Below are 72,089 nucleotides of genomic sequence, written 5' to 3' on the forward strand. Positions count from 1 at the left end.
TTGGTAATTCAAGGCATCCTTGTTTGACCGCCGATTGGTTTTGTGTTCGTAATGAAATGATAGATGAGGAAGTTCACATCAGTAGTTAACATGATAGAGCTTGTATATGGGTCAGTTGTTCAGCTTCAGTAAGAAAAACAGATTGTTAATGCCTTGCAATTGCTTCCGGCTTTTCACCCCGTAAGGGTCTTATTATGTAAGTTAATAGTATGTCATCCAAATTCATCATAGCTTGATGCACCCATACAATAAATATGAGAAGGGATCGTTCAAAAAAATAAATATGAGAAGGGGTTAATACCATATCTCTAGTATTGATGCCTACATACAACAAATATGATAAGGGGGTAAACCCATATTATTTAGTCTTGATGCTTGCATAGAACAAATATTAGAAGGGAGTAAATCATGGTCATCCCAAAAACCATATCATCAAATTAACAGCAGATGCAGCAAAGGACACGGGACCATGAAGAATATATCCCACACCGGAACCGCCATGGGTTTAACGGTTGCAAATTCCTGTACCAAGGACAGATAGTAAATGTTTGCAGCAATGATGGAAGGGATACTATACCTTAAGAGCACAAAAATGAACCTGAAGCTAAATAACATGAATCAGTTAGTGGCCATCTCTGAACCTTTAGTCTACAAGAAAAGGCTTCAAAATAATCGACAGAAGCAATCCCTATATGGATTATCAAGAAGAAAGAGGATCCGGAGAAACCTTGTCTTATTACATAGCAATGTTCGCACCAGAATTTTGACCACTTGCAAATCTCCCTCGCTGTTGAGCTGCACAAAAAATATGAGAGAGAGAGAGAGAGATGATCACACGAACCTGGACATACGTGAAACCTCGTCGGACCATGCAAGGGGATACAATGCGGATGGCATGCATCGCGGTTTGAGTGCACTTCATGTTCAACAGCATCACATAGCAGTGCAGTGCGCAATGCCAGGCCGTGCCTTGCTGATGGACGTTTCACATTGAGATCCACGTACTCATCCACATGCCCGCAGCATCATCAGCAACAGCCGATCCTGGCTAACAACGGACCACTCCGGCTCCAGTCGCTCCTGTGCAGTGTGGCCGCCTTCGAGACCATCCTACTGTCTGCTGCACCGCCTCCCCTCAGCCCCGACGCTGCAACCTAACCCCTTGTCGGCGCCACAGAGCAACCTGCTGTCTGCTACACCAGGAGCATCCGCCCTCACACTGTCACACCGCTCGCACTGGCAAGTGATCGTTATCCGGCGGTGGTGATGCGTTCGTCGTTGTCGTAGAGGTTGTTGCCGCATGATCTATGCTCCCCGAACAGGGCGTCCTACTACGTCCGAGCGAAGACCATGGCCCCGCCAAGGGGATACGAAAGTGCCGGCCGGCGGGACACCGGATTTCCACGCAGCCCGTAACCAATCGACAATATCTTCGATGTAGTCACCGTCGGCCGCGGACGGCCGGTTGGACGGACTCAGGGCGATGCCGGAGCCGAAGTTGTGGCTGATCCTCACTAGGCCCGCCAGCACCGCACAGAAGGTCAAGGGAGATTAGGAGGCCCGGGGCAGCAACAGCGAGTTGCCGACAGCCAGGGCACAGCGGCGGCAACGGCCGATCATCAGAGGATGAAGCATGCTCCATACATACGGGCCGAGCCGAGACAACGGCCGGCGGAGCAAGACAACCCGAACCACCACACCGGCCTACTAGAGCTCCCCGCGACGGAGGAGGCCGAGCTGGACGCCGCGGTCCATTACGACAGGAAGAACGATATACCATAGAAACAGTATATGCTAACCCAAAGAAAACCTAGCACAATGATATGAGAAGAAGGACGATCTATTTATAACCCCCAGGACGTAAGCGATGGTGGTATGTGGCGAGGTTTCGAGATCAAACGACTACAGCGGCGCAAACCAGAAACAAAAAGCAGACTCTAGATCGAAACATGAAAGCGGAACCAATCAAAAAACGCAAGAACCCTCCAGATCAGGTGATGGAAGCGGCACCGTTTTTCACAATAGAGCGGCAAAATCGCTAACCGCACCCAACCGCACCCAAGAATTCAGCACACAAGTTCAAAAAATTTGAAACTAAACACCGAATCCACAAAGCGTTTGTACACAGCCATTTACCAAAATAATACCACGTGCCAAGCCCAAAATTCACCATGGGTCACTTTCATCCAAGTGGATGAATGTTGGGGCAAAAACCTTGCCTGGAATAGAGGCTTGGGTATAAATGTTAGATTAATGTCAATTGTAAGATGGATGATTATATATATAGAAATGTTAGATATTAATATCAAATGTTAGATGCATTAGATAGAAATGTTAGATATTAATGTCAAATGTTAGATGAATTAGATGAATTAGCGCTAGATATTAATGTTAGATGAGTTAGTTTTTTATACTTTTAGTTATAGATGAATTAGATATATTATTGTTAGATGAATTATATATATTAAATTTAGGTATATGAGATTTGATCATCTAATTAAAATTTTACTATATAGAACTAGCTACTTTATTTTTAGTAAGAAAATTAATAGAACTAGTTTATTTTTAGTAAGTGCTTTGTTGAATTAGTTGAATTAATAGAACTAGTTGAATTAATAAAACTAGTTGAATTAGTTGAATTAATAGAACTAGTAACTGTTTATCAATTAATGTTTCAACTATGAACATAGGAAATGTCATCTGACGACGAAAACGACTTCGGTATGTGCGAATACTGCAAAGACGAGCGAGACCTGTGCGACAGAAATTTCCTAGTTGATGATAGGCGCTTCAGCATCAAGCTGGATGAGACCTTCGAAGTGGATACAGTAAGTCACAATGACAAGTCTTTTTTCGTAATTAAGCATGGCTTATGCTTCATTTGCTTCAACTTATAATTTTAAATTTTTACTATTCTACTAGTGTATCCCCTGCCATGCAAGAATTTTTGTCTTGGATAAGATAAGTTTCAGTCCTAAGAAAACTATGGAGGTAAAGAGAGTTTACTTGTAGACTGAGCATGGTTACACTTTCGACGTCAAATTATACAATGCAGACACCTACACCTATTTTGAATGCAAAACTTGGCAAGTACTATGCAAGGCTTATGCATTTGAGCCTGATATGGTTATCACCTTTGATATTCGTTCGGAAGATGATATTGAAGGTAATAGAGACATTTGGATTGATGTGCAGATGCCTCCAGTTCTACCATTATTTGAGATTCTCAGCCATATTTATGTCTTCGATATTGTTTATTCAAAAATAGTTGACAAGGAATTTCTATTGACAGCTTATTTCCATTCAAGCAAACATGTCCGGCGCTTGGTGTCCACTCTCCCGGGGCCGAACTAAACTGCGAGGAGATAAGTCATTATGTTTGATGGCTTGAGGATCTTGATGCTATCAAGAGAAATTATTTTCCTGAATTTGAAAATCTTAGTACTCAAAATGTGCGACCAATTGTGTTCGTATTGAACTACAGTCACATCTATTTAGGAAAAATGGTAAGATTTTTACTATTTGTCCTCAGTGCATGTTTTGCATACATTATTTTTCCAAGCTAAACTTCATTGCTAAGTATGTTACTATACGATGTTCTTCAACAGGGACTCCCGATGATAGTTGTGCCTCAGTTGATCGGTACTAAAGGTCGCATGTCAATGGCCACGACATCCTACATTGCACATGAGTGCATTCCGGATTTCTAAAACCGAGGAATGCTTAATAGTGAAAGACTGGAGCAAAATTGTGAACGATCACAGAGAAGTATTAGGGTGCAGCTATCAGAAGCGCAGCCCATGATTAGGAGACAGGTTCATGTGCATGCTCCAATATGATGAATCAGGAGAGCTACACATGCTCTATGCTATTTTACCTGAGAGAGCAGGAGGAGTGATTAGCTAGTTCCTGCTCTTAGTACTTGTCCTCTCATATCTGTGTTCTTCGTTCTGAACTTGATCTATCTCAAAGTGATTTGCTTTTGTGGTCTTATGAACGCTTATAATCTCATAACCATGTTGGACTCGATGATATTTTTGCTTCTGGTACAAGTGAATGTTTCTTCTTTAAGCTAGTGTTGGTGGTGTACCGGTAATGACTATTATGATTAAATAGTGGTAATGACTATGATGATGATTACCTAGAGTGTTGTTGGTGAGATGATATGATGCAAGAGTTTTTATATTAATATGATGATGATGATGAGTTATATATATCATTTATGAAAGAACCGCGGATATTAGTTTCAACTGGATGGATCCTAGCTAGCTAAGTGATCAAGTAATATTGATTATATATCAATAATCCATATTACTTGATCGCTTAGGATCCATCCACTTAAAACTAATCTGCGGTTCTTTCACCTAGTGATTTAATAACTCATTATAATGTAAAAACAATCTCTAAATTAAATGGAAAACACAAAATTAAAGGAAAAATTAATACCAACCGGTACTAAAGGTCTCCCCGCCCCCGACGCTGGCTCGTGCCACGTGGTGGCCCTTTAGTGGCGGTTCGTGCTGAACCGATACTAAAGGGGGGGGGGACTTTAGTCCCCACCCTTTAGTGTTGGTTACAGAACCGGCACTAAAGGGCTTTACGAACCGTGCTATAGCCCGGTTCTGCACTAGTGGGTTCCTTCCTTTTCTCATGCATGTCGCCATCGTGCCGCTGTAGTTGGAAGAACCCCTGATGCAAAAGCAAAGTTCACTCAGCACGCACATACGAGTACGGGCTGCCGCTGCTCGCATTGTCGGTGCGGTGGTACTGCCCGATGCACACAAGGTGCTTGTTGAAGTGTCAAAGAGAGAAAGAGGGGACCAAGAAGAAAGTTCATGCTGACATGTGAGCCCCCATGGGTTATAATGGTCAACTTAGCAGTCCATCGTACTGGAGTTGACTTTCCCGTCACGTCTCCCCTAACAAGCAGGCCCCTCCTGCCGTAAATGCGTTTAAACCGTCTAAACCGGCCACTATCCGTGGTCGTTTTAGAAAAAAAATTAGGTTCAGCTGGTAGTTTTTGCTGACAATTTTAAAGTAGTAGTTCCGTAGGATCGAGACCTTAAATGTGGTTTTTTGTTGTTAAATACTCCAACACGTAGGCATCAGTTTCACCTGTTTCACCTCTTTCATAGATTCAATTTATCTTGAGAAAAGATGGAATTTTTACCATGCATCGGATACAATGTACATGTATCCGCTGTCCACTCGTGCTTTGAGATTTCTGCCATATTTTCTGATATTTTTTGTACAACTTACCATACTTGACTTGTTTCAGAGTATTATATGATGTTTAAAGGTATACATTTTTTTAGTTATTTGTACTAGTGTGTGCATACAGTAAAACAACGATCAATATTGCATCACAGAGACAACGTCCACATCTAAAGCCATCGAATAGTTATTTAGATGTCCACATGAGTTCCCCTCAAAAAAAAAAGATGTCCACATGAGTTTTTTAGTTATTTTAGGAAGAATTATAGCTAAAACCAAATAAATAAAACAGCAGACATATGCTTTATCAAAAATAATTTGCTACCCATGGTGGTAGCTACCCATGCATGCAACGGCCGACACATGGCCCTGACACACATGTACTTACCTGGTGGCTATTGACACAACGTACAATGTACAGATGAACGGGTACAGCCTAGCGACCAGAGTAACAAATTGAGGCCACAAGCCCAGGTAGACGCAAGGCCCAAACCATCTCCCATCCAGGATGCTCAAACCCATCATCTTAGCAGGCCAGGCCCATTAATCAACCAAGCACCCAACATCTGATAGGCTGATGCTATAAATAAGCATGCGACCCCAAGACGTGAGTCATACCTAGCACACCATTCCTCAAAAAAGAAAAAGAAAAAACCTAGCACAGCAAGAACACAATGGCTAAAAATCCCCTCCCCCCCCCCTCGCGTCGCCCCTGCTAGGGCGACTCGGGGGCCCCAAACCCTAGCTCCGCCGCCTCCCCTTTCTGCTCCGCTCCTCCTCGCCGCCGCCTGAGGCCGCCGCCGGGCAAGCCCGGGGCATCGCCGAGGAAGGTTGCGGCGGGGCCCTGGCGTCCCTGCCCTGCTGTGGGGGGCCGTGTTCCCTAGGGCGGCGGCCCTAGTTGGAGAGGCGTCACCGGCCCGGCGGCAGGCGGTGGCGCAGGCGTGGGCCGGCGATCCTGGCCGTGTGGATGGCAGGTGCCCCAGTGGATGGGAGTCCTGGCAGCGGCTGCTGTGGCTCGCGGTGGCGCCAGATCTGGTCGCCCCTGCCCCCCTATTTCGAGTGCTCCGCCCCGGCCAGATCTGTCCGGCCTCTTTGCGGGTCGCCGGATCCTGCGTCGTTGGGGTGGTGGTGGCGGGGATTCGAAGACCGGGAGAAATTCCAGGCCGGCCTCGTCGGTCTTGGCGGCGGCGACGCTCGTGGCGCCGTTCCCCTCCCTGGAGGCGCCGTTCAGGTCAGATCCGTCGCCCCCCATCCCCCTCTAGGCCCCCGGGTGAAAACCTCAACTCTGTTGGGCGGCGGCGGCGCCCCCGGCGTCGTGTCCTTCCTGAAGGCGCCGTTTTTGGGAGCTAGGTGGGCAGTGGGCTTCTCGGCGATGTGGTGGGTGTGCAGCGGCGGCAGTAGCTGGTCTTCTTCGTTCGGCGGCGAGTTCTTCTGTGGCTCATCGCCTATAGGGACACTACGCTACTGCTCCTCCGTCCGTTCCGTCCCGGCAGCTCTTTCTCATAAGTGTCCAGTCCGTGGGTGTTGGGAGGTGCTCTGCTCCTTGAGATCATTCGGTGGCTAGTCGGCTGAGCTAGGTTCCTTTCCAGATGCAGCCTGCCGGTGTCTTTCCTCCCAGGTTCTAGGGTGAACTGCTACACTGTCAACGGGTCGGCGCCTTCGAGCCAGGCGAGGAGACAGGGGTCTTCTTTGACAAGTGGAGCTGGGAGGACATGGCAATCCGGGGCTGCTGGCGATTTGGCGACGGCGTGCCCTTCCTCGCCGTCCGAACTGCTGCTCCTATGCTGACTTTCTCCTTCTCCCTGGTGATTTGTATGCGAATGAGGACCTACACATTCCCGAGCTGCGCTCTCCTTTCTATCTTTTAGCTGGGGTGTGTGAGGCTTGTGTGCTGCTGTCCAGCGCCTCTGTATCTTGTCGTTTTTTCGCTTTCTTGTGTTGGTTTCGAGTCTGTAATCCTGGCCGGTTGATGGCTTTGTTAATTCAAAGCTGGGCTCTTCTGGAGCCTTCGTTCTAAAAAAAAGAACACAATGGCTACAAACAGCCAGCTGAAGTAGGAGCCAAAGCTTCAGCTAGCTCCACCACCGCCTTGACAGGCCCGGCATCATTCGCCACACCGAGCTCGCCGGAGCAGTGGAGCCAAGCCCCACCCACGCTGTTGTGCGCGTGCAATCTGCCGGCTACTGTCTTCACTGCAAACAGGCCGAACAACCGTGCTCGTCGCTTCCTCAGATGCGGAAACCCATTGAGGCAGACGGTCAGATGCCAATACAACAGGGGGGTTCAGGTGCGCATTTATCTTGCTCGCTAAAAAGCACTCCATTTTCCCACCTATTACGCCATATAATCCCACTCCCAACACAGGGTTGCTTCCTCTGGATCTGACAGGATCTACTCGAGAAGTATGCAAGCTCAATGGCGGCTTACAAAAGAGCAAACAGGAGGCAATACAACAAAGAGAGGCTGTAGCTAGAAGCCGCGGAGCGACGACAGTGCAGAGTAGAGGAAGAGTTGGCTTTGACACGGACGCGGATTTTTAGAGCACGGGCTCCTGGACACCTCCTATCCTCATCATCTAATGTTGCTTTGAAATCTGTGCTACACAACTAACTTGCTACATGAAAACTCTCTTTTTTATTTCTTCAAAACAAAACAACAAATGAACTTGAAACTTTCCAGGACAACAAAACCTTCTTAGAACAATGTGGGATAACTTTCAGATTTTTTTGTCAAAGAAAAATATAGAAAATGAGATTTTTTTAATTAAAAAAAATCTTATTTTTAGTATTTATGATGCGCGAAAAAATCAGAAAGTTTTTTTCCCACACTCTGCTAAGAAAGTTTTGTTGTGCTGAAAAGTTTGAAGTTCATATGTTAAAACTATATGGAAGAAACAAAAAAGAGAAAAGTACTTGCATGAATCGCGATGCAGAATTGGATGGCTAGATAAGGGGTGTCCATCAGCCTAAGCTCCACAGGATATTTTCCGCCTTGACACAGATCGAGCTCATAGAGGCCAGGAACAAAATAGCGTCACTTGAAGAGTCCAGCTCCACTATGGCACACCGTCTAAATGAAGCAAAGAAAAGCATCCGGAAAACAAGGATGTTTTGTGCATTTTTTATGTTCCTAGTTGTAGCTAGGCTAGCCCTATCTCCTATCTGACTTGTAACCGCGAAGAGATCCTGATGTTTACCAACTTCTGTCGAATAAAAAGGGCAGCGAGGCACTTTCTTTTTAGTTTTTGTGTTCGCCCCTTTTTTTGTTTTAGCACTCATGAACGGCAGCAAACCACACGGTGCAGCCTAAACGTCAAAGCACAAGGATCAACACAAGCAATACACATGCATGGAATGTCCGGGCAACGATTTGGCCAAAACAAACGTACGGACGCACAAATCATATCTTTCTACTAAATCTCTCGTTTTCACACGACTAGATCATTTTTTATTTCAACTTGAAAAACATGAAACACAGCGACATTGGAAACGTAAAGGAGTGCGACTACACGGCTAATCACGAGTTTAGCTCAAGATAAAACCAACAACAAAGAACTAGCCGAGTTCAAGGTAAATCCGAGAAGAAATCTCATTCCTCATCGGATGACTGGTAGATGATTGGAATCTCTCCGGATCCCGAAGCGTTGGAGGCACACAGTGGCAGGCAGGCCACCGTTGGCTCACCGGAGACGCCATCGACCTTTCCACCACCGCCCACCATCGTCAGCACCGCCCCATCGAGCTTGGACCTGCCGGCGAGCATCTCTCTTGCCTGCTTAGCCTAGCCGGTGAGAAGCTCTCCCGCATCTTTAGCCTCGCCCGCCAGAAGCTCTCCAACAGCTTTAGCATCGCCCGCGAGCAGCTCTCCAGCGACTTTAGCCTCGCCAGCGAGTTGTTCCCTGGCCTCGGCGACCACCGCCTCCCACTCCTTCTCTTGCGCATCCCAACGCTATTGGTTGCCTCATTCGCTACCCAGCTGGCAGCTGCAGACAAATCCGCCACAGCATCATCCACTCCTCCTCCATCCAGCTTCCTCTGAAGCTCGGACCCCCCAACCGCCTCCTCCGACAAGCACACATGGCCGTCCGTGTCATCCGCCGTGAGCGCCATGACAACGTTCAAAACGCTCTTCGACATGGAGGCAAGAGGCTTGGTACGTTGTTGATGCAGTTGTGTCTGTGGAGTAGGGGAGGGGGGGGGGGGGGGGGGGGGGGGGGGCAGGCGAAATGCACCTGAGGAGGGGGAGGAGTGGGGTATTTTTCACGAACAAACCGTTGCTTTTTTAAAGCACACATCGCACCTATCTCGCAAACCAGCTGATTAGTAGGGGTAGCACGCGAGAGATGGGATAAAGAAGCTGATCGTACTAACACCCACCCCCATTGGCTGGGTTACAAAGCTGCACCCATTGGCCGATTTGTTTTTTACAATGCTGCAGCTGCTATGTAGATGCGACGCACAACACCGTCCTTTTTTCTTTTATTTGTTAAGTCACTCATGCTCTGTCCACAGTATAGATGTCACGGAACGTCAACCATGGCACAGAAGCGACCATGTAAATAATACAATACTACGCTCCCTCACTTCACTGCGTAATGGTACCGTCACGGCAGAAAGGACACGAGCCGCGCATGATTCAGATCGACCCATGTCATCGCTCCCAATTGGCCAACCATTTATTTCGGATGTTTTGCCTCTTGGTTTGAAGATGTTTTAGCTTTGTTGTAGTTGCTGGTGGGAGTTAGTTCGTAAGATACGAACCAAATTATCTCTTTAATAGAAAATCAGAGAGGAAGGATGTCTAAGTTTCATGTAAAAAAGGCTTTCTTTTGCTTAAAAAATGTAAGTTCATTGAATTTGCAATTTGGGTAAGTCGGTTTTGTGGAAGGAGGAACGGTCGGACGAAATAAAAGTTGGATCTTAGTCTACCGGGATAGAAAATTGAATAGAGGCCCTGAATAATTTTTTGGTAACTTACACATATTTGGTGCCTAAATAATATAGCAAGGACTTTTTGGGTACATTGGGGGCTATGACTCTCAAATGTAAACCATATAACCCGAGTGTGTATTTGGTTACTCCTATATTTTTAATTGAAACAAAACTATTCACATGCAGCCCTCTAAGTGCTTGTCTGATTACGCCATACACGTGATACGTCTCCAACGTATCAATAATTTATGAAGTATTCATGCTGTTATATTATCATTCTTGGATGCTCTACAATCATTCTATAGCAACTTCATATCATTTTTTGGACTAACCTATTGTCATAGTGCCTAGTGCCAGTTGCTGTTTTTTGCTTGATTTTTACATCGCAGAAAATCAATACCAAATGGAGTTCAAATGCAGCAAATTTTTTTGAAGAATTTTTATGGGACAGAACACCCAGGATGGGCTAGAGAAGTACCAGAGGGGTGCCCCGAGGGGGGCGCAACCCACCTGGGCGCGCCTAGTGGCCTAGGCGCGCCCTGGTGGATTGTGCCCATCTCGGAGGCCTCCTGCACCCCCTCTTCGCCCTATAAATCGTCAAATATTCCAAAAACCCTCGGGGAGACCCTAGATCAGAAGTTCTGCCGCCGCAGGCCTCTGTAGCCATGAAAAACGAATCTAGACCCCGTTCCAGCACTCCGCCGGAGGGGGAAATCATCACCGGTGGCCATCTTCATCTTCCCGGCGGCCACCATGATGAGGAGGGAGTAGTCCACCCTCGGGGCCGAGGGGTTTGTACCAGTAGCTATGTGTTTAATCTTTCTCTCATGTTCTTGAGATGTCATGATCTTGAAGTATCGTGGGCTTTGTTAATATAGTTGGATTATATAGTGTTTCTCCCTCTCTATCTTGTTGTGAATTGAGTTTTCCCTTTGAGATTTCATTTTTATCGGATTGAATACTTTTATGGATTTGAGAACACTTGATGTATGTCTTGCTATGAATACCAGTGGTGACAATGGGGTATCATATTGATTCATTTGATATGTGTTTTGGCACTCAACTCGCTGATTTCCGAGGTGACATTGGGGTAATCTATGTGTAGGGGTTGATGCACGTTCTCGTCTTTTATTTCTTCGGTAGAAATCTTCGGGCACTCTTTGAGGTTGTTTGTGTTGGATTGAGTATTATGAATCTCAATTTGCTTTGGTATTATTTTAGTACGGACTCTTGATAAATCAATCGGAAAGAATAGCCACGTGTTATTTTAGTACGAACTCTTGATAGATCGATCGGAAAGAATAACTTGGTGTTATTTTAGTACGAACTCTTGTATAGATCGATCAGAAAGAATAGCTACAAACAATTTCTTCTTATGTTCTCCGCTAGATAGGAACTTTGGAGTGATTCTTTATTGCACGTTGAGGGATGGTTATATGATCCAATTATATTAGCATTGTTGAGAGATTGCACTAACAAAAGTACGAACCCTAGGCCTCATTTTCAAGTATTGCAATACCGATTGTGCTCCGTTTTATCAATTGCTACATTGCTGTTTTTTATTGTTCTTATTACAAAAATCAATATCTACTATCCATATTACACTTGTATCACCATCTCTTCGCCGAACTAGTGCACATACACAAATTATCATTGTATTTGGTGTGTTTGGGACACAAGAGACTTTTTATTATTTGGTTGCAGGGTTGTTTGAGAGAGACCATCTTCATCCTACGCCTCTCACGGATTGATAAACCTTAGGTCATCCACTTGAGGGAAAATTGCTACTGTCCTACAAAACTCTGCGCTTGGAGTCCTAGCCAATAAAAAAATGGATGCGTGGCCGCACGTAATTAGTAAGTAGAACGCCCACGGTTTCAATAATACTTGTGTTTCTGATTTGTAACGTGACAGCACTTGTTCCAAAATGACTTTGTTGATTGTTAATGTGTGCGCCTTCGCAAATTGGACAGAAAAATTACCACAGCATGTTGGTGCCATGTCATGACACCATGCCAAGTTTCATGATTTTAAGGCGTGTTTTGGAATTACAGGAGTTAAAAACCAAGTTTAAAGAATAAATTTGCGTAGTAGACATCAACACGCGGTATTCCCTGCTCAATCCACACGGGTCCACAGGTAGCACCTCCGCTGGGGTGTACCTCGGCCCATCCGTTCGTGCGGGTTCGGTTAAGCCCCGCATGGGCTGTTCCCCAACCGAAACCCCTCAACCATGCGAAAACACGGGGAAACATAATCGTCACCTCACCCGTGGAAACAAACCACGCGGGACCTGCAGGTGAACTCTCGGCGACGTCGAAGCCCAATGCGAACTCGGCAGCAGTTGCTACCTGCCAGGAGGGATTTAACCGAACATGATTGGGATCTGGAGGTCTAATCCCTACATGGATTGGTTGAGGGACTGGGGATCACCCAATCCCTGGGTGGATTTGATGGCCTAGGGGGTTGGCCCCCTGACTACCGAACAAGGCCTAACAACGTGTTTGGTTGGGGGTAATTAGAACTGAGGAATGGAAATTGAAGAGGTACGAGACTTTAAATCTATTGTTTGGTTGGAGGGATTAAGAATTCATAAGGAAATAGTCACGGGACTTACTATCGTGCGCCAAACAGAGGATTGGGAATAAAATGACTCATCCCATGTCTAATCTCAATACAACTCCCTACTCTAAACTCTTATTCCCCTTCTCAAATATTGCCAAACGTGTTGTAAAGGGTTTGGAGCCGAGGATGACAAGTCATCCCCTTCACATGCATTCACGTTTTCCATTCATTTCGGGCATCTGAATTCCTCGAGAAACCCACTATCCAAGTCCAAGAGCAAGGACAATCGATCGAGACCAAAGGTATTCACATAGATCAATTACTGTGCGTCATCATTACAAATTTTGTAGTACTACCATCTAACAATCAAATGAATGAATGAATGAACCACTGAAGGGGCTATATGCTTCGGTCCGGGGTAAGGCTAGCTAGCTCTAGCTCATCATGATCTTGAACTCGTCGAAACTGAGCACGCCGTCGCCGTCAAGGTCGAACCGGCAGATCATGGCGTGGCACTCGCCGGCGCCCCGCTCGGTGCCGAGCCTGCCGAGCATCCGCCCGAGGCTGGCCGGCGTGATGCACCCCTGCCCTTCCATCTCATACATCCGGAACGCCTCCCTCAGCGCCCGGGTCCTCTGCTCGTTGTCCTCGTCCTCGGCGCCCGCCCAGGCCGCCTGCTGCGCCAGCTCGAGGAACTCGGCCTCGCACAGCAGCCCGTCGCCGTCCGCGTCCGCCGACGCCACCAGTGCCTCGGCCTCCTCCGCCGGCACGTCCTCGCCCAGCGTCGCCCGCATGCACCCCCGCAGCTCTGCCGCCGAGACCCGGCCGTCGCCGTTCTGGTCCAGCGACGCGAATAGCGCCCTCAGCTCGCCCGACTTTGTCGCAACCATTCTTGCCGGACGATCGATCGATCGGTCGTGCTAACTAACCGGTGAACTAGACGCTCTTTGTCTTTGGTCGATCCTGCCTGTGCTTCCTAGATCCTCTGCTTTGCTAGAGTTCTGCGTTGCTGCTGCATGATCTTGTGGGAGCGCGTGTGCATATATACTCGGGGCGCGACGCGCTCCATGGAAGCTTCATAGCATGCAGGGAGGGAGGAGAGATGCCGTGGTCATCGTGGACGTACGTACATGCCGTGTGGCGGATTGGGCAGGAGGTTTTTCTTTTTTCTTCTGGGTGGTCAACCACGGCGGGTCAGTAGTCTTCTCCTGGAAATGTGGATGCGAAGCTTTGATGGGGGCGTACGTGACTTTGGCGTGAAGGCCGATCGAGATGGTTCTCGTGGAGGAGAAAAGCAGGGGAAGGCACGGGAAAAATCTGCTTCGGCGACGGAAAAGTTCGAGTGCGCGTGTGTGCTTAGCCGGGAAACTGTGGGCGCCTCCGCGTGTGGGTGCGTGCGTGCGTGTGTTCCTTCCAATTCATGTCATGTCGCCATCGTGCCACTCTTTAACGGCGACCCGCGAGTTTCGTCCCGCGTTCGTCCGTGAACAGGGACCAGTCATGGACAAGAATGCGGACGGCCGCCATCCAACACTGCTCGCAAATGTTGCAAAGGTTTTTTTAACAAACCGATAAAATTCATACAAATTAGACAATAATATTTACATTTTGGACATATTTTAAGTAAAAAGATATAAAACTATGTGCACGTACGGTCACGCGGAGCTTCACGCCCATGACACGGATATACTACACTAGCCTACGGCCGGCCGTGACGGATCCCTTTGTCTTCCCCATGGCCGGCAGCCCGCTCATCGGATTGCCGAGAGTCCCAGATGCATATTCGTCCCCCGTATCTTTCATATGTTCGGCTGTGCCTCTCAACAGAGTGGCGAAGAGGGTGCTTCAGCCAGAGGCGAACTGGGGTCTCCTCCGCTTCCGTGGAGCCTAGACGGGGGCTGACGATGGTCTAAGATAAAGAATCGGATGGGTCACCGGCTGTACAAGCCGGCAACGTGCCAGCGGTGGCCTTCCTGGGACCCAAGCGGCGGCGGCGGCATCGTGTGTTCTACTTTCACTCGATGTTGGCGGCAGATGCGGACGCACGGCGGATGGCGCGGCCGCAAGCACGGGAGGCGTAGTTTGATGCGGCGCCGTCCACGGTAGTGGTGATGCCTGTGCCGCCGTGCTCCCTCCATGCCGGCCGGGAGCAATTGGCCACCCTTCTGTGAGCTGGCTCGGAGCGGCGAGTTGTTGAACCACACGCCGGCTTGGAGCGGCAACTTTCTCTGTCTGGTTTGGAGGTGGAGCAGCGAGCTGTCTCGCTTGTATCCGGCGGGCTACCCAACCGACTTTTATGCCGGAAAATTGCTCTTCCTCCTTGTCAGATGCCGTCGGCAGGGTGGAAAAATGATGAACGGAGAAGATGAAGAGCAGCGGAGTGATGCGATTCTTACCCGACGTCTGACCTTCTTTAAATACTGGACGGACGGAAGCAACTTGCCTGGCCTACACAAGCGGCAAATCTTGAGAAATTTTCGAAGCCATCCTACTTTTGAAGTATGGGTACGTCGTCATTCCTATAGCTTATAGACTTGTAGGTACCTGCCACAAAAAAATACCCCGGGGAGAGACACCCACGTTGATCCTAAGGATCGATCTTGGGTGGCCACTGCCACAATCAATCATCGAGTCAGGGGTTAGTCCTCGCCATCGTGCCGCTGTCATTGGATGGATCAGTAGTAGCGTTTCTCAACGGTTTGGTTGGGAGTGTTTGCAAAACCAAGGCTCACTCAGCAGCTACGCACAAGTTTCACCTGCTTCTAGAGTGATTGTTTTCTACCATGCATCGGATATAATGTGTATTTCTCCATCGTCTGCTGTTGCTTTGAGATTCATGCAATATTTTTCGATTTTTTTTTGCAACATTAGCCTGAGTATACATTAGCCTTGTTTCAGAGTATACATTTTTAAAAATAATTTGTACCAGCATGTGCATCAAATGAAACAACGATCAAATTTGCATCCCGGAGATTATGTCCCATGGAGGACGCCGAGGAAGCCGAAGAACAATGCCTCGGCAGCCTGCTGGTGAGCCGAGAGACTTAGACATTGACATAGTGATTAGGGGTGTGGGGCGAAGGAAGGTTAAGGCCAGGGGTCTGAAAAAATATACCTCCTCCGTTCCAAAATATTCTACAAGGTGTATTAGTTTTTTTTCAAAAGTCAAACATGTGCATGTTTGACCAAGTTTTGAGAAGAAAATTCAATATCTAAAATACCAAATTTGTATCATAAGATCCATCAAAAAGATAATTTTTTGTGTTGTATAGAAATGACCGTATAAAAGGAAATGGGCAGCAAGGGAGTTGGGTAGACTAAAGATACTGCCTTTAGCCCTTTGCGGTGTTTTTTTAAGTCGAGTCGTAAGGAAAGATCGGTAGGATTTGGTCCATTTGGTGTCCTTCCAGAAAGAGAAGTGGGAACCCTTTCTCCTTTGACCGCTTGCCCTCCTGATATTTTATTCTATAATCTTGAGCAAACATACATAAGAATAACTTGCACGAAAACGGATGCACCTTATATTCTAGAACGGAGGGAGTATGTGTTATATTATGTTGTGTTTCTCCCATGGAACTGACCGATCAACAAGAGATGACACGAGTCATCCAAGAGGTAAGAATCTCAATGTGAGTGGCAATTTCCAGCATCTAAAATAATTGGCACGGAAACTAAGTGATGCAAGAAAAAATCATGCAAAATCATTTGAAAGATGTACCGACATCATGTTGCAAATGTATATTGTTTGTAGACCATTTCTACAATGCAATTTTCAAACTCAACATGTAAGTTTTTCCGCATTACATGTTGCTTCTAGCGTGACTTCTGATTTCTTCACTACATGATTGGAACTCTAACATTGTATCTAATGTTTCCAATTTTCTTCGTGAAATGTATGTGCGCAGTTGCATTACAGGATACCAAGGAAATACAACTTCTATATGCATAGAAATTAGCGAGTAGCACCTATCAACCCAAGAAATGCAGGAAGTTTTGACATTCATAGTTTCTGGTGTTGTTAGTTCTGAAATACAAATCCTAAATGATTGGATTGTTTTTGCGAGCTGACTTGAGAGATGCTAATTCTTTTGTACTCGGTTAGTTCGGCACACGAGAATAATGATGGTTACTAAAAATAATCAAAACAAAAACCCAATGAATAAAACAACATACATGAGTTCTACCCTCATACAAACATGCATGCTGCACAAATAACACGATCTTGTATCTTTATACTAAGAATGGAGAATGCCTGCCAAAAACAAGAAAGGAAAATTTAGTCAGGAAAATATCATCATTAACGAGCAAGAGCGGAAGAAGGGATTCGTGGGCAATCTAATTGTTCACATTTGGTAGAAATAACTATGATTTATGTTACTCATAAATTTAATAATCTTATGTTCTAGAAACCTCCAAATTATTTAGATTCATACTCTTTAAAACACTCCCTACCAGTTTTATAGATACTTAAGGATACGGATACTACAGACATGTAATTGTGTAGATCACTTTAGAAAATTAGGGGCAATAATTATCTTCTGGAGTAATTTGACACTTTCGGATTTGGTTAGATTAAGAGTGAAATTCATTGTCAAAAATAATCTATTTAAACATCCCAACCTATAAAAACAAATTGTTTTTTTTTGAATATGTAATTTCGTTTTAGTAGATGGCAATATAGCGTGTAACAATAAATGCTAGGACATTATAAAAACTATTATCATAATATACACTCGCATGATTGTATTATGAATCATGCTAGTTATACATTAAAATAATATTTAAGAGTAGATGTATATGTATGTATAATGACATGGAAAAAGTACACATTTAGTGAAAAATATCAAATAGGAAAATATAAAAAAGTTTAGTACAAATATATAAGAATGGTTAATTTTAACCGAATTAACTCACACACACGCGCACACCTGCCCACTCGCCTGATCGTGGCCAGAGTTTTGACAAAGTAATAATTAATCGAGCATGACCCGCCTTTCTTTTGCAAAAGAAAACATGCTAAATCATTTAACTAAACAAGAAGCACTCCGAGGAGAACATTATCAAGATGCATGGGAGCGCAGGATGGCCCCACCCTAATTTAAGCCAACAACTAATCATATAAGGCAACAAGAAATTGTTGCACCATCTTTAAATCGGGAAAAAGCAAACTTCCTGAAAGTGGGTGTGCAGATGACGCGAGTTAGCCTCCCACACTTCCTATGAGCCCACAAACTAGTACAACTGAACTTGAACCAGTTTACTATTTTTTTTTGCATTCATCAAAGTGCCCATCATAATCGCGGTGGGTCAGTTTTGTCCTTGTGCCACTTTGCAAAAAGACCAAGTGTCATGAGAGATAAATGGTGGAGATTTTATCTGGATCAGTGAACAAGCACTCCTCAGTTCAAATTTTACATCAGCAATGCGACCATGAATCTCTTCACATTCACCATGTACGTCGCTAAATCGCATATCATTCCAGTGTTAGACTGGATTTTGGTGGTATGATGAAAACGTTTTTTTGGCCTATAAAACCTAAATCCAACCATTAAATGAGTCGATTGTGGGTTGATTTTCTTAAAACTAATCATCAAAGTTATAGACAGCTAAAACAAGTCAAATCCATATTTATATGTAAAATTTCATCATGGGAAAGTAGAATATTGAACAAAAAAAATCCATTATTTACCTTTCCAACGAGAATTGTTGGCACACATTACAAAATTTAAGAGGCATGATCATCTCAAGATAAGATTTCTCGTGCCTACTACCTCTGTCTTGGTCTATTACTCCCCATCGTATTTTGGGTCAAAGTTTGACCACATATTTGACTAGCAAAATGTTAATGCATGTCATAACAAATTATATTGTTGGATTCATATTTGAATGTAGTTTTTAATGATATTATTTTTGTTATGTATAACTTCTATTTTATTACTTAAATTTATGGTAAAAAAAAACCAAAATACGAGGAGATTAGCAATCAAAATGGAGGTAGTAATAATTAAGATTATTTCCAGAGTTGAACTACCATTCTCTTGACATGATGCTAGGATATTCCGAACATGCCAAATTACACCATCTTCTTGTCAAATAAAATAATCTTGCCAAAAAATGTATGCCATCAAATTCACATGTGAAAAGTTCCAAATGTTGTAACTTCTATGACATATATGCATGTCATATGCTATTGGTCGAATAAATGCTTAAAGTAAATATTGGAATACTTATTAGGCCCTATAAACCCGAGTGGGGAGAGAAGGTCTGTATATGCATTGGCAAGGGCCCAGCTTGGATTGGGTCAGGTCAAACACAATGAACAATGTCAAATAGTTGGAAAATTGCTACAGTTAATGAAGGATTCACGGACCATGACTCGGGCCGATGCCCTAGGTGCCTAGGCCCAGTCTTGCCATGCTTACAGTTAAACACACATAATTGAATGCAATTAGATTAAGTTCAACACATAGCTTTCCAATTGTAATAATAATAAAACAAGCAATTTTGTTTGACTAAGAATTGGGACTACAATTCTAACTTGTACATTGTTTACTAGCTACTTAACATTTTTGCTAGGGAACATAAAAAATTTCTACTTATCTATAAATACACTATGTTCCCTAATTTTGGAGCTCTTTGATTGAATTGAATTGTTCAATTTTGGATCTGATTCATGATTTTGATTGACGTTCTTTTGAATTTGGTTCATGATTTTTATTCAGTTGAGGTATTCAATTTCGGATCTTGTTCACAATGTTCACTAGGTCAACTATTTCGATTGAGGTTTCTAATTTTGAATTTGGTTCATGATTTTGACGGAGCAAATGATTTCTCAAGTCAATCGGCAATCACCAACCTACAAAGACACTTGACTCCCATGCATCCTCTCATCACATGGCAAAAAAAATCGTCAACATGTGAAACCATATCATCAATATAGTACATGTGTTCGCGAGCACAAGAAACTTTCCCAAATGCATATTGATTGATTAGTAGAGAACACATAATCACACCTCTAGGAAGGGTCCACCAAAACACCGCATTATCAGAAAAGAAACATATACCATCATCTCCCTCATGCACCAAATGATAATTTTTTTTGTTAAAATCCTAACAACACAAACGGTGCAGCAAAGCACGCAACCTCTCTAGTACTTAGTTCTATGTCGGGTTGCCCCGTTTAGTTAGAGTTCATCCTTACTCAATTGTATGCAGAAATTTCAGTAGTTGTAGTGTAGGCCTTATAAACCAGATGGAGAAAGTACTACTCCCATATATTACGGGATGGAGGGAGTAGTATGTATATCTGTTTTCTTTTTTTTGAACAAAGTACGTATATCTGTTATTCTGTTAGTGTCAAAGTTTGCAGTTACCTGTCCCATTTCCTATTGGTCACCGCTTTGGCGTTTGCTTGTAACAGTAATATACTCCCTCCATTCCTAAATATAAGTCTTTTTAGAGATTTCAATAAATGACCACATACGAAGCAAAGTGAGTGAATCTATACTCTAAAATATGTCTATATACATCCGTATGTTGTAGTCCATTTGAAATGTCTAAAAAGACTTATATTTAGGAACGGAGGGAGTACTTACTAGATACATACTGAAAGCTGATTAACCGAGAATCAGCGGCCAGCTGGGTACTCATGCGGAAAGACCAAACATGATGGAACGGCCGGAACATGACTTGGTCGTCGCCGGCGGCGAGGCAGGTTTATTATATGTGCGCCCAGCATGCCGGGAGGGTGAGAATGACACGTCAAAGCTCCGGGAGCAGACACCGAATAACATATCAGCAGCAACCGACGGAAGCCTGGCTTGCATGGAATATTCTGTCACAAAAGGCCCATCCATGCAGGAGTATATATACTCCGATGTGCTCGTTCAACTTTGCAGTTTCCCTCCTGGACGACGGCTGAAAACGAATTGACACCGTCAACAGACCAGTTCCTCGGCCTCATCAATTCTTTCAATAATTTTGCCTTGAATCCATCAACACAACCGGCTAGCTGCACACTTGTACGTACTAGTGCGCCGCCTGTGTATATATACACGCATAGGCACTTGAGGCCAGGCACCAGAACCAGAAGCTAAGCTAGCGTTGCACTAATCCCAGGCTCCCAGCACATTAACACACTGCCACAGCCACTAATCTCAGGTGATCACCGAAGCAAGCAAGCGAAGATGGTGCACGCCGCGACGGCCGAGCGCTTCAGCAGCGTATTCTCCTCCTTCGACCGCGACGCCGACGGCAGGATCTCAGCGGCGGAGCTGCAGCTGTGCATGAAGGCGGCGCTAGGCGAGGACGTGTCGGCGGAGGACGCGGAGGCGCTCGTGGCGTCGGCCGACGCGGACGGAGACCGGCGGCTGAATGAGGAGGAGTTCCTCAGGCTGGTGGCGCGGCCGGAGACAGAGGCGGAGGAGGAGCGGTGCAGGGGACTCAGGGAGGCGTTCGCGATGTACGAGGTGAGGGGAGAAGGCTGCATCACGCCGGCGAGCCTGATGCGGATGCTCGCCAGGCTGGGGTCCGAGCAGGGCATCGAGGAGTGCCGCGCCATGATCCGCAGGTTTGATCTGAATGGAGATGGAGTGGTTTGCTTCGACGAGTTCAAGGTCATGATGGATGCGTAGCAGCTCTGTGTCCATCGGCCAGTCTACTGAATACTGATCCTGATACTTGGCTACCGTTTTAACCCGTACACAGTTTACTTGGTACTTAATCTTTTTTGCCAGAGAATATTGAACAGATTCATCTAATATTTGGCACTATGTTGGCTTGCTCCGTTTGGTTGGAGTAGTAGTGGCGTGGGTCTTATAAACCGAAATGGATAAAGTACTGATAGTACAATGTAGAGTTATCTGTTAGGGCATCTACGTCCGGCCGGTGCCGTCGGGACATGTTGTGTCATCCAACACGGGTTTGTATCTGTCCGCCGAGCGGTTCAGACGTGTTTTATTCCATAAACCAGAGACAAACGGGGGGCATCGCGTGTGTTCGCACCGCTGCCAAGCCCGTGTCTGACCGCCCTGGCCCACCAAAAACACCTCCCTCGCCCGCGCGCGCTTTCCATCTGAAACGCTCAGCTGCGCTCCATAGTGTCAATGCCGCGTTCATGCCCGTTCAAAGCTGACGCGGCCTCTCACTGGTGTCGGCATTGAATCGGCGCGCCCACCGAGAGAGTGTCGTCCGTACCGCTTTCTGATGCAGGTGATTGCTCTGTGTTCAAACGACACGACGGTCGTCCGTCCATCTGCTGCCCACCTTAATGACACACGGTTTTCGTGGCAGCTACAACGGCGCCACACATCTGTCCCTCTGCCGATCACCATTGTTATATAAACTGCTGCTCTGGTCCCTCTGCCGACCACCCATCTGGAACAGCTCGCGGCCGGCAGGATGATTGCACCGAACGCGAAGCTGCTCGAGCCCTACCACTCCTCCTGCGAGATCGGGCCCGCTAGCGGTATCGCCAACGTTAGGCGGAACTGGAGGCCGCCAGCAAGGAGTTTAGCAAGGCGATGGACGAGGTGTGGGGCATGACAGATGACGGGATGGAAGACATCGCCGGCTCCAGCGAGGCCGCACCCCGCCGACATGACCACGAAGCCGGCACGTCCGCGGGCGAAACCCGCAACGACGAAGAGTAGAGCACGGGGGGTCGCCGCCACTCGTCTCCCCTCCCTTTGAAGCCAAGCTTGATAGGCTCAACATCGTCGACCGATTAGTTTGCAGCGGACAGCTTCACCTTTCAGGGCTCCGGATGCCGAGGTTACGGAGGTGGAGCTGGAGAGCGCCGAGGCGGAATTGGAGAAGGCAAAGCATCAGTTCTCGAGGCTAATGGTCGAACACGGGGAACGGTATACGGCGATAATAGATTAGGCAAATTAATAATATCTCCAGAGCCGGAGGAGCACTGCTTTTAGTTGAAGTAAATGCGAAATATAATGAAATCTATCTTGTTTATATGAAATTCATCATGTTTATCTGAAATCCGGCCGTGTTTGAACAAATTTCGTTGGGTTAGTTCGAATTGTTGTCCAAATATATGCAGGCTCCTCCGGCAGGAAAGACCAATCATGATGGAACGGCCGGAACATGACTTGGTCGTGGCCGGCGGCAAGGCAAGTTTATTATATGCGCACCCTGCATGCTAGGAGGGTGGATAATGACAGGTCAACGCTCCGGGAGTAGACAGCGAATAACATATGAGCAGCAACTGACGGTAAAATTGATAAATTTGATCTCAAAGTGAAAGTATTTCACAAACTAAACTGTTTTTGAAAATATTTCACAGCGCTAACCCTTTTATGCAGCTCCCAACAGTAAGGCGCGGCACTGTACTGTGCAACTCATTACAGTTGGGCGCTGCATAGTGTAGTGCAACTCCTTACAGTTAGGCGTTGCACAGTGTGGCACATGTGTGTTAGGCGCTGCACAATAGAGTGCAGCACCTTGCTGTTAGGCGCTGTACATTAGGCGTCAACTGGGTAAAATACTTTCAAACATAGTTTAGTTTGTGAAATAGTTTCACCCGAAGGTCAAATTTATGTCTTTTGCCGCAACCGACGGAAGTCCCTGGCTGGCCTGGCCTGGCCTGCATGGAATAATATTCTGTCAAAAAGGCCTTGCATGCTCGATGTGCTCGTTCAACTTTGAGCTTTCAAAAAAACATCTGTCACAGAAGACCATGCATGCTCGACGACGGCTGAAAACGAATTGACACCGTCAACCGACCCGTTCCTCGGCCTCGTCAATTATTTCAATAATGATGCCTTGAATCCATCAACACTACTGGCTAGCTGCACGCTTGTACGTACTACACTTGTGCCGCCTGTATATATGCACACATAGGCACTTGAGGCCAAGACCAGAACCAGAAGCAATGCTATCTAGTAATCCCAGGCTCCCAGCACATTAACCCACGGTCGCACACTGCTAGCACAGTCACGAATCTCAGGTGATCACCGAATCAAGCAAACGAAGATGGTGCACGCCGCGACGTCCGAGCGCTTCAACGGCGTGTTCGCCTCTTTCGACCGCGACGCCGACGGCAGGATCTCAGCGGCGGAGCTGCGGCTGTGCATGAAGGCAGCGCTGGGCGAGGACGTGTCGGCGGAGGACGCAAGGCGCTCGTGGCATCGGCCGACGCCGATGGAGACCGACTGCTGGACGAGCAGGAGTTCCTCCGGCTGGTGGCGCGGCCGGAGACAGAAGAGGAGGAAGAGCGGTGCCGGGGACTGAGGAAGGCGTCCGCGATGCACGAGGCAGTAGCTCGCGAGCCACGCTCGGGCGACGCACGGGAGGCCGATGCGCTTCTCTCCTCATGCGAGCAGGGAGAGGCGCGTGCTCGCCCGCGTCGCCGAAAAATCGGCAGGAGGATTTCGGCTCACCTCCCGCCGAGTCCGTCCCTATTTAGCCCCCTCCCTCACCGTCCCAACTCCCGCCATCATTCTCCCTTCCTTCGACCTTTCCGGCCGACGCGCATCGGCACCGACGAGCAGGTAAGCGGCGCATCTTCATCGGCCGGCGGTCCACGGCGTCAGCGGTCCTTCACCAGCCGGCGGTGATCTTCTACGACTGTCCCCCCTCGTCCTCGAGCTGCAGCCATGGCCTTGTGAGTTCAATCCCCCTTTCTCTCTGTTCCTTCTAGCAAGATCTGAGCTGCAGCTAGGGTTTGATCTAGATGCATGGTTGATCAGTGGTCTGATCTGTGAGCTCATATGGTTGATTGCTATGTTGCGGTTGTAATTTATGGTATGGTTAGATGTTCAAGCATGTGGTAGGCTAGATTAGTAGTAGAGTTTGAAGTTGAACCTTGTGCTTGTGCTGATTCGTGCTTAGATCTGTGATTTGTAGCTATTGGTGGTCCATTTGTAGCATGCTGTTCGTTGTAGATGTATGTTGGTGCTCATAGATTTTCCGGTATGCTTAGTATGATACCGATGAACCATGTGCTTAGTATGATAGTAATGAAGCATGTGCTTGATATGATAGTGATGAACCAAGTACATGTATGCTCCTGCTTTCTTGGATTGTCCGGTATGTTGTGCGCTATGCTTACTGTCAATGCGTGCTACGATTGTAAGACATGACCACGCAGACGCAAGATCTTAGTCAGGCCCTTGTCCTGTCCGACAGCCAGTTTGCTCCATCGTTTGTCGAGGACTCGCAGCCTATGTCCGAGATGGCACCTGATTCAGGGGTGTTCGCGTCTGATTCTGTCTATATGCCAGTAGTGCTCGTTGAGCAAACTTCTGCTGCTGCTGTTGCTGCCGCTGCACTCAAGGTAGCAACAGCAAAGGCAAAGAAGGATGGTAGGTCGAACAATATGAAGTGGCAGCAGTTCATATCCACGTTCGTGCTGAACAAGATGTGTGAGCTCATCTCTAGTGGAGTTAATGAAGGAAACATGCCCTAGAGGCAATAATAAAGTTATTATTTATATTTCTTTATATCATGATAAATGTTTATTATTCATGATAGAATTGTATTAACCGGAAACTTAGTACATGTGTGAATACATAGACAAAACAGAGTGTCCCTAGTATGCCTCTACTTGACTACCTCGTTGATCAAAGATGGTTAAGTTTCCTAGCCATAGACATGTGTTGTCATTTGATGAACGGGATCACATCTTTAGAGAATTATGTGATGGACAAGACCCATCCGTTAGCTTAGCACTATGATCGTTTAGTTTGTTGCTATTGCTTTCTTCATGACTTATACATGTTCCTATGACTATGAGATTATGCAACTCCCGAATACCACAGGAACACTTAGTGTGCTATCAAACGTCACAACGTAACTGGGTGATTATAAAGATGCTCTACAGGTGTCTCCGGTGGTGTTTGTTGAGTTGGCATAGATCGAGATTAGGATTTGTCACTCCGATTGTCGGATAGGTATCTCTGGGCCCTCTCGGTAATGCACATCACTATAAGCCTTGCAAGCAATGTGACTAATGAGTTAGTTGCGGGATGATGCATTACGGAATGAGTAAAGAGACTTGCCGGTAACGATATTGAACTAGGTATGACGATACCGACGATCGAATCTTGGGCAAGTAACATACCGATGACAAAGGGAACAACGTATGTTGTTGTGCGGTTTGACCGATAAAGATCTTCGTAGAATATGTAGGAGCCAATATGAGCATCCAGGTTCCGCTATTGGTTATTGACCGGAGACGTGTCTCGGTCATGTCTACATAGTTCTCGAACCCGTAGGGTCCGCACGGTTAACGTTCGAAGAACGATTTGTATTATGAGTTATGTGATTTGATGAACGAAGTTTGTTCAGAGTCCCGGATGAGATCACGGACATGACGAGGAGTCTCGAAATGTTAGAGACGTGAAGATCGATATATTGGAAGGCTATATTCGGACATCGGAAAGGTTCTGAGTGGTTCGGGTATTTTTTGGAGTACCGGAGAGTTACGGGAATTCGTCAGGGGGAAGTATTGGCCCTTCATGGGCCTTAGTGGAAAGGAGGGAAGGGCCACAAGGGGAGGCCTCCCCCGCCCCCATGGGCTGGTCCGAATTGGACTAGGGCTAGGGGGGCCGGTCCCCCCTTTCCTTCTCTTCTTCCTCTCCTTCCTTCTTCTCCTACTTGGACTAGGAAAAGGGGAAACCTACTCTTACTAGGAGTAGGAATCCCCCCCTTGGGCGCGCCCCTTGTGACCGGCCCTCCTCCTCCTCCCCTCCTTTATATACGGGGGAGGGGGCACCCCATAGACACAAGATTTGTCTTAGCCGTGTGCGGTGCCTTCCTTCACAGTTTTCCACCTCGGTCATATTATCGTAGTGCTTAGGCGAAGCCCTGCGTCGATAACTTCATCATCACCGTCACCACGCCGTCGTGCTGATGGAACTCTCCCTCGGCCTCAACTAGATCAAGAGTTCGAGGGAACGTGTGCAGATCGCGGAGGTGCCGTGCATTCGGTACTTGGATTGGTTGGATCGCGAAGACATTCGACTACATCAACCGCGTTACTAAACGCTTCCGCTTTCGGTTACGAGGGTACGTAGACACACGCTTCCCGCTCGTTTCTATGCTTCTCCTAGATATATCTTGCGTGATCGTAGGAAATTTTTGAAATACTACGTTCCCCAACAGTGGTATCAGAGTCAGGTCTATGCGTAGATGTTATATGCATGAGTAGAACACAAAGAGTTGTGGGCGATAATATTCGTACTGCTTACCAGCATGTCATACTTTGATTCGGCGGTATTGTTGGATGAAGCGGCCCAGACCGACATTACATGACCGCGTTCGTGAGACTGGTTCTACCGTCGTGCTTTGCACACAGGTGGCTAATGGGTGTCTGTTTCTCAAACTTTAGTTGAATCGAGTTTGACTACGCCCGGGTCCTCGTTGAAGGTTAAAACATCACACTTAACGAAAAATCGGTGTGGTTTTGATGTGTTGGTAAGAACGGTTCTTGCTAGAAGCCCGTAGCAACCACGTAAAACTTGCAACAACAAAGTAGAGGACGTCTAACTTGTTTTTGCATGGTTAGCTGTGATGTGATATGGTCAAGACTTGATGATATATAAATTGTTGTATGAGACGATCATGTTTTGTAACAGTTATCGGCAATTGGCATGAGCCATATGGTTGTCGCTTTATTGTATGAAATGCAATCACCATGTAAATGCTTATGCCTCTTGCAATATCTATCTTCCTTATTTGGTATGTACTTGCAAACCCAATGCACTCCATAAAAATTGACATGTTTATAGGAGACATTTTCATCATAATTAGTGCAATTATCATTAGTACTATGGATATTCAAGGAGTTCATACTAACAACATTGCAATCATGCTCATCATTCAAAGATTTAGTGCCAAACATTTTAATGCATTCTTCTTCTAACACTTCGGCACAATTTTCCTTTCCATCATACTCACGAAAGATATTAAAAAGATGAAACGTATGTGGTAAACTCAATTCCATTTTTTTGTAGTTTTTTTATAAACTAAACTAGTGATAAAACCTTCAAGCACTCACCTCCCCGGCTCTTGATGTCTACTACACAACCTTCTTCTTGTAGACGTTGTTGGGCCTCCAAGTGCAGAGGTTTGTAGGACAGTAGCAAATTTCCCTCAAGTGGATGACCTAAGGTTTATCAATCCGTGGGAGGCGTAGGATGAAGATGGTCTCTCTCAAGCAACCCTGCAACCAAATAACAAAGAGTCTCTTGTGTCCCCAACACACCCAATACAATGGTAAATTGTATAGGTACACTAGTTCGGCGAAGAGATGGTGATACAAGTGCAATATGGATGGTAGATAAAGGTTTTTGTAATCTGAAAATATAAAAACAGCAAGGTAACTATTGATAAAAGTGAGCGAAAACGGTATTGCAATGCGTTGAAACAAGGCCTAGGGTTCATACTTTCACTAGTGCAAGTTCTCTCAACAATAATAACATAACTGGATCATATAACTATCCCTCAACATGCAACAAAGAGTCACTCCAAAGTGACTAATAGAGGAGAACAAACGAAGAGATTATGGTAGGGTACGGAACCACCTCAAAGTTATTCTTTTCGATCAATCCATTGGGCTATTCCTATAAGTGTCACAAACAGCCCTAGAGTTCGTAGTAAAATAACACCTTAAGACACACATCAACCAAAACCCTAATGTCACCTAGATACTCCAGTGTCACCTCAAGTATCCGTGCGTATAATCATACGATATGCATCACACAATCTCAGATTCATCTATTCAACCAACAATAGAACCTCAAAGAGTGCCCCAAAGTTTCTACCGGAGAATCAAGACGAAAACGTGTGCCAACCCCTATGCATAGGTTCATGGGCGGAACCCGCAAGTTGATCACCAAAACATACATCAAGTGGATCAATAGAATACCCCATTGTCACCACGGGTATCCCACGCAAGACATACATCAAGTGTTCTCAAATCATTAAAAGACTCAATCCGATAAGATAACTTCAAAGGGAAAACTCAATCCATTACAAGAGAGTAGAGGGGGAGTAACATCATAAGATCCATTTATAATAGCAAAGCTCGCGATACATCAAGATCGTATCACCTCAAGAACACGAGAGAGAGAGAGAGATCAACAAACACATAGCTACTGGTACATACCCTCAGCCCCGAGGGTGAACTACTCCCTCCTCGTCATGGAGAGCGCCGGGATGATGAAGATGGCCACGGGTGATGGATCCCCCCCTCCGGCAGGGTGCCGGAAGAGGGTCCTGATTGGTTTTTTGTGGCTACAGAAGCTTGCGGCGGCGGAACTCCCGATCTATTCTGTTCTCCGAAGGTTTTAGGGTATATGGGAATATATAGGCGAAAGAAGTCGGTAAGGGGAGCCACGAGGGTGGAGGGCGCGCCCAGGGGGGTGGGCGCGCCCCCTGCCTCGTGCTCTCCTCGTTGATCCCCTGACGTGCACTCCAAGTCTCCCGTATTGCTTTCTTTCCAAAAATAACTTTTCCGAAGGTTTCATGCCGTTTGGACTCCGTTTGATATTCCTTTTCTGCGAAACACTGAAACAAGGGAAAAAACAGAAACTGGCACTGGGCTCTGGGTCAATAGGTTAGTCCCAAAACTAATATAAAAGTGCATAGTAAAGCCCATAAAACATCCAAGATGGATAATATGATAGCATGAATACTTCATAAATTATAGATACGTTGGAGACATATCAATGATCGGGTGTGATAAGCTCTACGTCCACATACAACGGGTGCAAGCCAGTTTTGCACACGCAGAATACTCGGGTTAAACTTGACGAGCCTAGCATATGCAGATATGGCCTCGGAACACTGAGACCGAAAGGTCGAGCGTGAATCATATAGTAGATATGATCAACATAGTGATGTTCACCATTGAAAACTTCTCCATCTCACGTGATGATCGAATATGGTTTAGTTGATATGGATCACGTGATCATTTAGATGACTAGAGGGATGTCTATCTAAGTGGGAGTTCTTAAGTAATATGATTAATTGAACTTTAATTTATCATGAACTTAGTCATGATAGTATTTGCATAACTATGTTGTAGACAATAGCTCGCGATGTAGCTCCCCGTTTATTTTTTGATATGTTCCTAGAGAAAAACTATGTTGAAAGATGATAGTAGAAATGCTGCGGACTAGGTCCGCAATCTGAGGATTATCCTCATTGTTGCACAGAAGAATTATGTCCTTGATGCACCGCTAGGTGACGGACGTATTGCAGGAGCAGATAACAGACATTATGAACGTTTGGCAAGCTCGGTATGATAGTTTAGTGCACCATGCTTTACGGCTTAGAACTGGGACTTCAAAAATGTTTTGAACGCCACGGAGCATATAAGACATTCCAAGAGCTGAAATTGGTATTTCAGACTCATACCCGAGTCGAGAGGTATGAGACCTTTGACAAGTACTTTGCCTACAAGATGGGGGAGAATAGCTCAACCAGTGAGCATGTGCTCAGATTGTCTGAGTACTACAATTTCTTGAATCAAGTGGGAGTTAATCTTCCAGATAAAATAGTGATTGACAGAGTTCTCTAGTCACTATCACCAAGTTACTGGAACTTCGTGATGAACTATAATATGCAAGGGATGACAAAAACGATTCCCGAGCTCTTCGCGATGCTGAAATCGACGAAGGTAGAAATCGAGAAAAGCATCAAATGTTGATGGTTGACAAGACCACTAGTTTCAAGTAAAAGGGCAAGGGAAAGAAAGGGAACTTCAAGAAGAATGATAAGCAAGTTGCCACTCCCATGAAGAAGCCCAAAGCTAGACCCAAGCCTGGTACTGAGTGCTTCTACTGCAAAGAAAATGGTCACTGGAAGTGGAACTGCCCTAGATACTTGGCGGATAAGAAGGATGGCAAAGTGAACAAAAGTATATTTGATATACATGCTATTGGTGTGTACTTTACTAGTGTTCATAGCAACCCCTCAGTATTTGATGCTGGTTTAGTTGCTAAGAGTAGTAACTAAAACAGGAGTTGCAGAATGAACACACACTAGTTATGGGCGAAGTGACGATGTGTGTTGGAAATTATTCCAAGGTTGATAAGATCACCATCGCACACTCCCTCTACCTTCGAGATTAGTGTTGGACCAAAATAAATGTTATTTGGTGTCTGCGCTGAGCATGAATATGATTGGATCATGTTTATTGCAATACGGTTATTCATTTAAGTCAAAGAATGATTGTTGTTCTGTTCACATGAATAAAACCTTCTATGGTCATACACTTAATATAAATGGTTTATTGAATCTCGATCGTAATGATACACATATTCATAATATTGATGCGAAAAGATGCAAAGTTGATAATGATAGTGCAACATATTTGTGGCACTGCCGTTTAGGTCATATTGGTGTAAAGCGCATAAAGAAACTCCATGCTGATGGGCTTTTGGAATCATTTGATTATGAATCACTTGATGCTTGCGAACCATGCCTCATGGGCAAGATGACTAAGACTCCGTTCTCCGGAACAATGGAGCGAGCAACAGACTTGTTGGAAATAATACATACTGATGTATGCAGTCCGATGAGTGTTGAGGCTCGCGGCGGGTATCATTATTTTCTAACCTTCACAGATGATTTGAGCAGATATGGGTATATTGTTGGGGAACGCGACAGAAAACAAAAAAATTCTGACCTATGCACCAGCCCAGGACCACTATGGACACTGCATACATGGTTTGATCTTTTTCGCTACCGACTCGTAGCGCAGCGGAAGTAGAGTCGATGACGAACGGCAGTGCAGATCCCCGCAGCTAGGACTTACAACCTCCCAACCGCGAGGATGTATACCCTCATCCGCCCCACGGATAGCCCTCCGGGAGGCGGTCGGACAGTCCCTCGGACGGTGTCGCGGACAGCCCTTCGGGAGGACCCTCAAAACTCGGACGGTCACTCGGACAGCCCTTCGGGAGGATTCACAGAACTCGGACCGTCACTTGGACAGCCCTTCGGGAGGCACTCTCAAAACAGCCCCTCGGGCAAAAGGATCGAAACTAGGACCTCTCTACGGGGTTGCACACATACGGTGTCATCTATCCGGCAGGGCTTCGCCGTCCAGAACTAGTTCCTGCCGGAACCCAGACAGCCTTACGGCTCTACGAAACTCTTTTTGTGGGAGGGAGAGAAGAAGCCAGATAATGCATGGCATGTGTATGAGATCAAGGGATGATCCTTTAGGCAGCCCCCTCCACCCTATTTATAGGCCAAGCCCAAGGGTGGCTTCTCCAAGAAGCGAAGGGGGGAAATACCAAAAAGGCCCTCAAGGTGGCTTCACCAAGAAGCCAAGCAAAAAGCACTTTCACTATTCATGACGACATTTTTCAGCATCCGTTCGAACTGAAAATATTTATGTGGGCTCAGAACATTTCCAGTACCCACTAAAATAATTTTCAACGCGTTCCGAAACAATTTCGGTTTAGTGATTTTCATCTGCGAAAAGCAAACAAGAATGCGTTTTCACTATTCATGAAGAAAATTTTTTGCGTCCATTAAATCCGAAAATATTTCTGTGGGTCTTAGAATAATTCCAATACCCACTAAAATGACTTTGGATTCGTTCTGAAAAAAATTCACATTAGTGAATTTCATCTGCGAAAAACAACCAAAGTGGTACCGGCAGCTCCGAAACATTTTCGGTTTTTATTTCTGAAAATTCCAAAAAGTTTCCAGAATGAATCTGGCACCCTCCAAGAAGTATCAGGCATGTGCCGAAACCATTTTGACTTAATGGCATACCCCGAAACAACTTTTTCGGTTTCACCAGAACTCATGCGGTGACCTCTCTTTTCAGAACTTTTCTGATGTCTCCGAAAAACCTTTTTAGAAAACTTTCTCTCAGACTCCCTGTCTAGTATTCAGTAGATAGACGACCCTTAGGCGTGTGACCCTATAGGTTCGGTGAAGTATAGACATGACCTAGAACCTCTTCCGATCAATGATCAACATCGGAGCCGTGGACACCCATATTGACCCCTATACCCACACGAATGAATATTCGAGTGAACCTCCAGTTGCCGTGAGCTATTCCTGTTGCTTCGCGATATGTCACAAACACCCGAGGTGAGATTTATTGCATTCCTGTGGATCAACAATTTGTCCACCATGAAAGTTACCTCGTTACCAGTTTTGTTCTCTTTTCTCGTTTCTGTGTTCCAGCATCCCAGTGATCAAATCACAATGTGTCTGGCCAGACGATGATGGATACCGCTACACCGAGAGGGCCCGAGTATATCTCTCCATCGTCGGAGGAGCAAATCCGAATCTTGAGCTATCTCGTTACTTGCCATACTTTTCCGTGAACCCGTAAGCCGCCGTAATAGCCACCCAGTTATGGATGACGTTTAACAAACCCCAAAGTTCATGAAGCAAGTATGAAGGAACTCGATACTCTCATGGTCTAAGGAATTGTGAAAACATTAACTTCTCTGTGTTATTAACCATTAACTTGTGATGAATGTATCTCATAGCATAACATCAAATTGGGTCGATTCAACACAAGTGTTCTACTAATAATTGTGCCCTCAAAATTGCCGGCATAGTCATGCCCATGATCAGGAAAAAAGGATCATCATGCAATACTTGAGCCAGTCATAGAGGCTTGACTAGGAATACATTTTACCATTTATTATCCCACACGTGCACATGAGTTTCCCTCCAAGCCTCGTTTTATTTGCAGACTCGAGAATCATTGCAGTTATAGCATGGAACATAAACCTCATTATGAACAGGGAGATAATCAATAACATTTATTATTGCCTCTAGGGCATATCTCCTACATATATCTACTTGATGAAACATAAAGTCTAAAATATTTGAAAAGTTTAAAGAATTTAAGAGTGAAGTGGAAAATCATCATAACAAGAAAATAAAGCTTCTACGATCTGATCGTGGAGGCGAATATTTGAGTTACGAGTTTGGTCTTCATTTGAAACAATGTGAAATAGTTTCGTAACTCACGCCACCTGGAACACCAAAGTGTAATGGTGTGTCCGAACGTCGTAACCGTACTTGATTAGATATGGTGCGATCTATGATGCCTCTTACCGATTTACCACTATTGTTTTGGGGTTATGCATTAGAGACGGCTGCATTCACGTTAAATAGGGCACCATCTAAATCCGTTGAGACGACACCATATGAACTGTGGTTTGGCAAGAAACCCAAGTTGTCGTTTCTTAAAGTTCGGAGTTGCGATGCTTATGTGAAAAAGTTTCAGCCTCATAAGCTCAAACCCAAATCAGAGAAGTGCGTCTTCATAGGATACCCAACAGAAATTGTTGGGTACACCTTCTATCACAGATCCGAAGGCAAGATATTCATTGCTAAGAATGGATCCTTTCTAGAGAAGGAGTTTCTCTCGAAAGAAGTGAGTTGGAGAAAAGTAGAACTTGATGAGGTAATTGTACCTGCTCCCTTATTGGAAAGTAGTTCATCATAGAAATAAGTTCCAGTGATTCGTACATCAATTAGTGAGGAAGCTAATGATGATGATCATGAAACTTCCGATCAAATTACTACCGAACATCGTAGGTCAACCAGAGTGGTACGGTAATCCTGTTCTGGAAGTCATGTTACTTGACCATGACGAACCTACGAACTATGAGGAAGCGATGATGAGCCCAGATTCCGCAAAATGGCTGTAGGCCATGAAATCTGAGATAGGATCCATGTATGAGAACAAAGTATGGACTTTGATTGACTTTCCCGATGATCGGCGAGCCATTGAGATTAAATGGATCTTCAAGAGGAAGACGGACGCTGATAGTAGTGTTACTATCTACAAAGCTCGAATTGTTGCAAAAGGTTTTCGATAAGTTCAAGGTGTTGACTATGATGAGAGTTTCTCACTCGTATCTATGTTTAAAGTCTGTCCGAATCATGTTAGAAATTGCAGCATTTTATGAAATTTGGCAGATGGATATCAAAACTGCATTCCTTAATGGATTTATTAAAAGAGAGTTGTATATGATACAACCATAAGGTTTTGTCGATCCTAAAGGTGCTAACAAAGTGTGCAAGCTCCAGCGATCCATCTATGGGCTGGTGCAAGCATCTCGGAGTTGGAATATAAGCTTTAATGAGTTGATCAAAGCATATAGTTTTATACAGACTTGCGGTGAAGCCTGTATTTACAAGAAAATGAGTGGGAGCACTACAACCTTTCTGATAAGTATATGTGAATGACATATTGTTCATCAGAAATGATGTAGAATTTTATGGAAAGTATAAAGGAGTATTTGAAAGGAGTATTTGAAAAGAAAGACCTCGGTAAAAGCTACTTACATATTGGGCATCAAGATCTATAGAGATAGATCAAGACGCACGATAAGTTTTTCAATGAGTACATACCTTGATAAGATTTTGAAGGAGTTCAAAATGGATCAGTCAAAGAAGGAGTTCTTTCCTGAATTGTAATGTATGAAGTTGAGTAAGACTCAAAACCCGACCATGGCAGAAGATAGAGAGACAATGAAAGTCATTCCCTATGCCTCAGCCATAGGTTCTATAAAGTATGTCATGCTGTATACCAGACCTATTGTGTACCTCGCCATGAGTTTGGCAAAGGTGTATAATAGTGATCCAGGAGTAGATCACTGGACAGCGGTCAAAATTATCCTTGGAGGACTAAGGAAATATTTCTTGGTTATGGATGTGACAAAAAGTTCGTCGTAAAGAATTACGCGATGCAAGCTTTGACACCGATCTAGATGACTCTGAGTCTCGATATATATACATATTAAAAGTTGGAGCAATTAGCTAGAGTAGCTCCATGCAGAGCATTGTAGACATACAAAATTTGCAAAATACATACGGCTCTAAATGTGGCAGACCCGTTGACTAAATTTCTCTCACAAGCAAAACATGATCACACCTTATTAATCACACAGCGATGTGAACTAGATTACTGACTCTAGTAAACCTTTTGGGTATTAGTCACATGGCGATGTGAACTAATCACATGGTGATGTGAACTATTGGTGTTAAATCACATGGCGATGTGAACTAAATTATTGACTGTAGTGCAAGTGGGAGACTGAAGGAAATATGCCCTAGAGCCAATAATAAAGTTGTTATTTATATTTCCTTATATCATGATAAATGTTTATAATTCATGCTAGAATTGTATTAACCGGAAACTTAGTACATGTGTGAATACATAGACAAAACAGAGTGTCCCTAGTATGCCTCTGCTTGACTAGCTTGTTAATCAAAGATGGTTAAGTTTCCTAGCCATAGACATGTGGTGTCATTTCATGAACGGGATAACATCATTAGAGAATGATGTGATGGACAAGACCCATCCGTTTGCTTAGCACTATAATCGTTTAGTTTGTTGCTATTGCTTACTTCATGACTTATACATGTTCCAATGACTATGAGATTATGCAACTCCCGAATACCAGAGGAACACTTAGTGTGCTATCAAACGTCACAACGTAACTAGGTGATTATAAAGATACTCTACAGGTGCCTCAGATGGTGCTTGTTGACTTGGCACAGATCGAGATTAGGATTTGTCACTCCGATTGTCGGAGAGGTATCTCTGGGCCCTCTCGGTAATGCACATCACTATAAGCCTTGCAAACAATGTGCCTAATGAGTTAATTGCAGGATGATGCATTACAAAACGAGTAAAGAGACTTGCCGGTAACGAGATTGAACTAGGTATGATGATACCGACGATCGAATCTCGGGCAAGTAACATATACCAATGACAAAGGGAACGACATATGTTGTTATGCGGTTTGACCGATAAAGATCTTCGTAGAATATGTAGGAGCCAATATGAGTATCCAGGTTCCACTATTGGTTATTGACCGGAGATGTGTCTCGGTCATGTCTACATAGTTCTCGAACCCGTAGGGTCCGCACGCTTAACGTTCGATGATGATTTGTATTATGAGTTATGTGATTTAATGACCGAAGTTTGTTCGGAGTCCTGAATGAGATCACGGATATGACAAAGAGTATCGAAATGTTCGCGACATAAAGATCGATATATTGGAAGGCTATATTCGGACATCGGAAAGGTTCTGAGTGGTTCGGGTTTTTTTGGAGTACCGGAGAGTTACGGGAATTCGCCAGGGGAAGTATTGGGCCTTCATGGGCCTTAGTGGAAAGGAGAGAAGAGCCACAAGGGGAGGCCGCGTGATACGTCTCCAACGTATCTATAATTTTTTATTGTTCCATGCTATTATATTTTCTATTTTGGATGTGTAATGGGCTTATTTATACACTTCTATATTATTTTTGGGACTAACCTATTAACCGGAGGCCTAGCCCAAATTGCTGTTTTTTTGCCTATTTCAGTGTTTCACAGAAAAAGAATATCAAACGGAGTCCAAACGGAATGAAACCTTCGGGAGCATGATTTTTGGAACAGACGTGATCCAGAGGGCTTGGAGTGGACGTCAAGAAACCAACGAGGAGGCCACGAGGCAAGGGGCGCGCCTACCCCCCTGGGCGCGCCCTCCACCCTCGGGGGCCCCTCGTGGCTCCACCGACCTACTTCTTCCTCCTATATATACCTACGCACCCCCAAACCATCGAGGAGCACCATGAAAACCTAATTCCACCGCCGCAACCGTCTTTACCCGTGAGATCCCATCTTGGGGCCTTTTCCGGCGTCCTGCCGGAGGGGGCATTGATCACGGAGGGCTTCAACATCAACACCATAGCCTCTCCGATGATGTGTGAGTAGTTTACCTCAGACCTTCGGGTCCATAGTTATTAGCTAGATGGCTTCTTCTCTCTCTTTTGATCTCAATACAAAGTTCTCCTCGATTCTCTTGGAGATCTATTCGATGTAATCTTCTTTTGCGGTGTGTTTGTCGAGATCCGATGAATTGTGGGTTTATGATCAAGATTATCTATGAACAATATTTGAATCTTCTCTGAATTCTTTTATGTATGATTGGTTATCTTTGCAAGTCTCTTCGAATTATCAGTTTGGTTTGGCCTACTAGATTGATCTTTCTTGCAATGGGAGAAGTGCTTGGCTTTGGGTTCAATCTTGCGGTGCTCGATCCCAGTGACAGTAGGGGAAATGACACGTATTGTATTGTTGTCATCGAGGATAAAAAGATGGTGTTTATATCATATTGCATGAGTTTATCCCTCTACATCATGTCATCTTGCTTAAATAGTTACTCCGTTCTTATGAACTTAATACTCTAGATGCATGCTGGATAGCGGTCGATGTGTGGAGTAATATTAGTAGATGCAGGCAGGAGTCGGTTTACTTGTGACGGACATGATACCTACTATGCTCAATTCTATCAATTGCTCGACAGTAATTTGTTCACCTACCGTAATACTTATGCTATCTTGAGAGAAGCCACTAGTGAAACCTATGGCCCCCGGGTCTATTTTCCATCATATTAATCTTCCGTCATCAAGCTATGCCTATCTTTGTTTATTTTGCAATCTTTACTTTTAATCTTTATCATAAAAATACCAAAAATATTATCTTATCATCTCTATCAGATCTTACTTTTGCAAGTGGCCGTGAAGGGATTGACAACCCCTTTATCGCGTTGGTTGCAAGGTTCTTATTTGTTTGTGTAGGTGCAAGGGACTTGAGCGTGGCCTCCTATTGGATTGATACCTTGGTTCTCAAAAACTAAGGGAAATACTTACGCTGCTTTGCTGCATCACCCTTTCCTCTTCAAGGGAAAACCAACGCAGTGTTCAAGAGGTAGCAAGAAGGATTTCTAGCGCCGTTGCCGGGGAGGTGTGCGCCAAGTCAAGTCAAGATTTGATTTCCCGTCAACGAGCCATTTCTAGCGCCGTTGCCGGGGAATCTACGCACAAGTCAAGACATACCAAGTACCCATCACAAACTCTTATCCCTCGCATTACATTATTTGCCATTTGCCTCTCATTTTCCTCTCCCCCACTTCACCCTTTTCGTTTTATTCGCCCTCTTTTCCGTTCCCTCTTTTCTCGTCTTCATTGAGTTTGCTGCCGTTATGTCTGAATCTGAGGAGGTTATCGTTGATAAGAGCGATAATAATAACATGGAAAATTTTGATGCTTTCAATGATCCTCCTCAGGAACCTACTATCTTGCATACAAAAAAGTTTCGAGTCGGTAGTGGTAATATTATTGGGAAGGGAGTTATTCAAGATTTCTTTACTTGTGCCGGTGCTTTGCAAATTATGGGTGGTTCTATCATAGAACTAGTAGTCTTGCGGATGCAATATCCTTGCTCGTAGTTGAACTTGAAAGGCAATTTCTTCATATGCATCCTTGCATACATAGAATTTTCCTAGAATTTTCTAATATTGAGTACTCTTCTGATAAGCGTGCCGCAACTATCTTTTTGGCTCATGCGTTCAGATTTATAATGAAAGAAGCTAAAGAAATTTTTGCGCATTATAGGGTGGATGCTGGTCATCCTCCCATAGAAGCTATCCTTTTTAATCAAGAAGATATAATGCGTTTACAATCTTTGGATCATGTTGCTTATAATGAAAACCTTAGAAAAAAGGTTCCTACTGATGTTCTAGTTGATAGAATTTCTGAACTTAATGATGACTTTGCTATTCAGAATAATGGGTTAGGTTTTTCTCTTGAGCAAAGACTTGTGACATTTTGTCAAAAGAACGCTTGTAATTATGAATTGGTTGTGTAATATAAGGGGCCAAGGGAGGAACCCGTACCTCCCGAGCTTGATCTTGGGGACTTTTGTCCTATTAAATTCAACCCCTTTGATTACTTTTGCTTGCCACAAAGGAAACTTGCTGCTGAACATTGATAATACGAAAGGAGTTTTCATGATTTACCTTACCATTAGTATGACAATACCTAGATCCATCCTCGCTTTTCTGCCTAGCTAGGGGCGTTAAACGATAGCGCTTGTTGGGAGGCAACCCAATTTTATTTTTAGCTTTTTGCTTTTTGGTTCTGTTTAGAAATAAATATTCCATCTAGCTTCTGTTTAGATGTGGTTTTGTGTTTTAATTAGTGTTTGTGCCAAGTTAAACCTATAGGATCTTCTTGGATGATAGTTATTTGATCTTGCTGAAAATTCCAGAAACTTTCTGTTCACCAAAACAATTGTTAAAAATTACCAGAACGTGATATAATACTGATTCCAATTGCAGGAGATTAATAAACAAATTATATAGATCGTCCTAATTTGGTAGAATTTTTAGAGTTCCAGAAGTTTGCGTTAGTTACAGATTACTACAGAATGTTCTGTTTTTGACAGATTCTGTTTTTCTCGTGTTGTTTGCTTATTTTAATGAATCTATGGCTAGTAAAAGAGCTTATAAACCATAGAGAAGTTGGAATACAGTAGGTTTAACACCAATACAAATAAAGAATGAGTTCATTACAGTACCTTGAAGTGGTGTTTTGTTTTCTTTCGCTAACGAAGCTCACGAGATTTTCTGTTAAGTTTTGTGTTGTGTTTCAAGTTTTGGGTAAAGATTTGATGGATTATGGAACAAGGATTGGCAAGAGCCTAAGATTGGGGATGCCCATGGCACCCCAAGTTAAAATTTAAGGATAACCAAAAGCTTAAGCTTGGGGATGCCCCGGAAGGCATCCCCTCTTTCGTCTTCGTCTATCTGTAACTTTACTTGGATCTATATTTTTATTCACCACATGATATGTGTTTTGTTTGGAGCGTCTTGCATGATTTGAGTCTTTGCTTTTTAGTTTGTCACAATCATCCTCGCTGTACACACCTTTTGAGAGAGACACACATGATTCGGAATTTGTTAGAATACTCTATGTGCTTCACTTATATCTTTTGAGCTATATAGGTTTTGCTCTAGTGCTGCACTTATATCTTTTAGAGCACGGTGGTGGTTGTATTTTATATAAATTATTGATCTCTCATGCTTCACTTATATTATTTTGAGAGTCTTAAACAGCATGGTAATTTGCTTTAATTGTGAAATTAATCTTCCATATTGAGTTCATTGAATATCATGAGAAGTTAGATACTTGATAAGTGTTTTGAGATATAAAGGTGGTAATATTAGAGTGTGCTAGTTGAGTAACTGTGAAATTGAGAAATACTTGTGTTAAAGTTGGCAACTCCCGTAGCATGCACGTATGGCAAAAGTTGTGTGACAAATTTGACACATAAGGTGTTCTTTTATTGCTTTCCTTATGAGTGGCGGTCGGGGACGAGCGATGGTCTTTTCCTACCAATCTATCCCTCTAGGGGCATGCGTAGTAGTACTTTGCTTCAAGGGCTAATAAACTTTTGCAATAAGTATATGAGTTCTTTATGACTAATGTGAGTCCATGGATTATATGCACCATCAACCTTCCACAATTTTCTAGCCTCTACAGTACCGCGCATTGCCCTTTCTCACCTTCAGAGTTGGTGCAAACTTCACCGGTGCATCCAAACCCCGTGATATGATACGCTCTATCACACATAAACCTCCTTATATCTTCCTCAAAACAGCCACCATACCCACCTATCATGGCATTTCCATAGCCATTCCGAGATATATTGCCATGCAACTTTCCACCGTTCCGTTTATTACGACACGCTTCATCATTGTCATATTGCCTTGCATGATCATGTAGTTCACATCGTATTTGTGGCAAAGCCACCATTCATAATTTTTCATACATGTCACTCTTGATTCATTGCATATCCCGGTACACCGCCGGAAGCATTCACATAGAGTCATATTTTGTTCTAAGTATTGAGTTGTAATTCTTGAGTTGTAAGTAATAAAAGTGTGATGATCATCATTATTAGAGCATTGTCCCATGTGAGGAAATGATGATGGAGACTATGATTCCCCCACAAGTCGGGATGAGATTCCGGACTAAATAAAAAAAGAGGCCAAATAAAAAAAGAGAAGGCCCAAAAAAAGAGAAAAAAGGGAGAAAAATGAGAGAAAAAGAGAGAAGGGACAATGTTACTATCCTTTTTCCACACTTGTGCTTCAAAGTAGCACCGTGATCTTCATGATAGAGAGTCTCCTATGTTGTCACTTTCATATACTAGTGGGAATTTTTCATTATTGAACTTGGCTTGTATATTCCAATGATGTGCTTCCTCAAAGTGCCCAAGGTCTTCGTGAGTAAGCACGTTCGATGCACACCCACTTAGTTTCTTTTGTTGAGCTTTCATACATTTCTAGCTCTACTGCATCTGTTGCATGGCAATCCCTACTCCTCTCATTGAAATCAATCGATGGGCATCTCCATAACCTATTGATTAGCCGCATCGATGTGAGACTTTCTATCTTTTTGTCTTCTCTCATAACCCCCATCATTATACTTTACTCCACCCATAGTGCTATATCCATGGCTTGCGCTCATATATTGCGTAAGGGTTGAAAAGGTTGAAGCGCGTTAAAAATTATGAACCAATTGCTCGGCTTGTCATCGGGGTTATGCATGATGAGAACGTTTGTGTGACGATATTGAAACATGGCCTAACTATATTATTTTGTAGGGATAAGCTTTCTTTGGCTATGTTATTTTGATAAGACATAGTTGCTTGATTAGCATGTTTGAAGTATTATTTCTTTTATATCAACATTAAAATTTTATCTTGAATATTTCGGATCTAAATATTCATGCCACAATAAAAAGAATTACATTGAAAATTATGCTAAGAAGCATTCCACATCAAAAAAACTGTTTTTATCATTTAACTACTCGAGGACGAGCAGGAATTAAGTTTGGGGATGCTTGATACGTCTCCAACGTATCTATAATTTTTTATTGTTCCATGCTATTATATATTCTGTTTTAGATGTTTAATGGACTTATTTATACACTTCTATATTATTTTTGGGACTAACCTATTAACCGGAGGCCCAGCCCAAATTGCTGTTTTTTTTGCCTATTTTAGTGTTTCGCAGAAAAAGAGTATCAAACGGAGTCCAAACGGAATGAAACCTTCGGGAGCGTGATTTTTGGAACAAACGTGATCTAGAGGACTTGGAGTGGACGTCAAGCAACCAACGAGGAGGCCACGAGGCAGGGGGTGTGCCTACTCCCCTGGGCGCGCCCTCCACCCTCGTGGGCCCCTCGTGGCTCCACCGACCTACTTCTTTCTACTATATATACCTACGTACCCCCAAACCATCGAGGAGCACCACGAAAACCTAATTCCACCGCCGCAACCTTCTTTACCCGTGAGATCCCATCGTGGGGCCTTTTCCGGCGTCCTGCGGAGGGGGCATTGATCACGGAGGGCTTCAACATCAACACCATAGCCTCTCCGATGATGTGTGAGTAGTTTACCTCAGACCTTCGGGTCCATAGTTATTAGCTAGATGGCTTCTTCTCTCTCTTTGGATCTCAATACAAAGTTCTCCTCGATTCTCTTGGAGATCTATTCCATGTAATCTTCTTTTGCGGTGTGTTTGTCGAGATCCGATGAATTGTGGGTTTATGATCAAGATTATCTATGAACAATATTTGAATCTTCTCTGAATTCTTTTATGTATGATTGGTTATCTTTCCAAGTCTCTTCGAATTATCAGTTTGGTTTGGCCTACTAGATTGATCTTTCTTGCAATGAGAGAAGTGCTTAGCTTTGGGTTCAATCTTGCGGTGCTCGATCCCAATGACAGTAGGGGAAACAACACATATTGTATTGTTGCCATCGAGGATAAAAAGATGGTGTTTATATCATATTGCATGAGTTTATCCCTCTACATCATGTCATCTTGCTTAAAGCGTTACTCCGTTCTTATGAACTTAATACTCTAGATGCATGCTGGATAGCGGTCGATGTGTGGAGTAATATTAGTAGATGCAGGCAGGAGTCGGTGTACTTGTCACGGACGTGATGCCTATATACATGATCACACATAGATATTCTCATAACTATGCTCAATTCTATCAATTGCTCGACAGTAATTTGTTCACCCACCGTAATACTTATGCTATCTTGAGAGAAGCCACTAGTGAAACCTATGGCCCCCCGGATCTATTTTCCATCATATTAATCTTTCGTCATCAATCTATTCCTATCTTTGTTTATTTTGCAATCTTTACTTTTAATCTTTATCATAAAAATACCAACAATATTATCTTATCATCTCTATCAGATCTCACTTTTGCAAGTGGTCGTGAAGGGATTGACAACCCCTTTATTGCATTGGTTGCAAGGTTCTTATTTGTTTGTGTAGGTGCAAGGGACTTGAGCGTGGCCTCCTACTGGATTGATACCTTGGTTCTCAAAAACTGAGGGAAATACTTACGCTACTTTGCTGCATCACCCTTTCCTCTTCAAGGGAAAACCAACGCAGTGCTCAAGAGGTAGCACCGCGCACCCCCCCCCCCCATGGGCTGGTCCGAATTGGACTAGGCCTAGGGGGGCTGGTCCCCCTTTTCCTTCTCTTCTTCCTCTCTTTCCTGCTTCTCCTACTTGGACTAGTAAAAGGGGAAACCTACTCCTACTAGGAGTAGGAATCCCCCCCTTGGGCGCGCCCCTTCTGGCCGGCCCTCCTCCTCCTCCACTCCTTTATATACGGGGGAGGGGGGCACCCCATAGACACAAGATTTGTCTTACCCGTGTGCGGTGCCTCCCTCCACAGTTTTCCACCTCGGTCATATTGTCGTAGTGCTTAGGCGAAGCCCTGCGTCGGTAACTTCATCATCACCGTCACCACGCCGTCGTGCTGACGAAACTCTCCCTCGGCCTCAACTGGATCAAGAGTTCGAGGGACGTCACCGAGCTGAACTTGTGCGGATTGCGGCGGTGTCGTGCGTTCGGTACTTGGATCGGTTGGATCGCGAAGATGTTCAACTACATCAACCGCGTTACTAAACGCTTCCGCTTTCGGTCTACGGGGGTACGTAGAGACACTCTTCCCGCTCGTTGCTATGCTTCTCCTAGATAGATCTTGCGTGATCGTAGGAAATTTTTGAAATACAACGTTCCCTAACAGTTAGGACTGATAAGGGCTTCAAGGAGGTGCACTGGAACACCGTTGCGAAGCAGGTGTTCGAGTTCTGTGGGCAGGAGGTGTCTGCCAGCCAGGTGTACAAACACCTGAGGAAGTGGAGAGGTCGATGGATCCAAGTGTCCAAGCTGAGAGACCTTAGCGGCGGCTCATGGGATGAGAACACTTGTTCCATAGTTCTGGAGGCAGAGCACTACGCCGGCCATGTCGCGGCTAGCTCACAACCCTCTTCCTTTTCATACTGTCCACCATTGCCTACTCTTAATCGCAACTAACAACACTTGTGTTTCATTCTTAGGACCACCCAAGGGATGCTGAGTTCCTCAACACACCCATACAGAACTACAGCCAGATTCAACATATCTTCTCCTTCGGGCTGGCAACTGGGAAGCATGCCATTGTCTCGGGGGAGCCTCTTTGTTTTCCCATGCCAGACTTCCTTGGGACCACGGACGTCGAGGTCCTTGATGGCCTTGACAAGCCCTTCGAGAACCCATTTGACCCCGTCCATGATAGGAAGAGGAAGAGAGGAGGCCTGATGGAGGAGGAGATCAATGTCTTTTGCAGCATGACTGAGGAGGTGAAGGAGGTGGCAACAACCATCAGGGAGTGCAAGCCCCTCGACGTCCACCCTGACCTGTATGGCGCTGTCATGACCCAGGGTGGCTTCAGCGACGAGGCTCTCATGACAGCTCTCAGCCACCTGCTTGACAACAAGGCCCGGGGTGCTGGGTTCGTTCCCATGGCAGACGCTCACAGGGTGCTGTGGTTCAGGAGCTGGCTTGGCAAGCACTACTACTAGAGTAGTGCTGCCTGTGAGCGTGCATGATCCCCGACGGCGATGGCGGTGGCGACGACGACGACGACGATGACGTACATTTTGTGTAGCTGGGGCTGAAAAACTATTTGATGGTCTGTATATTTTGGTGAGGTGGTATATACTAACCCCTCACGATGATGGTGAACTTGCGGTGGTAGGACGACACCCTCTTTTGGATGTGGTGGTAGGATAACACCATGGTAGTGCTAGGTAGAACTTGCTATGCCGTATGATTATGCATGCTTTGCTTCTTCTCTTCTGCTCCATTGTTGTTTGTGTGCTACTTTGCTTCCTACTTGTGTGATCCACTGATTTGCTGCTTCAACTCTTGCTCTTGTGCATTGCTAGAGCAAGTGGTATGCCGTGTTCATCGGTAAGGCTTCAGGGGTTTACAATTCATCGGAAGAAGCCAGTGCACAAGTGACATCGTATAGCAACAACAACCATGCATAAAGGATTCAAGACTAGGCAGGCAGTAGAACAAGCTTACTCCGAAAGCACGGAGGCAGCAGTGTTGACAGTGGCAAGGTTGGAGGTGTCAAAGTGGAATGTGCTAAGGTGGATCGTCAGTTTGGCTTGAAGCTGAAGAACTTCATCATCTTCGCCCAGTTCATCGCCATTGTTGTGTTGCAGCGTTGGTGTGCTAGGTGTGATCACTGTGGGTAAGCTCACTAACTAGGGTACAAGGTAAGCACACCATGTACGCCGTATGCAACCAAACGCCGTGTTCATGTGCCGCTTGGGGCAATGCAGGCAACCAAACAAAGTGAACTTGCGTATTACCTAACGCAGGGACCCTAGATCCAGGCAACCAAACAACTTGCAGATGGCCCATTAGGGTTTGTTTTTGCTCAACCAGGATGGGTCGAGAAGTGTATGTGATGCAGTAACTGTTCACAACTTGAACCAAACGCGCCCTAAGTGTCTTAACTTTGTACTAACTCTAGTATAAAATTGTACTATGGTTGAGACCTTTATTTTGGGACCGACGAAGTATTATTTAATATGCCAGATAAACAAGTTTAATTTAGTTTTTCTATGCACCTGCAAATATATTTCAGATATTCACCATGTAAATTGATTATGTGCCTAGTGTATTTTTTCCAAAGAGTGAACCCCCCCCCCCCCCCCCCCCCCCAAATTTTTGTTCGGAATTGAATTTCTCCGAACGTCGGAATTTTCAGATCTGGCGCCGACCGTCTTATAGATCATTGATTATGAAACATGAATCCTATAGGAATGAGATCACCCACGTCAGCCTTTTCCATTCGTTCGGTACACAAGTAAGTCGTCCCGAACGTTCTTCTATTTCTCTCACCTACCCGACTTACCTTATCCAACCGCTCTCATCACACATGGGAAGGAGAGGAGGTGCGGCGAGCGCGTCAGCTCTCCAACGGCCGGGAGAGAACCAAATTCTTCCTCAATTGGATAAAGATAATCTTGTTCCTGCTAACGGAATTGAAACTCGTAGTGGTAAAAGAACGTAGGACCACAAAGGACATGCATGGTACGAGAAGGAACAAGCTAAGAAGAGAAGAGACAGTCAGAGCCAAACCCAAGAAGACAAATAACACCTCTTTGGGGAAGAAGAACGGGAAGAACATGTCCCCCAAAATTCACAAGATCATGAAGTAGAAAAAGAGGCTGACAGAGAAGTTGTCCCCGACGCAAAATCTGTCGACGGTGATAGTAATGAAGAAGAAGCGGCACCAGAAGTTGATAGAACCGAAGAACAAGGGTGGACAAAAAATACCAGACCACCCTATCCAATCATGGGAGAAAAAAGTCAGACTTCGAGAAATCAAGATAAAGGTAAAGAGACAAGGAAAGAAAAACAGAGGGGTAAAACAAACAAAAACCCTTCCTTTTGTCAGACCACCTTTAAATGATGCACCCTATGGACGGAGAGAAACAATCGCATCTTTAGGAATTCGCCAAGACAAATCAGTGACACGCTGGCCGCCATCCGTAGCGACATGGACTGCTGGAAGCTTGCCGGCGCAAAGTGCCTACAAACACCACTCGGTGACCCAGGCTGAGATGCCTTCTTTTCCTTTTCAGTCGAAACCGGTTGTAACCACCATGATCAATCTTTTTGATCGTGAACGCATTTGCCATCTTCTCCCTGCTTAATATATGAATGCCAGTGATACACTGGTTCTTTCAGAAAAAAAATGATGCACTCTATTCATCCTTCCTACAAGCTCTCGCGAATCTCGGAGTTTCTTTGCATGTGACAGATATATTGAAGATTCCCACTATTGCTAAGTTCATGCGCGATATTATTAACAATAAAAGGAGTTTTAATCTTAAGGAACAAGTGGCTATGATAACAAAATATCCATTTGATGACAAGGTACTGGCAAAATTTGCAGACCGAGGTATAACCTTGCAAATGGCAGATAAGTCTACAAAGAAGCCAATAGGAGTGGCCAAAGACGTGCTACTGGGATTAGGTGGGAATGACACGTCAAAGCTTCGGGAGTAGACACCGAATAACATATTAGTAGCAGCCGACGAAAGTCCCTGGCTGGCTTGGCTTGCCTGGAATATTCTGTCACGAAAGGCCCATGCATGCATGCATTATATACTCCCGATGTGCTGGTTCAACTTTCAGCTTTCACAAAATATTCTGTCACAGAAGACCATGCATGCTCGACGACGCCTGAAAACGAATTGACACCGTCAACCGACCCGTTCCTTGGCCTCATCAATTCTTTCAATAATTTTGCCTTGAACCGATCAACACAACCAGCTAGCTGCACGCTTGTACGTACGTACTTGTGCCGCCTGTATATATACACATAAGCATAGGCACTTGAGGCCAAGCACCAGAACCAGAAGCAAAGCTAGCGAGAAGCGAGTAATCCCAGGCTCCCAGCACATTAACGCACAGTCACACACTGCTGCCACAGCCACGAATCTCAGGTGATTACCGAAGCAAGCAAGCGAAGCGAAGATGGTGCACGCCGCGACGACCGAGCGCTTCAGTAGCGTGTTCGCCTCCTTCGACCGCAACGCCGACGGCAGGATCTCGGCGGCAGAGCTGCGGCTGTGCATGAAGGCGGCGCTGGGCGAGGACGTGTCGGCGGAGGACGCGGAGGCGCTCGTGGCGTTGGCCGACACCGACGGAGACCGGCTGCTGGACGAGCAGGAGTTCCTCCGGCTGGTGGCGCGGCCGGAAACAGAGGAAGAGGAGGAGCGGTGCCGGGGGCTGAGGGAGGCGTTCGCGATGTACGAGGTGAAGGGCGAAGGCTGCATCACGCCGGCGAGCCTGATGCGGATGCTCGCCAGGCTGGGGTCAGAGCACGGCATCGAGGAGTGCCGCGCCATGATCCGCAGGTTTGATCTGAATGGAGATGGAGTTGTTTGCTTCGACGAGTTCAAGGTCATGATGGATGCGTAACAGCTTTTTGTCCATCGGCCAGTCTACTGAATACTGATCCTGACTTCCTGAGTATTTAACATGCCAGAGAAACAAGATTAATTTAGTTTTGGGTGCACCCAAACATATTTCACATATTCACCATGTAAATTTGTTTACCTGCAATGTGTATTGTTTTTCAAAGAGATTAGAAATAGCACAATCAACAAAGCTTTGTAGTAATTCAAGGCATCTCCAGGGATAGGGACATTTTATCTATGGGTGTATATACACCATATATGAAAAATAATAATTAGTAACTAAATAAAAAGTCAAAAAATTGAATATATTTTTGAAATAAGCTTGACCTTCTTTATACTCGTAAAAAACCCATGAAAGAAAAAACCCGTTGACTTTCAGGGCCAAAAAAACTTGGCTAAAAAGTGTGTATAGTGACTTGTATATAGCAATAAATTTTGTCTTTTTCCCAGAAGTCAACGTATTTTATATTCGCGAAAATTTATATACAAGTGTAAAAGAAAATCAAGTTTATTAAAAAAACTGAACTTTTTTTTACTTTTAATTGAATTACAAACCTATTTTTTTATCCATATAGGGTGTATATACACCTATGAACAAAAGGGCATTTCCCGGATCTCTAGCCCCTTCAATACAAGTTTTTTTTCGTTTAAAAGCTAATTCCTCAGAGCACCCCCAAAACTTAACTACTCGACATTTAAGGAGTTAGAGCATCTCAAATGAGGACCCCTAAAACGTACATAGCATTCGTCTGCAAATGCGTTTGGATACGTCCGCGGACATGGATACAAGAGGCGGCCATCTAACCATGGACCTCAAACATCCCTACACATTTCGAATGGAATTTGAACAAACCAGACAACTTCCATGCAAGCAGGATGATATTTATTTAAATCGGACCACATTCTTGCACTAGTAGAAAAAGGGTCATCTGTCCCGGTTGGTAAGGGCCTTTTGTCCCGGTTCTTGAACCGGGACTAAAGGGTCGTTACTAATGCCCTAGCCCTTTAGTCCCGGTTCTTACACGAACCGGATAGATGGGCCTCCGCACGTGGCCGCTGCGGCCAGCCCAGGCAGGAGGGCCTTTGTTCCCGGTTGGTGACACCAACCGGGACCAAAAGGCATCCACGCGTCAGCATTTCAGTGGCTGGGGTTTTTGTTTTTTAAAGGGGGGAGAGTTTAGGGGGTAATTTAGGGTGTGTAAGCTAGCTAACAGAGATATATAATAACTGATATATATAATAACTCTTCATGGCCGCATCATGCATCATCATAATAACAAGTCCTACTAATCATCATCATACAACTTCTACTCGTTATTAATAACAAGTCATACGATCATCATCCTCATAGTCATCGAACAAACCCTACTTAATTGTTCTTAGCACATGATTATCAGTATTAGGTAGGACCTAAATGCCCTCTTTGAGGTAAAATAGCATAAAACAATATAGACCCCGACTCTCCATTATGGAGAATGGAGATCATCCTGTCTCCAATTTTTGCGCTTCGCTTCCTTTTGCTTCCAAGAACCTCCTTGCGACTGTCCATACATTTTTTCCATTCCTTGATTTTTCATGTTTCCACTTCTTTTAGAAATCCGGTATGGACAGTTGAGATTCGTAGGATGACCTGGTTGTATGTTCAAAACATTAAGGCTACCATTCTGATACATCAAATGACGCACACAATCCTCTGGGATTATCTGTTGAAAAACATATTAATAACTTCATAGTTTGCAATGATGTACGAGTTTTAGAAGTATGCAAAAGATGCACGGATGTCGTAATAGTAAGAAACCTTATCAGGGTATCTCCATAGTAGTTACCGTAGTTCAACACGTGCACTAGTGGCACGTATTGACCATAATGTGGAGGAGTTTTACAATAGATATTGTAATTCTCAAGATCAGTACAAAATCCGACTAGATGAGTTTTCTCCTTATAAGTTAACTCAGAGCCATTGGTGTAGTAGGTTCTGTCTACCATGTTCCGCACATTGTTTGAACAATTAAAATAAGCTGTCAATGAAAATAAGCTGTCAACTATTTTGAAATGAACAATATAAATTAGCTAATAACTATGTTTGAGAAACTCACATAGCGGTAGAATTGGAGGCGTATCAACAAGGACCCAAATGTCCATATTGTCTTGCTCGATGTCAGGATCACCAAGATCCATGGTGACAAGCATACCCTCATCAAAACCATACATCTTGCAAAATGCTTCCCAATTTTTGCAACCAAAATGGGTTACGCTCTCAGAATTATACAGCTTTACTTCAAAATCTATATCATGATGGGTCCTAGGTGAATTTTCTTTGTTTCCATACTTTCATGGTCTTCAAAACACATCCTCTCCAAGACGTAGCGTCTTGCATGGCATGGGATAAGCTAGTCGAATTGTAAAAGATGAAAAGTACACGTTGAAATAGTTGAAGTCGTGCTTAATTACGACAAAATAACACTTGTTGTCGTTGCATACCGTTTCAACATCGAAGGTCTCCTCCAGCTTAATACTGAAGCGTCGATCTTCGTCCAGGTGAGGCCTGTCGCACAGACCTCGGTCGTCGTGGCACCAGTCGCACTCCCACGGGAGACTTTCGTCGTCCGAGTACGACATTTCCTATGTTCATAATTCAAATATTAAACGTCTACAATTAAATATATGTACTAAAAAACCTAAGTTAGATCATTATTATTCATCACGGGTTGACTATCGGTTTGTCGAGTCTTTTCTTGAAAACTCTCAGCTCACGTGGTGTATACATTCGACCGTTGGTGATGGTCGCTCCTTCTTTCATCCCCGAGTGCATTACACCAAAATGTCTAGCACACGGGAATGAAGGAGAAGCGACCCCCACGACAACAGTCGGGATTCTTCGTCCTCTCATATATATATGGTGGAACTCTCCCTCACTGATTCCTCTGAGACATTTGCGACCGTCGGTGATGGTAGCTCCTTCCTTTCGTTCCCGAGTGCATTACACCAAATTGTCTAGCACACGGGAACGAAGGAGAAGCTACCCCCACGACAACAGTCAGGATTCTTCGTCCTCTCATATATGGTGGAGACTCAATAGACTTAAAGACAACCCAAAATATCGTTTAATTATCTTTCTAAAACCGGGTCGTGGCTGGTCTCACCTCGAGGTCTGAGGGGGTCGGTGACGGGGACGATGGCGGGGATGATGGAGGGGGGCTCCTAGATTTATGCGAAAACAAAAACCCTATAAGCTATCAAGTAATCATATGCATACGCCTTGCATAGTGCTCTCCAATTTTAGCATTCAAAGTAGGAGTAGTTTTCCAATTTGAGCATTCAATAAGCAAAATCAAATAACAAAATAAATAGTATTCAAATTAGGATTCATTCAATTATAACTAATACAATCAAAGTAGGAGTAGTTTTCCAATTTGAGCATTCAATAGTATTCAATCATCTCCATGCGTCCGTACATCGTCGAATATTATCACTAATACACCTCGAATACTATCATACATATAGCATCGCTAGTACAGCTAGAACCGTAGCGCCCGACGGGTATCGGCGCGGGCGGTGGATACCCAAAGAGAAGGAACCATCACACGATCATAGCTCCAGTGAGATCCCTGAAGAACCTGCCAGGTATTGTCGAACCTGCACTCCAACGCAACCATGTAGCGACGGACGTGCTCGTCCTCCTCGCTGACACGGTGACGTACCACCTCCGCGGTGTCCGGAAGCCTCGGCACCATCACTGGCCCACGCGACCGCCACCAAACAAGGATCGGGTCAATGACGGGCTGGCTCTTCGCCAACCTACGCCCCCCGGAAGGTAGCACCTCCCAAAACCAGCCCGGCGGAGCCCAGACCCGGACATGTCCCCTCTGATCAAGCCGGCCTCATCCGCCGAGTCGACGACGAGGATGCGGGATAGGCATCGTCGACGTCGATGCGGGAATAATTGCTTTAACTAAAAAAAACTAGTTCTATTAATTTTCTTGCTAAAATAAACTACTTCTATAGTAAAATAAACTAGTTTTATTAAATCAACTAGTTCAACTATAAGCACTTACTATAAATAGAATCAACTAGTTTAACTAGTTCTATTATTTTTCTAACTAATTCTATTAAACACTTTCTCTTCTTATTCTATGAACAAAATTACAACAGAAAAAAATCATAAAAATTCTATGAACAATATAAAAATTCTATGAACAAAATTACAACAGAACAAAATTATAAAAATTCTATGAAAAAAATTGACATATTCTTTGCATATATATGAACACACAAACATTTGCATATTCAACAATAATATCACAAAAAAAATCTATGAACAGAAAAAATTCTAACTTTTGCATATTCATTTATGAACAAATTACAACAACTCAATTAACTACACATCTAAGTTAACTACACATCTAAATTAGGAAAATTCATATGAGCGCACAAAGGGGGTGGCGATCGACGAGGAGGCAGGGCACGGGGGCGACGGTGAGGGGCGCAGCCACGGGCGACGAGGAGGCAGGGGGCGGCGACGGCGACGGTGAGGGCCGCGGCAACGGGCGACGAGGAGGCATGGGACGGAGCTGAGGGGCGCGGCGACGGGCGACGAGGAGGCAGGGGGGCGCGGGGCGGCGACGGCGTCTGGGCGGCGCGGGACGGCGTCGGAGGCAGGGGTGACGACGGCGACGGCGAGGCGCAGAGGGGCAGCCTGGCGGCGTCGTCGGGGCGGGGAAGACGCGAACTGAATGAAAATTTTCACAAGTGCTAGTTATATAGACAAAGCATTGGTCCCGGTTCGTGACAGCAACCGGGACGTATGCGACCTTTAGTCCCGGTTGGTGCCACCAACCGGGACCAAAGGCCTCTTTTCAGCAGCCCAAAGGGCGGGAAGCGGCGGCCTTTGGTCCCGGTTGGTGGCACCAACCGGGACTAAAGGGGGGCATTGGTACCGGTTAGTGCCATGAACCGGTACCAATGCGCACCTTTAGTCTCGGTTGGTGCCACCAACCGGGATCAAAGGCCTTGTGCTGCTGCGCCCGTGTCGAAAGTTTAGTCCCACCTCGCTAGTTGAGAGGGGCGCGCAGTGGTTTATAAGCCCCAATGCCGCACCCCTCTCGAGCTCCTCTCCATTGCAGGCTTACGGGCCTAATTGTCACTGCTATGCCTGATGGGCTTACTAGGCCTTCTGCGGTCCTGAATCCTGGCCCATCGATGAGTTTCTAGTCGTATTCAGGCCGTGGTGGCCCAGTAGGTGGCATATTTTTTAGTTTTTACCTGTTTTTTGTTTTCTTTTTTGCTTTATTTATTTTGTTTTGTTTCTACTTACAACAAAAAACTTATTTATTTTATTTTATTTTGTTTCTAATTACTTATTTATTTTACTTTATGATAATTCGTTTTGCTATTAAAGTTTTCAACAAAAAAATTTCTTTATGAACAGAAAATACTTCGATAATTTTAGTTGCATCAATTTTATATAATTTCAGTTTCAATAATACTAGAGGTTTCTTATAATGTTTTGAACAGAAAATACTTTGTTAATTTTAGTTTCATAAATTTTATTAAAGTTTATTTTATTTTGTTTCTACTTATATATTTTAATAAAGTTTATATTATTTTGTTTCTAATTACTTATTTATTTTATTTGTTATGTTTCATGCACCATTTTTCATGCATTTACTAATTATTTTGAGCTATAAGACCCTAAAATTGAATAGTATTTCAAATGAACTCTGAAAAGGTTGAAAGTTGGCATGGTATCATCATTTCATCCACATAGCATGTGCAAGAAAGTTGAGAGGGTTATGGCAAAAACTGGATGCACTTCGTGTACAAAACGGACAATCTCTTTCAAAGTATCAGGATTTCATACGGAAACTCGTATGTTACAAAGGGATTTCATTTTTTAAAACTTATTTGAACTCCTGACTTTTTGTGTGTTCAAAATGCACCATTCAAAGCCACATCATCATTTTTCAATCCTTTCTGACTTGATTTGTTATTTTTCATGCATTTACTAATTATTTTGAGCTATAAGACCCTAAAATTGAAAAGCATTTCAAATGAACCTGAAATTGAAAAACCCTACAAATGAACTCTGAAAAGGTTGAAAGTTGGCATGGTATCATCATTTCACCCACATAGCATGTGCTAAAAAGTTGAGAGGGTCCCGGCAAAAGCTGGATGCACTTTGTGAACAAAATGGACAATCTCTTTCGAAGTATCAGGGTTTCGGAGGAAAACTCATCTGTTACAAAGGGATTTCATTTTCTTGAACTTATTTGAACTCCAGACTTTTTGTGTGTTCAAAATGCACCATACAAAGCCACATCATCAATTTTCAACCCTTTCTGACTTCATTTGTTATTTTTCATGCAGTGACGGATTGTTTTGAGCTAAATGACCCTGAAATTGAAAAGCCCTACAAATGAGCTCTGAAAAGGTTGAAAGTTGGCACGGTATCATCATTTCACCCACATAGCATGTGCTAAAAAGTTGAGAGGGTTACGGCAAAAGCTGGATGCACTTCGTGAACAAAATGGACAATCTCTTTCGAAGTATCAGGGTTTCGGACGAAAACTCGTCTGTTACAAAGGGATTTCATTTTCTTGAACTTATTTGAACTCCAGACTTTTTGTGTGTTCAAAATGAACCATTCAAAGCAGAGACTGATTATGAATGGTGCATATTCAACACACAAAAAGTCTGTAAAGATCGCCAACCCCAACATAAAAAAATGAGCATAGATGCGCCTATAGAGAGAATTCAACCTAAATTCATAATAAATTTCTATGAATTTCAAAGAAATTTACTCTGGATTTAGGTCAAATTCCCTGTATAAGGGCATCTATTTTCACTTTGAGAGGAGCTCAATAAGGCAGAGAGGGACGGGCTTATAAACCGGTGTGAGCGCCCTTCGGTTGGCGAGGTGGGACTAAACTCTGACCGCAACGAGGACCAACCCTTTAGTCCCGGTTTGTGGCACAAACCGGGACTAATGGTCATGGGCCAGGGGCGAGGCGCATTGGTCTCGGTTCGTGCGTGGAACCGGGACCAAAAGGTCCAAACAAACCGGGACCAATGGCCCACGTGGCCCGGTCGCCCCCCTAGGCTCACGAACCGGGACAGTTGCCTCCTTTGGTCCCGGTTCATGAGCGAACCGGGATTAATGGTATTACGAGGGCCGAACCAATGCCATGTTTTCTACTAGTGTTGACATTTTCAACATATTTCATTAAACAAAACCGGCATGACATTTTCTTAGCATAGCAAAAGTTAACCTATTCTAAATCTTCGCCAGTGTCTGTGTTCCAAGTCCTTGTTGAATCATTATGAGTTGTCATGAGTGCATAATAAATGTAGTTAATTATGCCGACTAATGTATTTTAGGAAACACACTTACACAGTGTATAATGTCATGGCTCCTCTGCGCTGCCAGAGTGCAAAGATCATAGTTTCATGGAACTGATCTTCTATATATAAATACTTAGCCCCCACTACCTTATTTCTCTCAACATGCAATCATGTCACCTCAGCATGTAACATGCTGGGAAAAAGACACACCTCAACGTGCAACCATACATAGGAAAGATGTCATGTCAACATGTCAACATGCATGATTATTTCCACTCTACTGCCTCCGTTCTTTTATGTAAGACCTCCTCCAAAGCAAAGGTGCTTAGATGAGGTGCTAAGTATATTAAATATCTTAGCAACTCAAGTCCCCAATGCAAAGGTGCTAGGCTTCATGCATTTAATTACTTATAGACTCAGAATTATGCTTCCACCTAGGTACACGTGCTTAGCACCATTTGTTGGGGAACGTAGTAATTTCAAAAAAAATCCTACGCACACGCAAGATCATGGTGATGCATAGCAACGAGAGGGGAGAATGTCGTCCACGTACCCTCGTAGACCGTTAAGCGGAAGCGTTATGACAACACGGTTGATGTAGTCGTACGTCTTCACGATCGACCGATCCTCAGTACCGAACGTACGTCAACCCCGCGTTCAGCACACGTTCAGCTCGGTGACATCCCGCGATATCACGATCTAGTAGAGCTCGAGGGAGAGTTTCGTCAGCACGACGATGTTGATGAAGCTACCGACGCAGGGCTTCGTCTAAGCACCGCTACGATATGACCGAGGTGGATTATGGTGGAGGGGGGGCACCGCACACGGCTAAAAGATCAATGATCAAATGTTGTGTCCTTGGGGTGCCCCCCTGCCCCCGTATATAAAGGAGCTAGGGGGGAGGCGGCCGGCCAAGGAGGAGGGCGCGCCAAGGGGGGAGTCCTACTCCCACCGGGAGTAGGACTCCTCCTTTCCTAGTAGAAGTAGGAGAAGGGGGAAGGAGGAGAGAGAGGGGAAGGAAAGGGGGGCGCCGCCCCCCCCCTCCTTGTCCACTTCGGACTAGAGGGGGAGGGGGTGCGCGGCCTGCCCTGGCCGCCCCTCCTCTTCTCCACTACGGCCCATTAGGCCCAATATACTGTTTGGGGAACGTAGTAATTTCAAAAAAATTCCTACGCACACGCAAGATCATGGTGATGCATAGCAACGAGAGGGGAGAGTGTTGTCCACGTATCCTCATAGATCGAAAGCGGAAGCGTTAGCACAACACGGTTGATGTAGTCGTACGTCTTCACGATCCGACCGATCAAGTACCGAACGCACGGCACCTGCGAGTTCAGCACACGTTCAGCCCGATGACGTCCCTCGAACTCCGATCCAGTCGAGTGTTGAGGGAGAGTTTCGTTAGCACGACGGTGTGGTGACGATGATGATGTTCTACCGACGCACGGCTTCGCCTAAGCACCGCTACAGTATTATCGAGGTGGACTATGGTGGAGGGGGGCACCGCACACGGCTAAAATATCAAACGATCAATTGTTGTGTCTCTAGGGTGCCCCCCTGCCCCCGTATATAAAGGAGCAAGGGGGAGAGGTGCGGCCGGCCAGGAGGGGCGCGACAGTAGGAGTCCTACTCCCACCGGGAGTAGGACTCCCTCCCTTTTCCATGTTGGACTAGGAGTGGAGGGGGAAAGAGGAGGGAGAGAGGAAGGAAGGGGGGGCGCCGCCCCCCTCTCCTTGTCCTATTCGGAGTAGGGGTGGAGGGGCGCGCGGCCCTGCCCTGGCCGCCTCTCCTCTCTTCCACTAAGGCCCACTATGGCCCATTAAGCCCCCGGGGGGTTCCGGTAACCTCCCGGTACTCCGGTAAAATTCCGATTTCACCCGGAACACTTCCGATATCCAAACATAGGCTTCCAATATATCAATCTTCATGTCTCGACCATTTCAAGACTCCTCGTCATGTCCGTGATCACATCCGGGACTCCGAACAACCTTTGGTACATCAAAACATATAAACTCATAATATAACTGTCATCAAAACTTTAAGCGTGCGGACCCTACGGGTTCGAGAACTATGTAGACATGACCGAGACACGTCTCCGGTCAATAACCTATAGCGGAACCTGGATGCTCATATTGGCTCCCACATATTCTACGAAGATCTTTATCGGTCAGACCGCATAACAACATACGTTGTTCCCTTTGTCATCGTTATGTTACTTGCCCGAGATTCGATCGTCGGTATCTCAATACCTAGTTCAATCTCGTTTCCGGCAAGTCTCTTTACTCGTTCCATAATACATCATCCCGCAACAAACTCATTAGTTGCAATGCTTGCAAGGCTTAAGTGATGTGCATTACCGAGAGGGCCCAGAGATACCTCTCTGACAATCGGAGTGACAAATCCTAATCTCGAAATACGCCAACCCAACAAGTACCTTCGGAGACACCTGTAGAGCACCTTTATAATCACCCAGTTACTTTGTGACGTTTGATAGCACACAAAGTGTTCCTCCGGTAAACGGGAGTTGCATAATCTCATAGTCATAGGAACATGTATAAGTCATGAAGAAAGCAATAGCAACATACTAAACGATCAAGTGCTAAGCTAACGGAATGGGTCAAGTCAATCACATCATTCTCCTAATGATGTGATCCCATTAATCAAATGACAACTCATGTCTATGGTTAGGAAACATAACCATCTTTAATTAACGAGCTAGTCAAGTAGAGGCATACTAGTGACACTCTATTTGTCTATGTATTCACACATGTATTATGTTTCCGGTTAATACAATTCTAGCATGAATAATAAACATTTATCATGATATAAGTAAATAAATAATAAATTTATTATTGCCTCTAGGGCATATTTCCTTCAGTCTCCCACTTGCACTAGAGTCAATACTCTAGTTCACATCACCATGTGATTTAATACCAATAGTTCACATCACCATGTGATTAACACCCACAGTTCACATCATCATGTGACCAACACCCAAAAGGTTTACTAGAGTCAATAATCTACTTCACATCGCTATGTGATTAACACCCAAAGAGTACTAAGGTGTGATCATGTTTTGCTTGTGAAAGAAGTTTAGTCAACGGGTCTGCCACATTCAGATCCGTATGTATTTTGCAAATTCTATGTCAACAATGCTCTGCACGGAGCTACTCTAGCTAATTGCTCCCACTTTCAATATGTATCCAGATTGAGACATAGAGTCATCTGGATCGGTGTCAAAAATTTGCATCGACGTAACCTTTTTGTCACCTCCATAATCGAGAAACATATCCTTATTCCACTAAGGATAATTTTGACCGCTGTCAAGTGATCTACTCCTAGATCACTATTGTACTCCCTTGCCAAAATCAGTGTAGGGTATACAATAGATCTGGTACACAGCATGGCATACTTAATAGAACCTATGGCCAAGGCATAGGGAATGACTTTCATTCTCTTTCTATCTTCTGCTGTGGTCGGGCTTTGAGTCTTACTCAATTTCACACCTTGTAACACAGGAAGAACTCTTTCTTTGACTGTTCCATTTTGAACTACTTCAAAATCTTGTCAAGGTATGTACTCATTGAAAATCTTATCAAGCGTCTTGATCTATCTCTATAGATCTTGATGCTCAATATGTAAGCAGCTTCACCGAGGTCTTTCTTTGAAAAACTCCTTTCAAACACTCCTTTATGCTTTGCAGAATAATTCTACATTATTTCCAATCAACAATATGTCATTCACATATACTTATCAGAAATGATGTAGTGCTCCCACTCTCTTTCTTGTAAATACAGGCATCACCGCAAGTCTGTATAAAACTATATCCTTTGATCAACTTATCAAAGCGTATATTCCAACTCCGAGATGCTTGCACCAGTCTATAGGTGGATCGCTGGAGTTTGCATATTTTGTTAGCACCTTTAGGATTGACAAAACCTTCTGGTTGCATCATATACAACTCTTCTTTAATAAATCCATTAAGGAATGCAGTTTTGTTTATCCATTTGCCAGATTTCATAAAATGCGGCAACCTCTAACATCATTCGGACAGACTTAAGCATAGATACGAGTGAGAAACTCTCATCGTAGTCAACACCTTGAACTTGTCGAAAACCTTTTTGCGACAATTCTAGCTTTGTAGATAGTAACACTACTATAAGCGTCTGTCTTCCGCTTGAAGATCCATTTAATCTCAATGGCTCGCCGATCATTGGCCAAGTCCATCAAAGTCCATACTTTGTTCTCATACATGGATCTCATCTCAGATTTCATGGCCTCAAGCCATTTCGCGGAATCTGGGCTCACCATCGCTTCTTCATAGTTCGTAGGTTCGTCATGGTCTAGTAACATAACCTCCAGAACGGGATTACCGTACCACTCTAGTGCGGATCTTACTCTGGTTGACCTACGAGGTTCAGTAACAACTTGATCTGAAGTCTCATGATCATCATCATTAACTTCCTCACTAATTGGTGTAGGTGTCACAGGAACCGGTTTCTGTGATGAACTACTTTCCAATAAGGGAGCAGGTACAGTTGCCTCATCAAGTTCTACTTTCCTCCCACTCACTTCTTTCGAGAGAAACTCCTTCTCTAGAAAGTATCCATTCTTAGCAACGAATATCTTGCCTTCGGATCTGTGATAGAAGGTGTACCCAACTGTCTCCTTTGGGTATCCTATGAAGAAACATTTCTCCGATTTGGGTTTGAGTGTATCAGGATGAAACTTTTTCTTATAAGCATCGCAACCCCAAACTTTAAGAGATGACAACTTTGGTTTCTTGCCAAACCATAGTTCATACGGTGTCATCTCAAACGAATTTAGATGGTGCCCTTTTTACGTGAATGCAGCTGTCTCTAATGCATAACCCCAATACTATAGTGGTAAATCGGTAAGAAACATCATAGATTGCACTATATCCAATAAAGTACGGTTATGACGTTCGGACACACCATTACGCCGTGGTGTTCCAGGTGGCGTGAGTTGCGAAACTATTCCGCATTGTTTCAACTGAAGACCAAACTCACAACTCAAATATTCTCCTCCACGATCAGATCGTAGAAACTTTATTTTCTTGTTATGATGATTTTCAACTTCACTCTGAAATTTTTTGAACTTTTCAAATGTTTCAGACTTATGTTTCATTAAGTAGATATACCCATATCTGCTCAAATCATCTGTGAATGTCAGAAAATAATGATACCCGCCACGAGCCTCAATATTCATCGGACCATATACATTAGTATGTATGATTTCCAACAAATCTGTTGCTCGCTCCATTGTTCCGGAGAACGGAGTTTTAGTCATCTTGCCCATAGGGCATGGTTCGCAAGCATCAAGTGATTCACAATCAAGTGATTCCAAAATTCCATCAGCATGGAGTTTCTTTATGTGCTTTACACCAATATGACCTAAACGGCAGTGCCACAAATAAGGTGCACTATCATTATTAACTTTGTATCTTTTGGCTTCAATATTATGAATATGTGTATCACTACGATCGAGATCCAACAAACCATTTTATTGGGTGTATGACCATAGAAGGTTTTATTCATGTAAACAGAACAACAATTATTCTCTAATTTAAATGAATAACCGTTTTGCAACAAACATGATCAAATCATATTCATGCTCAACGCAAACACCAAATAACACATATTTACTTTCAACACTAATCCCGAAAGTACAGGGAGTGTGCGATGATGATCATATCAATCTTGGAACCACTTCCAACACACATCATCACTTCACCCTTAACTAGTCTCTGTTCATTCTGCAACTCCCGTTTCGAGTTGCTAATCTTAGCAACTGAACTAGTATCAAATACTGAGGGGTTGCTATAAACACTAGTAAAGTACACATCAATAACATGTATATCAAATATACCTTTGTTCACTTTGCCATCCTTCTTATCCGCCAAATACTTGGGGTAGTTCCGCTTCCAGTGACCAGTTCCTTTGCAGTAGAAGCACTTAGTCTCAGGCTTAGGTCTAGACTTGGGCTTCTTCACTTGAGCAGCAACTTGCTTGCCGTTCTTCTTGAAGTTCCCCTTCTTCCCTTTGCCCTTTTCTTGAAACTAGTGGTCTTGTCAACCATCAACACTTGATGTTTTTCTTGATTTCTACCTTTCGTTGATTTCAACATCACGAAGAGCTTGGGTGTCGTTTCCATTATCCCTTGCATATTATAGTTCATCACGAAGTTCTACTAACTTGGTGATGGTGACTAAAGAATTCTGTCAATCACTATCTTATCTAGAAGATTAACTCCCACTTGATTCAAGCAATTGTAGTACCCAGACAATATGAGCACATGCTCACTGCTTGAGCTATTCTCCTCCATCTTTTAGCTATAGAACTTGTTGGAGACTTCATATCTCTCAACTCGGGTATTTGCTCGAAATATTAACTTCAACTCCTGGAACATCTCATATGGTCCATGATGTTCAAAACGTCTTTGAAGTCCCGATTCTAAGTCGTTAATCATGGTGCACTAAACTATCAAGTAGTCATCATATTGAGCTAGCCAAACGTTCAAAACGTCTGCATCTGCTCCCGCAATAGGTCTGTCACCTAGCGGTGCATCAAGGACATAATTCTTCTGTGCAGCAATGTGGTTAATCCTCAGATCACGGACCAAGTCCGCATCATTGCTACTAACATCTTGAACTTAGTTTTCTCTAGGAACATATCAAAATAAAACAGGGGAGCAAAACACGAGCTATTGATCTAGAACATAGATATGCTAATACTACCAGGACTAAGTTCATGATAAATTTAAGTTCAATTAATCATATTACTTAAGAACTCCCACTTAGATAGACATCCCTCTAATCTTCTATGTGATCACGTGATCCATATCAACTAAACCATGTCCGATCATCACGTGAGATGGAGTAGTTTCAATGGTGAACATCACTTATGTTGATCATATCTACTATATGATTCACGCTCGACCTTTCGGTCCCAGTCTTCCAAGGCCATATCTGTTATATGCTAGGATCGTCAAGTTTAACCTGAGTATTCCGCGTGTGCAACTGTTTTGCACCCGTTGTATTTGAACGTAGAGCCTATCACACCCGATCATCACGTGGTGTCTCAGCACGAAGAACTTTCACAACGGTGCATACTCAGGGAGAACACTTGTACCTTGACAATTAGTGAAAGATCATCTTATAAAGCTACCGTCGAACTAAGCAAAATAAGATGTATAAAAGATAAACATCACATGCAATCAAAATATGTGACATGATATGGCCATCATCATCTTGTGCCTTTGATCTCCATCTCCAAAGCATCGTCATGACTTCCATCGTCACCGGCATGACACCATGATCTCCATCATCTTGATCTATATCAATGTGTCGTCACATGGTCGTCTCGCCAACTATTGCTATCGCATAGCGATAAAGTAAAGCAATTATTTGGCGCTTGCATCTTATGCAATAAAGAGCCAACCATAAGGCTTCTGCCAGTTGCCAATAACTTCAACAAAACATGATCATCTTATACAACAACTTATAACTTATCACGTCTTGACCATATCACATCACAACATGCCCTGCAAAAACAAGTTAGACGTCCTCTACTGTGTTGTTGCAAGTTTTACGTGGCTGCTACGGGCTAAGCAAGAACCGTTCTTACCTACGCATCAAAACCACAACGATAGTTTGTCAAGTTAGTGCTGTTTTAACCTTCTCAAGGACCGGGCGCAGCCACACTCGATTCAACTAAAGTTGGAGAAACTGACACCCGCTAGTCACTTGTGTGCAAAGCACGGGGTAAAACCAGTCCCGCGTAAGCGTACGCGTAATGTCGGTCCGGGCCGCTTCATCCAACAATACCGCCGAACCAAAGTGTGACATGCTGGTAAGCAGTATGACTTATATCGCCCACAACTCACTTGTGTTCTACTCGTGCATATAACATCTACGCATAAAACCAGGCTCGGATGCCACTGTTTGGGGAATGTAGTAATTTCAAAAAAAATCCTATGCACACGCAAGATCATGGTGATGCATAGCAACGAGAGGGGAGAGTGTTGTCCACATACCCTCGTAGACCTAAAGCGGAAGCGTTAGCACAACGCGGATGATGTAGTCGTACGTCTTCAGGATCCGACCGATCAAGTACCGAACGCACGGCACCTCCGAGTTCAGCACACGTTCAGCCTGGTGACGTCCCTCGAACTCTGATCCAGCCGAGTGTGGAGGGAGAATTTCGTCACCACGACGGCGTGGTGACGATGATGATGTTCTACCGACGCAGGGCTTCGCCTAAGCACCGCTACAGTATTATCGAGGTGGACTATGGTGGAGGGGGGCACCGCACACGGCTAAAAGATCAAACGATCAATTGTTGTGTCTCTTGGGTGCCCCTGCCCCCGTATATAAAGGATCAAGGGGGAGAGGTGCGGCCGGCCAGGAGGGGCGTGCTAGGTGGAGTCCTACTCCCACCGGGAGTAGGACTCCCTCCCTTTTCCTTGTTGGACTAGGAGTGGAGGGGGAAAGAGGAGGGAGAGAGGAAGGAAAGGGGGGGAGCCGCCCCCTCTCCTTGTCCTATTCGGACTAGGGGGGAGGGGCGCGCGGCCCTGCCCTGGCTGCATCTCCTCTCTTCCACTAAGGCCCACTATGGCCCATTAAGCCCCCGGGGGGTTCCGGTAACCTCCCGGTACTGTGGTAAAATTCCGATTTCACCCGGAACACTTCCGATATCCAAACATAGGCTTCCAATATATCAATCTTCATGTCTCGACCATTTTGAGACTCCTCGTCATGTCCGTGATCACATCCGGGACTCCGAAAAACATTCGGTACATCAAAACATATAAACTCAGAATATAACTATCATCGGAACTTTAAGCGTGCGGACCCTACGGGTTCGAGAACTATGTAGACATGACTGAGACACGTCTCCGGTCAATAACCAATAGCGGAACCTGGATGCTCATATTGGCTCCCACATATTCTACGAAGATCTTTATCGGTCAGACCGCATAACAACATACATTGTTTCCTTTGTCATCGGTATGTTACTTGCCCGAGATTCGATCGTCGGTATCTCAATACCTAGTTCAATCTCGTTACCGGCAAGTCTCTTTACTCGTTCCGTAATACATCATCCCGCAACAAACTCATTAGTTGCAATGCTTGCAAGGCTTAAGTGATGTGCATTACCGAGAGGGCCCAGAGATACCTCTCCGACAATCGGAGTGACAAATCCTAATCTCGAAATACGCCAACCAACAAGTACCTTCGGAGACACCTGTAGAGCACCTTTATAATCACCCAGTTACGTTGTGATGTTTGGTAGCACACAAAGTGTTCGTTCGGTAAACGGGAGTTGCATAATCTCATAGTCATAGGAACATGTATAAGTCATGAAGAAAGCAATAGCAGCATACTAAACGATCAAGTGCTAAGCTAACGGAATGGGTCAAGTCAATCACATCATTCTCCTAATGGTGTGATCCCGTTAATCAAATGACAACTCATGTCTATGGTTAGGAAACATAACCATCTTTAATTAACGAGCTAGTCAAGTAGAGGCATACTAGTGACACTCTGTTTGTCTATGTATTCACACATGTATTATATTTCCGGTTAATACAATTATAGCATGAATAATAAACATTTATCATGATATAAGTAAATAAATAATAACTTTGTTATTGCCTCTAGGGCATATTTCCTTCATATACTCCCCGGGGGGTTCCGGTAACCCCCGGTACTCCGGTATATGTCCGAAACGTCCCGAAACACTTTCGGTGTCCGAACATAGTCATCCAATATATCGTTCTTTATGTCTCAACCACATCAAGACTCCTCGTTATGTCCGTGATCATATCCGGGACTCCGAACTACCTTCGGTAAATCAAAACATATAAACTCACAATACCGATCGTCACAGAACTTTAAGCGTGCGGACCCTACGAGTTCGAGAACTATGTAGACATGACCGAGACACGTCTCCGGTCAATAACCAATAGCGGAACCTGGATGCTTATATTGGCTCCTACATAATCTACAAAGATCTTTATCGGTCAAACCGCATAACAACCTACGTTGTTCCCTTTGTCATCGGTATGTTACTTGCCCGAGATTCGATTGTCGATATCTCAATACCTGCTCAATCTCGTTACCGGCAGGTCTCTTTACTCGTTCCGTAATGCATCATCCCGCAACTAACTCATTAGTCACATTGCTTGCAAGGCTTATAGTGATGCATTACCGAGAGGGCCCAGAGATACCTCTCCGACAATCGGAGTGACAAATCCTAATCTCGATCTATGTCAACTCAACAAGTACCATCAGAGACACCTGTAGAGCACCTTTATAATCACCCAGTTACATTGTGACGTTTGGTAGCACACAAAGTGTTCCTCCGGTAATCGGGAGTTGCATAATCTCATAGTCGTAGGAACATGTATAAGTCATGAAGAAAGCAATAGCAGTAAACTAAACGATCAAGTGCTAAGCTAACGGAATGGGTCAAGTCAATCACATCATTCTCCTAATGATGTGATCCCGTTAATCAAATGACAACTCGTGTCTATGGTTAGGAAACTCAACCATCTTTGATCAACGAGCTAGTCAAGTAGAGGCATACTAGTGACACTATGTTTGTCTATGTATTCACACATGTATTATGTTTCCGGTTAATACAATTCTAGCATGAATAATAAACATTTATCATGATATGAGGAATTAATAATAACTTTATTTATTGCCTCTAGGGCATATTTCCTTCAGTCTCCCACATGCACTTGAGTCAATAATCTAGATTACACAGAAATGATTCTAACACCCATGGAGACTTGGTGTTGATCATGTTTTGCTCGTGGAAGAGGCTTAGTCAACGGGTCTGCAACATTCAAATCCGTATGTATCTTGCAAATCTCTATGTCTCCCACCTTGACTTGATCCCGGATGGAATTGAAGCGTCTCTTGATGTGCTTGGTTCTCTTGTGAAATCTGGATTCCTTTGCCAAGGCAATTGCACCAGTATTGTCACAAAAGATTTTCATTGGACCCGATGCACTAGGTATGACACCTAGATCGGATATGAACTCCTTTATCCAGACTCCTTCATTTGCTGCTTCCGAAGCAGCTATGTACTCCGCTTCACACGTAGATCCTGCCACGACGCTTTGTTTAGAACTGCACCAACTGACAGCTCCACGGTTCAATGTAGACACGTATCCAGTTTGCGATTTAGAATCGTTCGGGTCAGTGTCAAAGCTTGCATCGACGTAACCATTTACGACGAGATCTTTGTCACCTCCATAAACGAGAAACATATCATTAGTCCGTTTCAGGTATTTCAGGATGTTCTTGACCGCTGTCCAGTGATCCACTCCTGGATTACTTTCGTACCTCCCTGCTAAGCTAATAGCAAGGCAGACATCAGGTCTGGTACACAACATTGCATACATGATAGAGCCTATGGCTGAAGCATAGGGAACATTTTTCATTTTCTCTCTATCTTCTGCAGTTGTCGGGCATTGAGTCTGACTCAACTTCACACCTTGTAACACAGGCAAGAATTCTTTCTTTGCTTGATCCATTTTGAAATTCTTCAAAACTTTATCAAGGTATGTGCTTTGTGAAAGTCCAATTAAGCGTCTTGATCTGTCTCTATAGATCTTGATGCCCAATATATAAGCAGCTTCACCGAGGTCTTTCATTGAAAAAATCTTATTCAAGTATCCTTTTATGCTATCCAGAAATTCTATATCATTTCCAATCAGCAATATGTCATTCACATATAATATTAGAAATGCTACAGAGCTCCCACTCACTTTCTTGTAAATACAGGCTTCTCCAAAAGTCTGTATAAAACCATATGCTTTGATCACACTATCAAAACATTTATTCCAACTCCGAGAGTCTTGCACCAGTCCATAAATGGATCTCTGGAGCTTGCACACTTTGTTAGCTCCCTTTGGATCGACAAAACCTTCCGGTCGCATCATATACAACTCTTCTTCCAGAAATCCATTCAGGAATGCAGTTTTTACATCCATTTGCCAAATTTCATAATCATAAAATGCGGCAATTACTAACATGATTCGGACAGACTTAAGCATCGCTACGGGTGAGAAAGTCTCATCGTAGTCAACTCCTTGAACTTGTCAAAAACGTTTCGCAACAAGTTGAGCTTTGTAGACAGTAACATTACCATCAGCGTCAGTCTTCTTCTTGAAGATCCATTTATTCTCTATGGCTTGCCGACCATCGGGCAAGTCAACCAAAGTCCACACCTTGTTCTCATACATGGATCCCATCTCAGATTTCATGGCCTCAAGCCATTTTGCGGAATCTGGACTCACCATTGCTTCTTCATAGTTCGTAGGTTCGCCTTGGTCAAGTAACATGACCTCCAGAATAGGATTATCATACCACTCTGGTGTGGATATTACTCTGGTTGACCAACGAGGTTCGGTAGTAACTTGATCTGAAGATTCCTGATCAACATCATTAGCTTCCTCACTAATTGGTGTAGATGACACAGAAACTGGTTTCTGTGAGGAACTACTTTCCAATAAGGGAGCAGGTACAGTTACCTCATCAAGTTCTACTTTCCTCCCACTCACTTCTTTCGAGAGAAGCTCCTTCTCTAGAAAGGATCCATTTTTAGCAACAAATGTCTTGCCTTTGGATCGGTGATAGAAGGTGTACCCAATAGTTTTTTTTGGGTATCCTATGAAGACACATTTCTCTGATTTGGGTTCGAGCTTACCATGTTGAAGCTTTTTCACATAAGCATCACAACCCCAAACTTTAAGAAACGACAACTTTGGTTTCTTGCCAAACCATAGTTCATAAGGCGTCGTCTCAACGGATTTCGATGGTGCCCTATTTAACGTGAATTCAGCTGTCTCTAAAGCATAACCCCAAAACGATAGCGGTAAATCAGTAAGAGACATCGTAGATCGCACCATATCTAGTAAAGTACGATTACGACGTTCGGACACACCATTACGTTGTGGTGTTCCGGGTGGCGTGAGTTGCGAAACTATTCCGCATTGTTTCAAATGTAGACCAAACTCATAACTCAAATATTCTCTTCCACGATCAGATCGTAGAAACTTTATTTTCTTGTTACGATGATTTTCCACTTCACTCTGAAATTCTTTGAACTTTTCAAATGTTTCAGACTTATGTTTCATTAAGTAGATATACCCATATTTGCTCAAATCATCTGTGAAGGTGAGAAAATAAGGATACCCGCCGCAAGCCTCAATATTCATCGGACCACATACATCAGTATGTATGATTTCCAACAAATCTGTTGCTCGCTCCATTGTTCCGGAGAATGGCGTTTTAGTCATCTTGCCCATGAGGCATGGTTCGCAAGTACCAAGTGATTCATAATCAAGTGATTCCAAAAGTCCATCAGTATGGAGTTTCTTCATGCGCTTTACACAAATATGACCCAAACGGCAGTGCCACAAATAAGTTGCACTATCATTATCAACTCTGCATCTTCTGGCTTCAACATTATGAATATGTGTATCACTACTATCGATATTCAACACAAATAGACCACTCTTCAAGGGTGCATGACCATAAAAGATATTACTCATATAAATAGAACAACCATTATTCTCATATTTAAATGAATAACCGTCTCGCATCAAACAAGATCCAGATATAATGTCCATGCTTAATACTGGCACCAAATAGCAATTATTCAGGTCTAAAACTAATCCCGAAGGTAGATGTAGATGTAGCGTGCCGACGGCGATCACATTCGACTTTGGAACCATTTCCCACGCGCATCGTCACCTCGTCCTTAGCTAGTCTTCGCTTAATCCGTAGTCCCTGTTTCGAGTTGCAAATATTAGCAATAGAATCAGTATCAAATACCCAGGTGCTACTGCGAGCTCTAGTAAGGTACACATCAATAACATGTATGTCACATATACCTTTGTTCGCCTTGCCATCCTTCTTATCCGTCAAATACTTGGGGCAGTTCCGCTTCCAGTGACCAGTCTGTTTGCAGTAGAAGCACTCAGCCTCAGGCTTAGGTCCAGAATTGGGTTTCTTCTCCTGAGCAGCAATTTGTTTGTTGTTCTTCTTGAAGTTCCCCTTCTTCTTCCCTTTACCCTTTTTCTTGAAACTGGTGGTCTTGTTGACCATCAACACTTGATGCTCCTTCTTGATTTCTACCTCCGCAGCCTTTAGCATTGTGAAGAGCTCGGGAATTGTCTTATCCATCCCTTGCATATTATAGTTCAACACCAGAAACCCACCATGGGCCAGGATTCAGGCCTGGAGAAGGCCCAGTAGGCCCACAGGCAGATACAGTGTGTTTAGGCCCGTAAGCCTGCATTTGAGAAGAGCTCGAGAGGGCAGCGGGAGTGGGGCTTATAAACCACTCCGAGCCCCTCTCAAAGAGCGAGGTGGGACTAAAGTTTTGGCCGCGGCAGCAGCACCCCCCTTTCGTCCAGGTTGGTGGTACCAACCGGGACCAAGACCCACCTTTGGTCCCGGTTGGTGGCACCAACCGTGACCAATGCCCACCTTTAGTCCCGGTTGGTGCCACCAACCGGGACCAAAGGTCTCCTTTTCCCGCCCTTTGGCATTCTGAAAAGAGACCTTTGGTCACGGTTGGTGGCACGAACCGGGACCAAAGGGTGGCATTGGTCCCGGTTGGTGCCACGAACCGGGACCAATGGTTTGGGTATATACGCCCACACTTAGAAAATTTGGCAGTTTCATCGCCAATTGCCCCCTGACGACGCCGAGCTCATCGACGCCGCCAGGCTGACCTTGTTCGCCGCTGCGCCAATTGCCCTGCCCTGAGATCGCCGTCGACGCGCCACCGCCGCACCCCTGCGCGCCCTGCCCCAATCGATCTCGCCGTCGCCGCGCCCCTGCCCTGCCCCGAGCTCGCCGTCGACGCACCGCCCCGCGCCTGTGCCCTGCCCCGGCGATGCGCGCCGCCCCTCCCCGTTCGGTCTGGCGGTCGACCCCCTTTTCCTCTCTGTTTTGTTCATACAAGTTTTTTTTGTTCATATTATGCTTTTTTGTTCATATATATATATATATATATATATATATATATATATATATATATATATATATGATTTATTTTGGTTCATATGTATGCATGTATGTACATAATGAGATGAATGATGAATTGTTTTGTTCATATATGTATTTTTTCGTATATGTATTAATTTTTTATTTAGGTTGTTAGTAGATATCGATTTTAGGTTAGTGCATTTTAGGTTAGTTGATTTAGTGCAATTTAGGTTTGTTGTACTGTTAGTGCATTTTCGGTTTGTGCATTTTAGGTTAGTGGAGAGGAAAAAGTAAAATAAGGAAAAGAGGAAGAAGGAAGAAGGAAGAAGAAGAAAAAGAAGGAGAGGAAAAAAGGAAAATAAGAAGAGGAAGAAGGAGAAGAAGAAGGAGAAGAAGAGGAGAGGAAGAAGAGGAGAAATAAATAAGAAGAGGAGAAAAAAGGAGAAGCAGAATGAGATGAATGGTATTGAGGGTCACCGAGGGGTCGAGGGTCGTCGAGGGTCACCGAGGGGTCGAGGGTCGTCGAGGGGTCCAGGGTCGAGGGTTCGAGGGTTCGAGGGTCGAGGGTTCAAGAGTCGAGGGGTCGAGGGTCGAGGGTTCGAGGGTCGTCGAGGGTCCGAGGGTCGTCGAGGGGTCGAGGGTCGAGGATCGTCGAGGGGTCGAGAATTGAGGGTCGTCGAGGGGTCGAGGGTCGAGGATCGTTGAGGGGTCGAGGTCAGGTTGCCTTGTGTCAAAGTATTGAAGAAATCCATGGCTTCATCATTAGCCAGAAGTAACCGGGGCGTGATGGTACGAAGTTCTCCAAAGTTGTTCTGGAACGGAGTCCCGGATACAATAATCCGCCTTTTGGTACGAAT

The 72,089-nt window shown here is 44.4% G+C and overlaps 3 protein-coding genes and 1 pseudogene across 3 annotated transcripts; 3 read left to right on the top strand and 1 right to left on the bottom strand.

The window, feature by feature from the left end:
- Window positions 1-13,002: 13,002 nt before the first annotated feature.
- LOC123075731 (probable calcium-binding protein CML31) lies at window positions 13,003-13,727 on the bottom strand. The gene has a single exon (XM_044498268.1). The coding sequence runs from the start codon at window positions 13,598-13,600 to the stop codon at window positions 13,145-13,147; it is 456 nt and encodes a 151-aa protein (XP_044354203.1). The 5' UTR covers window positions 13,601-13,727; the 3' UTR covers window positions 13,003-13,144.
- A 7,081-nt stretch (window positions 13,728-20,808) lies between these two features.
- On the top strand, window positions 20,809-21,343 carry LOC123075732 (putative calcium-binding protein CML19). Its single transcript, XM_044498269.1, has one exon. The coding sequence runs from the start codon at window positions 20,897-20,899 to the stop codon at window positions 21,341-21,343; it is 447 nt and encodes a 148-aa protein (XP_044354204.1). The 5' UTR covers window positions 20,809-20,896.
- A 2,353-nt stretch (window positions 21,344-23,696) lies between these two features.
- LOC123075733 (calmodulin-like protein 6) lies at window positions 23,697-24,573 on the top strand (annotated as a pseudogene).
- Window positions 24,574-48,411: 23,838 nt separating this feature from the next.
- Window positions 48,412-48,858, top strand: LOC123075734 (putative calcium-binding protein CML19). The gene has a single exon (XM_044498270.1). It carries the CDS (start codon window positions 48,412-48,414, stop codon window positions 48,856-48,858), a length of 447 nt encoding a protein of 148 aa, XP_044354205.1.
- Window positions 48,859-72,089: the final 23,231 nt, after the last annotated feature.

Source organism: Triticum aestivum, chromosome 3D (assembly GCF_018294505.1).
Source record: "Triticum aestivum cultivar Chinese Spring chromosome 3D, IWGSC CS RefSeq v2.1, whole genome shotgun sequence".
Classification (NCBI taxonomy): domain Eukaryota; kingdom Viridiplantae; phylum Streptophyta; class Magnoliopsida; order Poales; family Poaceae; genus Triticum; species Triticum aestivum.

Excerpts from the sequence above, each read along its gene's own strand:
- LOC123075731 (XM_044498268.1), bottom strand. The coding sequence starts at position 13,600 with ATGGTTGCGACAAAGTCGGGCGAGCTGAGGGCGCTATTCGCGTCGCTG.
- LOC123075732 (XM_044498269.1), top strand. The coding sequence starts at position 20,897 with ATGGTGCACGCCGCGACGGCCGAGCGCTTCAGCAGCGTATTCTCCTCC.
- LOC123075734 (XM_044498270.1), top strand. The coding sequence starts at position 48,412 with ATGGTGCACGCCGCGACGACCGAGCGCTTCAGTAGCGTGTTCGCCTCC.